This window comes from Cryptomeria japonica, chromosome 7 (assembly GCF_030272615.1).
Source record: "Cryptomeria japonica chromosome 7, Sugi_1.0, whole genome shotgun sequence".
Classification (NCBI taxonomy): domain Eukaryota; kingdom Viridiplantae; phylum Streptophyta; class Pinopsida; order Cupressales; family Cupressaceae; genus Cryptomeria; species Cryptomeria japonica.
The window spans coordinates 65467005-65539093 of NC_081411.1; the positions used below are offsets into that span (position 1 = coordinate 65467005).

General features: G+C 36.1%; 1 protein-coding gene across 1 annotated transcript; it reads left to right on the forward strand.

Moving 5' to 3' along the window:
* The first annotated feature begins 1892 nt into the window (after positions 1–1892).
* LOC131856427 (leucine-rich repeat extensin-like protein 3) lies at positions 1893–43741 on the forward strand. Its single transcript, XM_059208219.1, has 4 exons — positions 1893–2057; positions 30847–31157; positions 42144–42226; positions 43457–43741. The coding sequence occupies exons 1-4, from the start codon at positions 1893–1895 to the stop codon at positions 43699–43701; spliced, it is 804 nt and encodes a 267-aa protein (XP_059064202.1). The 3' UTR covers positions 43702–43741.
* Positions 43742–72089: the final 28348 nt, after the last annotated feature.

The window sequence follows — 72089 nt, forward strand, 5'->3', positions numbered from 1 at the left end:
AGTCAAACACCACCCATGACACAAATACAAACGACGACCTCTAGTTTTCCTCAAAATGTGCCTATCCAAACAAATGTCAACACAAATGCAAACTTACAAACAAGTGTGTCATCTTTGGCAATCAATGCTAGTACACCAACATAGAGCATACCAATAATATCAAGTGTCTCAGCACCTATTCAAACACAAACAACAAGTGCTACCCAACCCCCAGTTTCATATTCTATGGGATCAACATATAGTCATCAAAATGCAAATCTAGGTCTTGCCAACACAAAAAGTACAACTCAACCGAACATGGGTTCGCATATCACCTACTTCACAGTCCCTAGTGGAATGCACAACACACAAAGTTATAATCTTGGTACCTTCCAACAACCTCCTAGTTATGCAACCATGAATCCTTTTGTGGGACATACACAAATACAAGGTCTACCTTTGACACAAAGAAATTTTCTGACACAACAAATATAGAATTTGCAACAACAAATGACAACCATGCAAACTGGTAATGACAAGAAAAGCTACACAATGCAGGATTTACATCCTTATCCATTTGATCACACATTATACATGCCGCCTTTCCCACAACATTTTGAAACACCCAAATTTGATAGATATCGAGGGAAGGGTGATCCTAGAGATCATATCAGAGAATTTTTTATGGCTTGTATAGAAGTCACCTCAGAAGATACTTATTTAATGAGACTATTTCCTAAAAGTCTGGGAGGCCCGACTTTAGAGTGATTTTCACATTTACCACCAACCATCACATCATGGGGAGAATTAGCTGAACAATTTATTGCAAACTTCTTGCACAACATTGACACCCCAGTAACATTGATGGACTTACTAAACAATATGAGAATGAGACATTTGCATCCTTCATACAATGATGGAGGGCTCTCTATAGGAGATGCAAAACAATTATCCCATAAACAGAGCAAGTGGACATGTTCACAGAAAACTTGATTCCCAAGATTAAATATCTGATACAAATGCAATGTTTAACCACATTCAAACAAATCACAAAAAAAGCTCTCAAATGTGAGAAGGGACTAGTAGAATAAGGTCTTATTAAGTATGGCAAACACCAACAACAATGACAAATCTAAGTTTTGGTCGAAAAACAAAAATGTGACCAATGATGGTATTGTAGACGCTAGAACAATAAATAAAACTCAAACCATTTTATCTTTGGGAATGAGTCAGTTAGCTAATCCACATATAACATGACCTCCACAAATGTAAATGCTACACAAAACATGAATACAAGATACCCTAGGGTAAATGCTTCAAGGAGAAATTACACACCTCTAGGAGAACCTATTGAGTCAGCACCCAAAAAGTTAATACAAACAAACATAATCACTTTACCTGAAGTAAGAGTGTATGAACCAGGTCCTTTCAAACCCACATGGTGGAATGATAATGATTTCTGCGATTATCATCAGACTAAAGATCACAAAACAGCCAGTTGCTATAAATTGAGAAACTTGGTCCAAGATATGATAGACCAAGGAGACATCACAATCGATACTGATAAAACTTCAACAAACACAAATCATATGATTTTTAAGGATCCTTTTGTTAAGCATGACAAAGGGAAAGCTACCACATTAGGTACCCAAGACAATACAACTAACTACACAAAGGTCTCATACGACTACACTATTCATGCCATTAGCTCAAGAGATATAGCAAATAATGATCCACAAGAAACAGTTGATCAAGATGAGAAATAACAAGATACTCACATAGATGATAACCAAATTTGCATGATATCAGAGGCACCGAAGTACGATGATGATATAAATCTTTGTCTCAGAGACTGGGGGCATGATCAACCATCTCACTCAGGTTGGTTTGAAGATGAACTCATAGAACATATCATGGATGTCAAACTTACACTTAAAGACTATGAAGAAGGATTTAACATAAATCTTGATAAGACAGCTTATGATATAGACAAAGCTTGTAAGTCAAATGATACAGTCGCTACAATCACCATAACTCCTAGAAACAGAGACTATGCAGTGGTTACTCGTAGATCAAAGGTAACTTTACAAGGGATACCACCAATTCATCCACCTACAGTAGGAACTTACAATGTTGTTAAACAACTTAAGAAAACTCTAGCACATATATCATTATTCGAACTTTTGCGTATTTCACTCACTCACAGAGCTATATTGGATAAAGCACTTCAAGAGTCAGTAGTGGACAAAGATATAGATGAAAATGCCTTCCAGTCTATGGTAGGGAATTTCACACAAGGCACACGTATCACATTCACAGAACAAGATATTCCTAGTGATAGACTGCTTCATAATGACCCACTACATCTGGAAGCTTACGTTCATAAGAGAAGAATCAGAAGAGTACTCATAGATGGAGGAGCTGGTCTCAACATTTGTACTTTAAAGCTGGTTAAGGCACTAGGATATTCTGAACTTCACATTGATTCTTCCAAGAGGATAAATATAAAGGCATACGATGATGAAGAACATCCATCAAAAGGCAGTGTAACATTACTAGTACAAGTGGGACCCATAACAATAGAGGTCACTTTTCAAGTCTTAGACAAAGAACTAGGATATAACATGCTATTGGGTTGCCCATGGATCCACACCATGCAAGCAGTACCATCCACATTTCATCAGTGTGTGAAATTCCCATACAATGGTATTGAAATCACCATAAGGGGTGATCAAACTCCCTTCCAAAATTGCAATTACTTGAAATAAAGTGTGGATAATCAGGTACCTATCAATCAGGCAACACCTCTCACTACACAACTGGAGGCATTAAAAATCACAAAAACAAAAATGGATATGCCTACAACATCCTCCTTACAGATAAAAGATATGGGTTGTGGAGAGTATTCTATTGCAAATACTTTAAGTGGGAAACAATTGTCTCTTTCTCCTAAGTCTTTTGGAAAACCTCACAATACAGTACAAAACCAAGACAAAGGAAAATAAATTATCTGCTACACAGACTCATGCTCTTTCATTAGATGGGGTGACTTACAAGAAGAATCTCTGAATGATGATATTAATCATTGGATATATAGAGAAGAAGATCATATGACAATACCCAGAATACACACAGATCAATATGGAAATGGATTCAAAATACTCCAAAGACATGGATATGATGGTACCACATGCCTGGGGTTATAGAAACAAGGAAGGCTAGAACCTATTGTTCCTAATGATAATCTAGGGAATCAAGGACTGGGATATAAGCATGTACAACATATCGCAGAAGTAAGACAATGTACACTTGATGTACTTAATAGACCAAGCAAACCGTCAGACTACATATCAAAAAGGGATTTGTCCACATGGGTGTTTCCATCTTCATCACAAACAAGTAATGAGGTATCTACATCACCTAGTGCAGAATTAGATGGAGACAACATGAGACAACTATTACAAGAACCTACCACTGAGTTACAAAATGATGCATTTATTGACACAACAGTATAGGCTTATGTAGCAACAGATGTAGGTTTACCACCACCACTTGAATCTCATCCATGGTTATTGTCACTACTTCTACCATGAGAAACTACTCAGGCTCAACCAAATGAATTAGATAAAGAAAAATTGCAGACTTATATCATGCTTAAGAAGGGTAACTAATGTACACAGAAGACGAGTCAATCTACACCAGAATTAGAGGCAAGAAAAAGAAGAAATAATTGATGATAGCTCACACGATGAAACATATATCGAAAGTGATACAGACTCTCATGACCACAAATTCTTATCACTACATGATTCTAGCCCACCAGAAAGTGTAATATCAAGGTATCAAATAAATCTTATAGAGGATGAAAATACACAAAGTCATTCAAACAATCAAGTCCTCATGTTATTAGAGACTACTAAAGAAGGGAGTAAAGATTTACCCCTCGTACATTCACACTTGATTGATTGGGGGAAAGAAGGAAAACCAACACTGGACTGGTTTGAAAATGACGGAGCAATTTCAGAATTTCTCGGAGTCAGAGAGGGATTTCCACAAGGAGATCACAAAGCAGGGTTTGCTGTAGACCTGAATAGAACAACATACTTTGGAGAAGAAAGTGTTTCTACACCAAAAGATAAGGATCAAACTACCCATAATGGAAAAAGTGACTTGGGTAATCTCTCTATGGAAAGAGAAAGTTCAACATTGCTTATAGAGGAAACAAAAGAAGTAAACATACCAGAAGGGGAGGTTGTACATAACATCCATCTGGCAAAATCACTAAGCAAAGAAGAAAAAGACAGATTCATTCATTTCTTCAAGCAACAACCTATCAACTTTGCTTGGTCCTATTCAGATATGCCAGGCTTAGACCCCGAGTTAGTGTTGCATCATTTACCTCTAATACCAGGAGTTAAACCTTACAAGCAAAAATTGAGAAAAATGCATCTAGTATTGCATTACTGGTTAAGATAGAACTATAAAAGTTGCTGGATGTAGGCTTCATAAGACCTATTGATTACGCGGAATGGATATCCAACTTGGTACCTGTGACTAAGCCCATAGGAGGAATAAGAATATGTATAGATTTCTGAGACCTAAATAAAGCTTGTCCTAAGGATGACTTCTCGCTACCCAATATTGATATGATAGTTGACCTAACAGCTGGAAAAGAAATGCTATCCTTAATGGATGGTTTCTCAGGATATAACTAGATTAAAATTGCACTAGAAGATCAACATAAAACATCCTTTACATGTCGATGGGGAACATAATGCTAGAATGTGATGCCATTTGGTCTCAAAAACGCTGGAGCAACATACCAAAGAGCTATGACAACATTGTTTCATGACATGATCCACAACATAATGGAAGATTATGTGGATGACATATTGGCCAAATCAAAAACAAGAGAAGGTCACCTCATGGTCCTTGCATAAATATTTGATCGGTTGGAGCAGTATAATGTCAAACTAAACCCGAAGAAGTGTGTTTTCGGTGTAACAAAAGGTAAACTGCTAGGGTTCATAGTATTAAACAGAGGAATTTAAGTAGACCCTTCCAAGGTCAAAGCAATCATTGATATGCCACCTCCATCAACACTTAAAAAACTTTGAGGGTTACAAGGAAGACTGCAATCCATAAGGAGATTCATAGCACAGTTGGCAGATAAGTGCCACCCATTCCAGCATTTACTTAGGAAAGGAGTTACTTTTAAATGGACAGAACAATGCCAGGAAGCTTTCCAAGCTCTAAAATATTATCTTGTAAACACACTAGTGTTAGCATCACCTGCTCTAGGAAAACCTCTATTGTTATACATACCAACAACAAACTCAGCTCTAGGAGCTCTGCTGGCACAACATGATGACAAAGGAAAAGAAAGAGCCATTTATTATATAAGTAGGACTTTGATTGGATATGAGCTTAATTATACCCCTATAGAGAAATCATGTTTAGCAGTAATCTTTGCATCCCAAAAGCTCAGGCATTACATGGTAAGTCATAAAGTACAACTCATTGCACACTTTGATCCACTCAAGTACCTATTGAGCAGAGCAACATTGACCGACCGATTGGCTAAATGGGTTATGATCTTGAGTGAGTTCAACATAGAGTACATAGAAAGAAACGCTATTAAAGGACAAATCATAGTAGATTAGTTAGCAGAGGCTCCTTTACAAGACAATCATCCATTACTCATAGACTTTCCAGATGAATCAGTGTTTACATTGACAACATCCCTAATGTGGAAATTATACTTTGATGGGTCATATACAAGTCATGGATCTGGAGTAGGGATTCTCTTCATTACTACCCAAGGGGATTCTATACCAAAATCATTTAGGATAAATTGTCCATGCACAAACAATATAGCTAAATATGAAGCTCTCCTCATAGGACTTCGTATAGCTATACAATGGAGAATACCAGAATTACATGTCTATGGTGATTCACAATTTATTGTAAACTAGGTCAATGATGATTACAACATGAAGGATGACAAGCTCATGCCTTATAAGAAGCTAGTGGAAGATTACAAAGAGCACTTCAACAAAATCACCTTTGAACAAATCCTAAGGATACAAAACAAGGCAGCGGATGCAATGGCTACCATAGGATCTCTGATTAATATGCCTACTAATGAAACTCAGTCTGAGTTTATCATAGAATAGTTGATGCTACCAGCTTATGAGACTCCTTCAGCAGAACATGTGTGTAGAATTGTAGGTCCAGAATCAGCTTGGTACAATGAAATATATACATATTTACACACTCAATACATGTCACCAGATTTGTCCAAAAATCAAAAGAAGACATTTATTCATCAGGCATCTAGATACACCATTATAGCTGATACTTTGTCAGAAAGGGCTTTGATGGAACTCTTCTCCAATGTCTTGATGAGAATGAAGCACACCTTGCCTTAAAAGAAGTCCATGATGGAATTTGTGGGGCTCATCAAAGTGGTCCACCATTGTCAAAGAAGTTGTTAAGAATAGGTTATTACTGGCCAACCATGGAAAAGGATGCTTACAAATATGTACAAAAGTGTAAACAATGCCAAATGCATGGAGACCTCATTCATGCACCAACACAAGATCTTCAACCCATTACATCACCATGGCTATTTTCACAATGGGGATTAGATCTAGTGGGTAAAATCAACCCCACTTCTTCCAATGGACACAAGTTCATATTAACAACCACTGAGTACTTTACCAAATGGGTTGAGGCAATTCTTCTTACATACACCACTGGAAAAAAGATATCAAAATTCATGCTCAACTACTTTATATGTAGATACAGGGTTCCAATGTGCTTCGTGATAGATAATGGACGTCCATTTAAGAACCAGGAAGTGAAGGAATATTGAAAATTCTTAAGAAAGTTGTCACTGATACAGGACGAGACTGGCATCTCCAGTTAAATCCCACTCTTTGGGCTTACAAAACAGGAGTGCGCACACCTATAGGAGCAACACCGTATTCCTTGGTCTATGGTACCGAAGCAATACTCCCCATTGAAACCTAAATACCATCTCTAAGAGTTTCTTTACAAAACATCATATTAGAAGAAGACTACAGGGTAGCAAGGTTACAAGAACTCAAAACTCTTGATGAAAAAAGACAAACAACATTCAACCATCTACAAGGATATCAAAACAGACTGAGACAGAGTTATAATAAAAGAGTCTGCCCATGAGATTTTAAAGTGGGAGATCTAGTCCTTAAAGAGAATCAAAGGAACCTAGCAGAACGAGAAAGGCCAGGGAAATTTGAACCTAACTTGCTAGGTCCTTTCATCATAACAAGGGTTATAGGCAATGAAGCATATAATTTGGCTACCATGGAGGGAGATCCACTATCTGACCTTATGAACAACATGCACCTTAAGCAATATTATACCTAAGGGCTATGTAGTTTAGGTTTTACTTTTTGCATTGCATATCATATTATTCAAAACACTACATTACATATAGTTTCTTTTTCAAATGCATCGCATTCTGAAAAATGCCCGCAATTACATATAGCAACATCAATAAAACAAGGCAACTGTTCAAGTTTAATCATCTATTTGCATTCAAGAGAAATAAGGGTCATCTCCTTTCTTAGATATTTGGACATGAAGTCTTTGAGGTCCTAAGGTCATTCATTTTCAACATTATCCTGTGACGACGCTTTACTCATGTTTGGGTAGTGATTTTACTATTTGAGATTTGTTAACCCAAAATCTATCAATTGCTATATCTCAAACATAATAAATCTCTAATTCACTCGAGATACCTAGTTGATCATATGACTAGTGAAAAATCTAAAATTCTACTTCAGCGCCGCTGTAATTGTCACACCTAAGTAGGTTTCATTACTTACAAATCAAGGAAAGAAAATAAAAAAAGAAAAAGAGCTATGCCAAATATCCATCTCAAGGCAAAAGAGAAATGATATATAATTGAATATCACGCATGCAAGTGCGACAAAAAGCTTGACTATGTGAACATGCAAGTAACTCCATCAGGGCTATGAACGCCTACTGGCAATGGAGCAATATTTGATAAATTACAGTCTATAACCTCGTCGGAGCTCTCAAGGTTCTATTTGAGATTCTTTTGAAGTTAGAATAATCCATGTAGCTAGTCATATAGGATGCTAAGGATCTTTAGTGAACACAAGAGCATGAATTAACTCTCTACACACACATGGGCAAAAGAAGATCAAAGTTTCAAGAACCAATGGGGAAGTTTTCCACGTCTCCATTTGTAAATCCTAGTCACTAAGTGTGTTGATTTGAATGTTCCAAGGGACCTTAAGGGTCGATTGACTACTTATCTAGGAAATGTTTTGCACCTCCATTTTCAATGGGTGTATTAGAAATGCTAAAACAAACATAGTCAACCTTGTTAGAATAGGAAATGCATCTTCATCATGCATATTGCATTCACATAGGTCATGTCAAAAATTCATTTGTCTCCACATACTTTCTACAGATCATCATGTCATACAGGTTTGCACACTGGGGGCATAACTGAAAAAATCCTAAAAAATCATATAAAGTCCTGAAAAAATCCTAAAAAATCATATAAGGTCTTGAATTTTTTTTTTTTTTTTTGAAAAACTCAAAATCTCAAAACATTGAAAAACTCAAAATCCAAAAACATTGAAAAACAGAAAATCCAAAAACATTGGAAAAATCAAAATCCAAAAACATTGAAAAAATCAAAATCCAAAAACAGTGAAAAAAGTCAAAATACTAAAAACATCCATATAAAGTCCTGAAAAAATCATCCAAAACATTCAAATATGGAAAAAATAACAACAAAAAACATCCATAAAAGTCCTGAAAAAATCAACCAAAAATATTCAAATATCGATCCACATAATCCAAAAACATCGAAAAAACTCTTGGAAAAGAACTAAAAATAAAAAATCAATCAATCAATCAAAAAAATTGCAATAAAATGTCTTGTGAGAAACAAATACCCTAGCAGATATCCAACAAACACTTAGCATGAAGTTAACAAAGGATATGACTATCCAGTCAAACATCTGCAGTCAACTAATCAAACTGTCTTATCAATTGTATCATATCCATATCAAAGTGATCATTATCTTGTCTTAAACAGAAGATGACACACTCGAAATCAGATAGGTCAGTCTTAAACGAGGTCTGCAACTTTATGAGATCAGACATTATCAACCATCACATCAAGCAACTGAGAACGAAGGCACAAGGCTAGTATAGCTGCTGAATTTTGTCCGGGTCAGTCTTTATCTTTTATCATTTGGCGACAGATATTGTTCCTATGTTACTCAAGGATGTCTACAAGTGATTAGAGGAGCTATGATGGGCATTATCTTTTTTCTTTGTTTGTTGTTTGTGGTGTGAACCGATGAAATTCTAGGGAAATTGCTCTAGTGGGTGTCTGTGATAGGAGCTTCCAGCTATTGGATTCCACACATACCTCAACCCCTAGTGTAATTACCAGAATGGAGGGTTCACTCCTTGTCTACTAGGTGTTTGTTTCTACAATGAGATATCTTTGCATCTTGGTTCCTTATACCCTGACGTGCTAAGCTTCATTGTTCAATAATAAGACTCAGTGATGAATATATATTGACACAATAAAATATGTGACACAAGTTCGTGATTCTTTCAATTTCATTCTCATCTCATTTGCTTATTGATAGTTTGTTGATTTCTCATCTTCTGTCTAAATCACATTCTTTCTATCATCAATTTCTCTCTCCATCATCTAACTAACATTTCTTCAAGGTGTATTTGAGTTAAAATTGGCTCAACCATTATCATACAAAAAACATTCATATAGATTCATTGCATTCATATAGATTAATTTACATTCATTTAGATTCATTTACATAGACTCATTGCATTCATTATAGATTCATTTGCATTAATTATAGATTGCATTCATTATAGATTCATTGCATTCATTATAGATTCATTTGCATTCATTATAGATTTCATTGCATTCATTTAGATTTCATTTGCATCATTAATACATACATGTACTACCATTGCATTTCACAATCATATAGAATCAAATAGATATGCATCACAAAACTCATAGCATCATATAAGCATACAGGAAAAGAAAAACATAAATAGGTCACTATCAAAGCCCGCATATCATATATATATATAACTCAAAAATGATAATGTGTGTGAATACAATAAATAAGCCCGAAGGCTCAGATAACATGATCAACCAACACTGCCTCTGTCAGCAGGTGGATCCTGTCCACTAGATCCTACCCCAGGATGTCGAGGTCGTCCCATAATGCCACCACTACTAGTCTGTCATGAAGTAGATCTACTTGATCTCCTTCCCATGAATGCACTGAAGCTAGGATCTCTCTGACCCTCAAGGATGGCTCTCTCATATGCCTGTCTATAATAAATAGCCTCCTGTGCAGTAGTGAAATATCTGTCTACCTGGTCACGTGCATCGGTACCTACTCTAAAAAGATGATCAAAGACATCCATAGTGATCTAACATCTTTGCACTGCCTCATCTCTCTCTCTCTAGAGATGGTCTCTCTTAGCATCAAGGGCACCATAGTCTGCACAGTAGGTCTCCCGCTCGACATCTCTTCTAGTGACCTCATCCTCCAAACTCCAGACCTGCGCTCTAAGAATCTGTAGCTCATCCTCCTCACCACCCTGTCCTCTCCCACCCTTTGCACTAGGCACATCCTCCAACTCAGGCATATCCTCATCGTCATCCCCACCCTCACTGCTCGATGATTCAGAAGAATCATCGTTGTCCTCACTACTAATAGACTCAGTGTCTCCACCGATGTCTATATCCTCATCTTCCTCTCATCCCTCACCTCCTCCCTCATCTCCACCACTTCCTCCCTCAGCTCCACCCTCTCCTCCTATGGATCCCTCCCCTGCGACTATCCTCAAACACTGTCTAGGATGCCAAATCTATTGTGCTGTAATGGGAACATTAGGATCAGTAAGTGGCACTGGCCTGTGCCGAGCAAACCATGCATCATACTCCACTATCGTACCTAGATCAGCTGCACCTCTACCCCAACCCCAGAGTAATGGTTGCAGAGCATCAAACTCAACAGAAGAAACATAAGGATGTATACACATACCCCAATCTGAAACCTCATGAGATACTCAAGAAAAGTATGCAGTAACCACAGGTGTCACCTATACCTCTCCGAACTGTCTCAGAACCCGTCCTGGAAGATACATCTCAATGATCTGCTGGGTCTCAAAGGTCCTACCAATAAGATATCTTTGCTGATGGTAGAAAGGAAAGTGCATTACATCATTGGGCCAACCGGGGAAATCCAAGTATGGTCTCCAAATAAAATGCTGCACAATGTCCAACTGATGTCTCCAATATAAGGTGTTCCCTGAACCCCTGTGTCTAATACCTACTGTGTACTTGAAAGCATAAGGCTCACCAGGCTGCAAATCTACATGAATGATAGGCCTAGAAATAGAAATGTGCTCCCATGCCCATGTCTGAGGCAAAGTCACACCACAACTGATCGAACGATATCCAAGATACACAATACCATGCATTTGATAGTACAACATGGCAAGTAGATAAGGTCCCCAAGCATACAATTGATGATGAACAATCATATCATGGAGCACTTTGCCCCATCCAACTGGAAACCCATGACCTCATCAATCAGGTAATAGCAAACCACCAACAACACCACATAACACAATGGTCGGGTCATCATAGTCTAATCGGGCCCAAGGGATGTCATAACGGTCACTCATCTGTAAGTACTGAATCTCACACTTGAAAAGTGCGCATAATCCAGCAATGCCATCATCATGGTCATACACAACTCTCTCACCATGAATCAAAATATGTAGTATACGCCATACATCCTCTAATGTGATGGATGCCTCACCAGTCGGAAGATGGAATGAACAAGTCTCTGAATGCCACCGCTCTATCAAAGCTATAATCATGGCCCTATTGGCCGTAACCTCTGGCAAGTGTAAAACATGATAAAGACCAAGCTGTCGAATATGCTCAATCTCCTCATCAAGTAAATCCGCTCGAAGATCAAGTCCAATGGATCTGCTTTGTCGGCAGTATAACACTCCAATGTTCTCCTGCAATGAGAAAATGTTGAAAATATCAGATATTGGATCATGAAAATCAATAAATTTTTTCAAAATGCATGACAAAAATTACACATACAACAAATGCATGATAGTTATGACTAATGCGGTACAATAATGACTCTTGAGTGACATTTGATGCTAATGCGTAATGATATGAGCTCTTGCGTAACAATAAACACTTATGCATAAAGATATACACGAATGTGGTACGTTTAAAGCTAATGTGTAACACTTAAGACGCATACGTGATAGTAAAAGCATTTGCGGTACAGTTAACACTTATGCGTAATCTAATGCAAAAATTGATCATGCATTTTTTTTTGAAATAGCAAAAAGCATGCCAAAAATTAGGAAAAATTTGGAAAAATACCATGCCGCCAGTCCCAGGAGGTCTCTGATATGAACATACCCGGTCAGACAAATGCAATCGAGCTCTATAACCAACCATGATGATCAAATACTCAGATAAAAGCACACAAATTGCAGAGAAAAACAGAGAAATAACCAAAGTGCAAATGAGCAAATGAAAACCTAAAAATCTCTATTTATAGCTCAAAATTAGGGTTTTTTTGACACCTCGACGCCCGTGGTCCCCACCAGCTTCAAACACATTGTAGCCTACTCAAATGATCTCAAAATCGCACGAACCTTCACACGCTTTCTCGTTACACTATTATCAAAAACATGGTCTCAATTTTGGAATTTTCTGACCACCTTTTCCGAGGGGGCATATTTACACTATACAATAGTACCAAGGCATACTGGGGCACAATTTTTTGTTTTCTTTGAAACAATGTCGTTTCAACTTTGTCTCAAAGAGGGGCAAATGTAGACACCTAAAAATGTCTCATTGATCATGTACTAACTATTCCTCTAATTGATTAAATAATTCTTTAATTCTTTAATTAAGTTAATTAATCTTATTCTTCTAATTTCATATTTCTTCATCATCTTACTAATTATTCTATTTTTATTCTTTCATCATTTAATCATTTTCAACCATTTTCTAATATTAATTAAATATTTATTATTTAATTAATTCCCCAATTTAAATAATCTTTATTATTTAAATAAATTAGTTCTCAATTTCTATCTCTAATCATCTAATCATTCAACCATCTTCTAAATATTAATTAAATATCTATTATTTAATTAATTGTGATTTAATCCTTTAGTTTAAATAATCTTTATTATTTAATTAAGTTCCATTTCTAAATAATTAAATAGTTTCTTTAAATTATTTAATTAACTAATTAATTCTTCCATTTCCAAATCCCCAAATTCTAATTTCATTTAATTTCTTCTAATTCTTCTAAATATCCAATTACATGTGCATGATTTCAAAAGCCAAATTGAAAATCAAAGTCAAGTTCTAAACATATTCAAATACTAAATTGAATTTAAATAAATTCAATTATTTGAATAAATATCATGCAAAGATTAAATTAAAAATCTAAGTTAAAATGCAAGCACATGCTAAATTAATTAATTAATTCAATTATCTCTCCAATCTCTATTTTCATCTTCTAGTTAGCTTTTTTTAAATTAAGCTTTCTTTGTCATCCTCTTTATTTCCTCCAATCATTCTTTTTCTTCCTTCAATCAGCTTTTTCTCAATCAGTTGACTCAATTAATCTATTCAATCTATTGAGTTTCACTCCTCCAATGAGCAGTTCAACTATCAATTTTCATTTGAGCTCACCCGAATTCCACCTCTTGATCAATTTGTTCCACCTTTCAATCAATCTTCTCCAAAAATCTATAAATTGAGCATTCAATCTCCATTTTCAATAATCACGAACTTTGAATCTTTGTGTCACTTGCAGGTTACCAGCGCAATATCTAAGAGCCATCATACCACAAAGAAGAGAAGAGCAATGGAATCTATATGCAATCTTGGAATAGGGAGTTTGATTTGAATTATTTTAATTCTTATTTGTTTGATATTGCATTATTTCATTGTCTTGTTTGTTAGAATTATTTGATTAGATAGGGATTTGTGATTTCCCTTTGATTCTAATTGATTGTCTTGATTAAGATGATTTTTACCTACGACAGTTGTAAGTTTAGAGACATCTATATTTGATTTCTTCAAACAAATATGATGCATATGCTCAAGTTGGATCTATTGTTAACTAAAGAACATTAAACAAACAAATATGATGCATATGCTCAAGTTGGATCTATTGTTAACTAAAGAACATTTAATGTTAAGTTGCCATATTACACCACAATATGCAAAGGAAAAGATTCATTTATAACTAGATCATATGGGAGATATATTCCATAAATATAATAGCAAGATGTTCCTTATGATTAATAGGCTCTACTAAATATTTTAGCAATTGTCGAGAGTGCTATATAAATTTATTTAAATATTTTTAAAAGACTTTGATGATATCCTTATACAAAGGTGATGTGCACATTAGATCCTGAAAAGATATATCAACATTATTATTGTGAATTTGTTTAATGACATCAATTTATTTGGATTCCATATATGAGAGTTCAGCTAGAAAATAAGATTGATCGGCTATACTAAATGATAAAGCTAGTTATTGCATTTTTTCCTTCTACTTAACTTTTGATGTGTATGGCCAGCTATAATATAATCATGTAAAATCTCATTAGCATGAAAAACATTTATAACCCTAGGAGATGGGTGAGCATGAATGTTAGGTTAATAAGATGCACAAGCAATGTGGATAGTAGGGAAATAAAATAAACAAGCATCAAAAGATAAATACTGACAAGATAGTTACTCTAAGTCTATACTATACTCACAATCTACATGAGGGTTATCTAGTGAAATGAATAATAAAAGTATATACCAAATAGATGAATTGATGAGAGTGTAAGAAAGATACATCAAACTATTGAAATGCTTAAGCACTTAAACAAAGTCTAAATGTACTAATCAAGATAAATTTTACCTTTGTGTATGTGTTCCAAGGGGGAAAAACAATGTTTAAGGAATGGGATGAATTTTGGTGATGAGTAATGATGGGTTTTAAGAAAAAATTCTATGTATATAATTGAAACAATGCAAAGAAATAAAATACAAATAAAAATATATGTAATTATGTATATATATTATTGAATCAATGCAAATAAATAAAATACATACGAAGAGGGAAATCAATAAACTATCTATAAGTAAATATTAATCATACAATACAAGTCACAACAACCAAAAATCAGGATTACAATAAGCCCAAGGCATACAAAGGGAGTTGCACATAACTACGTGCAACAAAACAACATTACAATCTTTTTTTTTTTTTTTGGGGGGGGGGGGAATTCCACAACAATGCAAGATACTACAACCAAAAGACAAGCCCTTAAACATAAATTAGGTATAAAATCAGCCCAAGGCATCGAAAGGGAGTTCTACACAACTACATAGTAGAGAAACATTACAATCTAAACTTTGCAACTTCATAGAACAAATGGTTTCTTCTTTGTGTATGTAGTGTCCCTCCTAGACTCGCATTTTGATTTGCGCATTGATAGACTTATTTAGACTTATGATGGATAATTGGATGGTTGTTTACGACTCTTCTACTATTTTGAGATGGTATTTATGATACTAGGACCTTATGTGGATTCATGGTATTTGTTATGACTCTTTATGATTGGAAACTTTTACGATTGATGATGCAAGACTTATTATATGATACTTGATTCTTATGGATGCTGATATATGGTATCTCCTAGATGGATGGATTTATATGGCTCATGGATTTATATATGATTATTGTTTATATGGATTATGAGACTAATGATGATACTAACCCTACTTCATGATGATTCTATGTGTTATTTTGGTATTATATTGTGTGACTGCCTTCGTGAGTAGAGATGATACCATATCACTCATTGCAAGCGGGATATGTCGTCGCGATTCTCTATCACTTATCTGTTTATTGCGAGGTAAATGTATTGCATATGTCATGTTGGATTTTGATGTAGGTTTGCAGGTACCAGACATTGACTCCACCTGGCTCCACAGGTCTGAGTGTGTCTTTATCCAAATTGCAAGTTGTCAGAGATGACATAGTTTCCCTCACACACTCTTGGTCGAAGATGTATATCTTGTTACTCTATCTTGATGTCTTTCTTGGTTGATATCCCTTTAGGGTCAACTAAGAGATGTGGTGTATTGGTTAAGTCTCTTTCACCTTGTTTCATAGGTCATGAGGTAAAATCTCGCTGGCTTCTTATTTTGGTCAGTCATGGCTTGATTGTTGGCTTTATTGCATGATTGAATTATTCATTTTAATTAAGAATCGAATTAGGTAATTAATCTATTTAATTTAATTTATTAAGAATTAATTGAGCTTTGTTTATTATTTAATTATTTAATTTGTTTGATTTATTATTGAGATGACTTTTATTTATTGATTTTAATTTAATTATTTATTTGAGTTCTATTTATTTTATTTTATTTATTTATTGGTGTTAACATTAATAATGATAATTAATTATAAATTATTAGGTGGGCAATTATTTAATTAAAATATGGAATATTATTTGCAAATAATATTGTTACCTACCGTTGAATTTTGAGGAAGTATTTGTATTTCCCAATTAATTGTCATATCTATACTAAAGTAATTGAGTTTGATTTATTTTTACCTACCCTTATTTTTGATTGGTTGGCTTGATTGATTAGGTAAGAAATATATATTTTTATTATGCCTTTTTCAAACTTCGTAAAGGTAAGTAAGATACATGGTTTTTTGGAATTTTTCTATTAGTTGAGAAAACTGTAGTCTTCAATTTAATTTTTCCTATTTATTCTGGCTTGCTAGTCTGTGCATGGGTTAGTCATCTGGCAGATCATTGCAAGAGGATTTTTGAATTCAATTTGGAGATTGGATTGCGTTTTCGATTTGGGAAGGCTTGACAATTTCAGATTTAAACTTCAATTTTGGTTTTGCGAATTGCAGGTTGGTGGCTCTTACTTCTGCATTTTCTTTCCGGAAAAGTTTGTCTTCTCCGTGTCTGCAATTTTGAATTTGGATTGCTCTTGGAGATTGATTTATTGTGGAAATGAACTACCTTAATGGATTTCAATCTATTAGGCAAGTTTGGAATGGGGAAAGTGCAAATTTGGTTTTACATTTTCATTGTGATTACTGTGATTTTTTTGTGACTACTCTATGAGCATGTGGACTCTTCCTTCCACTTGTTTTGGATGTATTTATACCTTGTCTTTACTTCTTGATTCTCTTTTGTTGACTCTCTCTCTCTCTCTCTCTCTCTCTCTCTCTCTCTCTCTCTCTCTCTCTCTCTCTCTCTCTCTCTCCCTTGTGGTTTTGGATTCATATTTCTCAGTTTATGCTCAATAGGAAAGAGACTTTCTTCTGCATATTTTTACTAGGAAGAATGAGATGAGTATGCTAGTAGTCCTTGAGGTCATTTGAGTGTTTTAGACCATCTTTCTACATTAGGAAAATTGTTTTATACTCCTGAGTCTTTTTGAGACCCCTCCTAAGCCATTAGTATTGAGTTGTTCTATGCACATTTACCGTAAACGCTATGCAATCACTTAGGAACACTACAGGATGTACCAGAAATGCCACTTTACATGCCAGCAATGCTACCCTACATTCCAAGAACACCACTATTCATACCATATGCTCTGACAAACTTACCATGAGAGTTGAGGTCTTGATTTGTAGATTCAAGCGAAATGACCAGAAACACCACCCTAGAGACTAGAAACGTCATCATACTGACCATAAACACTATCATACATGCAAAAAATTCCACCATACCTACCAGGAATACCATCCTAGGTTTCAGGGGTGCTGAGCTATCCCAGGGGTCTCTAGAAGTTAGTTTTTAGCTTGTTTGAGTGCATTTTTGGTCAGTGTGAATGATCTAGAGGCTTGTGCAGTATGTATTGGCATTTTAAGATGTTTTTATTATTTATATTAATCTATTATGATGTTTCATGTTCTCTGGTAAGAGGGTTCATGCCTTACCATTGAGGTGTTCCTATGCGATTTGACGCTCTGATGAGAGGGATAATGCTTTGCTATTGAGAGATTGTTTATATGACTCCTATGGGATGTGTTATACCTCATTGTTGAGGATATGATTCTATTTGGGTCTCTTTTATGGTTTGTATTCATGATTGGCTTATCTTTGATGTTGCATTTGTGAAGGCCTCTTTCTTTGAGTTTGATTCATGAGTCCTCTTTGCTCAGTTAGTGCTCAGTTTGTTGAGATTATTCTTGTACCTTCTTTGGCCCTCATAATTATGTTATTTGTGTATTTTATATGTATTTCCACCCTATGGTCATGTTTCATGGTAGGGAGAGTGGGCCCTTTCATGTGTGGACTAGGGTCTTTAGGCCTTTAGGAGGGGGTCTAAACTTATTGGAACCACATGAAGGGTTTGTTGTAATTTCAAGTGATAACTTAAATAATTGATTAGTGGGTTTTGGGTATTAGGAATTTACTAAACAAGATAATAATTGATTGTGTTCCCCTCCTCATAGCCCTAGAAGTATGTGTGCTCGGGATGAGCTTGGGAAGATTGTTGTAGTGATAAACCAATCACCCTTGAATGGCTCCAAGGTTGAGATGGTTCCACATGTCTATCAGGGTGAGGCTTGGCCCCTTCTATTGTGAGGATGGCATCTAATGACACTCTTTCCCTAGATGAATCCATTGTCCATATGCTTTTGTTTATTGGTTATGCCTCTAGAGGGTCTCTTGATGATTTCAGCCTTGTGTTGCAACTTTGTGTTGTGATCTCTTGATTGGAGTCTTGACGAGTCTTTATGTATCCTTTGGTAGATAGGTGTCAGCTTAGGTCGTGAGTGTGAGTTGGAACCTTTGTCATATCCTAGCATAGGGGGTGGTTCCTTGATTGGTTCCACATGGTTAGGTGGTTGATTGCCTTCTTCCATTGGGATACTCTCCTTGGTGTTGCGTGCGTGGATTGGATTCTTCATGAGATTTGACTTTGGAATTAGTTTCCTATGTTCATGAAAATAAGACTTTTTATCATAATGAAATATGTATGTAAAGGAAATGATGTATTTTTATATTTTACTATCATGTATTTGAGAAAGAAGTTGTAATAGGACTTGATGTTGGAATTAGGTATAGATCTATGGTTATTTCATGATGTAGTAGATGCTTGTATGAGTTTAAAGTAATCATGTGAATGGAATTAGTTTATTTTTACTTGAGATGGATTACATTCATGTGATGGATAGTATTATGTTATTCTATAAAATGAAAGATAGATAGATAAAATGGTTAGCATTGACCTATACTTGAGTAACTAGGTGATCATGGACACCAAAGGTTAAATGATTTGTATAATGATATGTGTTTGGGACTTTGCATAAGATTATTTAATTATATAAGGGATTATGCATCTTTGTGTTAGGTATCTATATGTAAATGTGGAAAGGACATGATGTAGAGGTTAGGAAAATGCTTTGTGTTTGGGACTTTGCATAAGATTATTTAATCATATAAGGGATTATGCATCTTTGTGTTAGGTATCTATATGTAAATGTGGAAAGGACATGATGTAGAGGTTAGGAAGAATGCTTTGATGATTCCTTAATGTATAGAATGTTCAATATGTAAGATGTGTTTATGAATTTTATGTGATTGTGAAATGAGATAGACATATGATTTTGGGTTGTACTTATATTCATTCATTGGGATTGAGTTATGTTATGCCTTAGGATGATTGATGAAAGGAATAGAATAGGTGCATTTAAGCTTTACTTGAGTATTTAGGAATTTACGAGAATTGAATAGTTAAATGTAATCTATGTTGCCTTCTCGAGAGATTACTAATTGAAAGAGTATGCATATGTATTAGTTATGATTTGGATGCATGGAAAGTAAATGGTTAGAGAATTAAGAAATTTGATCTTCTTGGTAAATAGATGTTGTGATAGAATGTTGCTAAGTAGTGTTGTAAAGATACCCTAGGGAATAAATGTGTTGCAAGAATGTATTTTGTTATCTGTTTTTGTTAGTAGGTTTAATCCGCTTGCATAGAATGGATTTATGATGTTATATTCGATGTTTCATGTGTTCTTGCAGTTGGATAATGTTGTATCGATATATGCTAATGTTAGAATAATGTAATGGATGTGTTAAAAAATAAATTGTTAGTAGTTTTTAGATTATTTCTCTAGGGTATTTTGGCGGGTATTACAGTGTAGCTAGAGAAATTTATGTTTAATATTGTACAAAAGAATGCATGTATTAGATTTCTCCCGAATCTCACTTATAATTGAAAATATAACAAGAAAATCTGAAACAAGATGTCAAAGTAAAAATTTAGCAATTTTGTCTCCTAATAACAAAAATGATTTGAAAAAATAGCCAAAAACCTATGATCCCAAAATATTAAACAATAGTGTGTTATAATATCTTCCACTATACTATTACTTGTCAAATTCAATGTGAAATAGACTATCTATCACACTAATTGATACATTCAAGACAACCTAATAATCACAAACCAAAAATATAAAGAAAAGTGCATAGGCATACAATTTTCACCACCATTACTAATCGTAGAATATAATAAACCTTAAAAGACAACCTAATTATTGGAAATGAAAACACAAAAATAAAAGAGATGGTATGCAATTTTGACCACCATTACAAGTATATAAAAAATAAAACTTTGAGAAACAATATCATTGTGATAAATCCAAAACATAAAGAAAAGGACATGTGTATATAATTTTCACTACCATTACAAATATATAAAAATAAAAACCATGAACTATTCCCCTTAATTTAAAAAAACAACTAACTAAATATTGAGGAATACTAAGATTTCAAAATAAAGATCCATATCTTATTCATTAGTTAGAGATAATATATTAAAGTAATATTGATTGGTTATTTTTCATTTATCGGGGTACAATCAATTTCTCAAACATGAAAAGTGTTGGTGTGAATAGGGATTTGTATAGGTAATAAAGGTCTTACCTAGCTAGTTCCTAGTGTGGAAATATTCACATGACTTAAGTTTACTTAGGTCGTAGGTGGTATTCTATAAGTCTCTGTTGTCTAGATAATATCTTATCATATCTTATCTTTGTTTAATGTTTGTTACCTAGGTCATTTAATATTTGTTTAGTTGGTTGTATCATGTCATAAAATTACTTGACACATATCATGATCTTGTCTAACATTATGTCATCACTTTGCCTATATAAAGAAGGTACCTCTAACATTGTAAAATATCATCTTTGTCACAATCATCATATTTTATTCTTGATTTGGTGGAATGTTATCTTTTGTTGTTTCTTCTCTCTTGTCATGTAGAGGTTATTTGATGCTACAAATTGAAGATATTGGATGATTAGTTCAACATGGTTCAAAGCTCTGAATTTGGCAATCCCCTTCCTTTTAGAGAGTTTCCACCATCAAGTTTTTATTGTGATTTGAGTTTCTATTTTGATCTTATTTTCATGCAATCTTGAGAATCAATAAGGGTTTGCATAGATATTTAAATTGTATATATTGCATTTTATTTTGTGATATCTTGTGATTCCAACACTTTTGGATATAGTGGCAATATTTTTGGCTATACCGTGTCTAGGAGACTTGAAAAAGCTAGATTTGTCTTTTAATTCATTCAATTTGGCCATCATTTGCAACTTTGGCAAACAAGGGTTTGAAGCTTAGATTTGGTAAACAAATTTTGTTCAAGGTATTGTCGATTCAAATCGAACTCATCATTATATTCAGGAGGTCTAGGAGATAAATTTTGACTCTAAATTTGGCCATTTAAAAAAAATAAAAATTTCTCCAATAGACCATATAGTCCACTGAGTGCAAGTATAGCATCTTTTTCTTTGGCAAAAAGTAAAAAGAAGTGTTATTTTTTATGCTTTTCTTTTGTATTGAGTGATTTTTTTCCTAAATTATTTTTATTATAAAAAAATATTATCAAAAAATCACAAGAAAAAACTAAAAATTTTGATCACATCAAATTATTTTTGTAGCTGGCATTATTGACTTTGCAACCTATACACACCCTTTTTGTAGGGTTGGTCATTTGTTAGAACAACTCAAATCTTCTGCATCGGTCCATGAATATGTGTTCTTTACTTATGCATTTGTACCATAATTAGATTCTTTATTGTTTATTAACCCATGAAGTATATTGCTTTAGTAGGGGTTTACTTTGGTGGCACATCTATTGTTTTGCATGACAGTCGTATTGCTTGGTAGGCACATTTTATGTATCAACAAGTTTACTTTTATTTTGGTTAGCATTTAATATGTGTGCGATGCGATCTATGTTGGTACTCAAAACACCCATAGACTAGGCATTGACACCCATGCCTAAGCCCATTGTTCCCACATCGCCACTTCTAAACTTTGTCGCCTATTGACCACCATCATTGTCCTCTTTTTTTTCCCATCTCCAATGATGGTCATGTTGGCATATGCACACTCCAATGAGACATTGTAGGTGATTGAAGGTTTTGTCATTGATGGCAACGTTACAATCCTATGGCATCGACAAGGCATTACACCGGCACTCAAACCACCGACATCGACAGAGAAAGGAAGCATACCGACACAAAGGCCGACAGGATTTTTGTTATAATATATTTTTTTTATTATTGTAAAATCTTTGTAAGCCGACTTGGCATCATTGTAGAACATTTGTAAGAAAGATAGTGGAATATATTAGGCAAAATAAGGCAGACCTATTAGGCGAATTATAGGTTAAGGGTTTATGTAAGAAGAAGAGCAGAAACCGGTACTGGATCTGGCATTATAGATGCTATTCTGAAGCAGTACAAGATACTGGATTTATATAGTCCATCATTGTAAGTCAGTGAGACTTCCCATTGAGCAGTGAGCTCTAGGCAGTTGGCCTTCCTGCATGTGCAGGCCCCTCTTGTAAGTAATATTCTCTTATTGGCCAGTAAGTGAATATTGTGGGTCACAAATCCCACTGAGGTTTTTCCCACACCGGGTTTCCTCGTTAAATCCTTGTGTTATGGTGTGTTTTTCATGTGGTTGCTTTTAATTATGTTTATTGCAATATTTCTTGCATACCGGTACACTGTTATAATATGTTCTACATGTTTTAAGTTAAGAAATTCAATTCATCGGTTAGATACTGATTCACCACCCCTCTCAGTATCTGTGGGAATCCTAACAATTGGTATCGGAGCTTGGTCCTCTATTTTCAGAAGCCTAACATCTTGAGGAAGATCTTGACACCGGTAGAGATGGAAAATCTGATGAAGCAGCTAGAAGCAGCTCTCTCAGACTATGATGCAGAGAAATTGAAAAACATCAAACTAGAAGATGATCTAAAGGTAGCCCAGGATATTATTCAAGCACTTCAAGAGAATCTTACTATTGCAAGAAATAAGAGAAGAGAACTTTATGAAAAGATGCAAATTGAGAATGATGAAAAGGAATCACTTAATGATATGATAAACAAGCTAAAACAAGAGAACATGACAACAAAGAATGAGATGCAGGATATGACTATGAGATTCTGTAAGGAAATTGAAGATAGGAAGAAGAATGAAGAAGAATTGACCAGAAGACTAAGTGATGCAGCAAATGAGAACACAAGACTTAGCTATGAAAATTATTTGTTGAAGACAGACCTGATGCACACTCAGAATGACTCAAATGAACTGATGAGATAGAAAGATGTCTTAGAAAGAGAACTTGATACTGCAAATCAACATAAAGAGAAATTCAAGAAAAGCTCAAAGGAACTTGGTAACTTGCTGAAGAATAAAAAACCTAAAGGTGACACTTCTGGAATTGGCTTTGAAGTTGGTGAAAGCTCTGGTACTACAAACACTAAGGATCATAACAAACTGGTAAGGCAACCTAATGCTTATAAATTCAATGGAAAATGCTTTAACTGTAATAAGTATGGTCATAGAGCAAATGAATGTAGATCTAGAAATTATCAGAATATCAACACACCCATCGGTCAATATTCAAAATGCAACAAAGTTGGTCACAACTCTGAAAATTGCAGAATGAATGTGAGATGTTATGTTTGTGGAAGATTTGGACATTTATCTAATCAACGCAGAACAAAAACCGGCATAGGTTATGGAAAGGCTATTCAGAAAAATAATGTGACTTGTTATGCATGTAACAAGATTGGGCATATTGCAAAATTCTGTAGAAGTAAAGGATCACCGACAGACAACAAAGGTCCTAGTTTGAAAGGAAAAGAAAAAGTTGAAGAGGTTAAGCAAGAATTCTCAAAACAATGGATTAGAAAGTCAGACCTAAATATTGTTGGGAATACTCCTCCACCGGTAGAACCAATCATCACTCCACCGACAGGACAAAGTAGTGCTTCACCGACAGGATAGAGTAATACTCCACCGGCAGGAAGCTTTTCATCAAATTGAAGAAAATTTTCTTGAGGGTTTGGCAATCAATGAGACAAATGCTATAATTCCCTCGGTTAATGGTGAGAAGTTGGAAATTACTTCTATATCGGTAGACAATGTTAAGTGACTACTTAACCAGCATACATTAAATGTGGTAGTTGGCAGTTCGACATTATAAATTAATGTTTTTGGCTCCATTTCACTTCACCGAGCATTCAAACATTCGAAGAGTGCGAAATCTCTAGAGCTAAGGCATTTCGAGCAAAGAGGCAAAGCACTTCAAAAATCAATCCATCCAAAGGCAGAAAAAGGTATTTATCATGGCATCCTCCTCTGCACCTGAATTCATAGCAAACCCTACAGTAGTCAAGGTTATAAAATGCCCTAGGCCCGTATTTCAACTAGTTCCTGAGGTAGCTAAGAAAGATGACAATGTAGGTGCTTTTTCCCAAATTCCAAAAGGAGTTGTTTTTGCAGAAGATCCCAGGATATACATCCATTACAACATAGAGGAATTAGGAGATGAAGAAATTAAAAACATGTATAAGGCTGTTATATGTGACAATTCCAGAAATATAAAACCTGAACATAAAGTTGTTGAAACTCTAGGATTCACTGAAATCCTCTGCATTCCTAAATTTCGCAAGGAAGTGATTAGGATAGTTTTAAGCAGGGTACATGGTTCATTCTTTTGGCTTGATTCGGTTCAAAAAATTACAAAGGAAGCCATGAAAGCAGTAACAGGGTTACCTTCCACCGATAACAGACCAGACAAGACTAAGAAGGTCTCCAATGACCTAGTAATGAATCTAACTGGTGCAACATCACACAGAAGGTCTCTAAGGGTTAATGATGTGACTGATATAAATGTGAGATTTGTTAGCATGATTTTAGGGTACAAAGCAACTCATGCAAACAGACTTAACTTAGTTTCAAGTTTATGCATTAAGAGTGCTTATGACATGGTTAAAGACAATGTAAAAATTGATGTATGTGAACAGTTAAAAGATGAGTTGATTGATAACTTAGGCAAAATCAAGAAGGATAAGAAAGGAACTTTTAGATTTGGAAATCTACTTGTATGCTTGATGCTACACATAACTAAATAGGTTCCCAGTATTGGCCATAAGAACCTTGGATTTGATATACCGGTAGGAAAACAGTTAACAGACCTATTCAACAATATGGGTGAAAACAAAGAAAAGAATATTCATGACTATTTTCAAGCACTAAAGGTTAGGATGAACAAAAGGATCAAACTATCACAGCAAATTGTTAACAAATACAAGGATGATATATGTTTTGTAATAAAAAAGGATGAGATCTGGATGGAAGCAGTCATCCCTAGAACAATTTGGGTTACAGAGATGGGTTATGAAACCGATGATCATATCATTGAGACTTATGCTAAAGCACTTCTGGAAGCACCAAATGAACCTAAGGAAGAAGTATTTGGTAGTGCTGAGACCATAGAAAGTCAAATTCAATCTAAGAAGAGAGTGAAAAAGGTTGAAGCAATTGTGAGAAGAGGTTCTAGACAGGCTAAGGCTATTAAAGAAGATATACTAAAACAAACCGATATCACTAAAGATGAGTTACAGGCACAACAACCAGAAACTCACCTTTTACCGGTAGCTACTTCTTCGGAGAATGACATGCCTGCAACTTTCAAAAGAGTTGTAAGGAAAAGGGATCCTTCACTGACATCCACACCCTTTCCTAGAAGGACTAGACAAAAAAAACAGGCAGTGAGGTCTCTGGTTAGAAAGTTGACACCAAAGAAGAAGAAGAAGACTAAACAAAACATGGCCCCTCTTGACAAATTGCTAAATGAAATCACAAAGGAAGGGAAACTCAAGAACATAGGAAAGGTCTATGATACACTATCAGCATATGAAAAAGAACAAGTTGAAAATAGTGTCATTTTACGCCTAGATATCTATAAGAAGTTTCTGATGGAAGTTGTAGATGAACCACCAGATGAATTGTTCAAAAGACTGGAAGCAAGAAGACAAGATGTTGTAGAGCTTGATATGAAAATCAAAATTGAAAAGTTACTTGTTGTTTACCTAGTAAACTCACCTAAGGAGATAGATGACTTAATTGCACAAGCCAGCCGGTCAGTATTCTCTACTGCACATCGACATATTGCATTAATGGTTGGAAGAGTGAATGAAGTAACAGAGGAAATAGAAAATGCATGGGACATATTCCTTGTTGAGAAGGAAAAACAGGAAGAGTACAGGAACCCCAAACCATTAAAGGTATACCAAAAGGAGAAGGAAAAAGGAAAAGGAAAGGTTGGTGGACCTCCGAGCATCAAAGTAAAAGACAACTTACTCCCACCACCTCCAATTATATCACCGGTAACAACTACTGAAGATCAAATGACAGATGCGAGTATGGACATAAAGGATACAAATCCTAACCCTGAGGTACTATAGGGTGAATTCACAAAGCTGGTTCCCACTTTTACCAACGAAGGAATTTGGCGAAAGTGGGAACTTCGATTTTCTAGGTGTTCGAGCAAAATAGTGGTATTCGCTCGAACTACCCCTGGGAGTTCGAGCGAACCATGTTGCGGACCTGGGTTCACTCGAACCGCGGGTGACTTTGTACGGGCTGAAATCAAGCCTATTGGTTCGAGAGAATGGGGGTTCGCTTGAACCATAATGGATTCAAGCGAACCCCATTCGCTCGAAGTACTATTCATTCGAACCCTCTAATTTGAGGTTTCTCCCAAAAAATTTTAGAATTCTGAAGAATTAATGACTTCAGATCTCTGGTTCAAAGCACGAATGAAATAATCTTGATAACCCAAAAATATTAGATTGTAGTACTCGGAGCAAGCTTTCCAACGAGTATAATTTTGTTATATTTTGAATTTATTATGTTCTTGTTTTTTTAATTTTATGGAAAATTGGTTTTTCATCGAACATGAACTTCTCTGTTCAACGCATTCGGAAAAATAAGAAACTAATTCAAAAAAATTCTGAAAAATATCTATGCCCCTGGTATTAATGTCTTCTTTCTAAAAAAAAAAAAAAATGAATTTCGATTTATATAGAACAAGTTATGTGTTCAAACGTAAACCTATGTCTAAATTATGACTAGTCGGACTTCAAAACTTTATAAAATGAAAAATATTAAACATATCACTATAAAACCAAATGCAAGCCCTGGCGAAAGAATTGAGTTTTTATCATTTATAGAAAAAAAGTTATACGTTTCAGGAGGCACCTCACTCTTAAAAAATGTAGTTTGTTGTAAAAAACTACTTTTCGAGGGAGATGAAATTTTTTTTAAAAAATCCTTCAAAAAAATTTGAAAAAAATGTATATAGAATCTACAAACAAAATGATAGAAATCACTAATTTACATCATCTTCAAATTTTTAATAGTTTAAAAGTTATAGTTCTTGGAAGTTGAAGATTATTTTAAAAATGTACATCTTAGTGTCAAAAGTGGCAAAAAAGTGGGAACCATTATTGTGAGTTCACCCTATACATAGTCGATGTTGATACACAAAAAGTCAACATTATGATAGACAAAGATACAACTGGCAAGACAGATATGGCTAGTGAGCCACCGGCAATTGACAACATTGACAATACTGAAAGAAAAGTTGAAGTTGATAACACAGAGCAACAAACAGAGAGACAAGCAGAGCAACAGGTTCTAGAAAAGCAACAGGTTCATGTGGAAACAGTGCCACCGACAACAGGAGAAGATCAAAAACCATAGCTTAAGGAAATGGAAACACAGACTGACCTACCAGAGGTCACTACAAGCTTGGTTACTTCCTCCACCGGCGGAATTCAAAATGTTGGTTCCTCCTCAACAGGCTACAAATCAACAAATGTAACTGAAGTACTTTTGGACTCCATCAAAAGGATAACAGATTGTAGTTCACAGGCTTATAAAGCTATAGATGACACAATCCCAATTTTGAAGATGATAGCTCCTAACTATAACATGGACAATAAGAATTCTTTAAGACAACTTGACACTTTGTGTAAATACATCACTGAGAACACAGTGACTATTGAGAAAATAAAGGAAGAAACATTGAAGGACAAGTTAGAAATTGAAAAGCAAAATTTCTTTGAAGATCAGAGAAAGAAGTATACTAGGGAATTTGACACACTTCTACCGGAACTATGTAACTTATTGAAGGAATTCAAAACTTTGTACAAAGATACTTGCAAGACAAACTTTTTGACAATAGACATAGATAAGAAAATGAGCAAGGTACAGGATGAAATCAATAAACTTGCTGATAATTTTGTTAACTCACCTGATACATTATTAGTTTTTTAACAAAGGATAACAAGTTTTGAGGAAGAGTTACTTAAGTTAGAAAGAGAAAAGGAGAGAATAGTAAATAAGGCAAAGAATTTGAGACTAAGACTGAGTCCAAGATTGGACTATCTAGCATCATTACGGAAGGAAATATCTGAGGCACTGGTATAGGGACAGAGAACACCGACAGAGCATATGCAGCAACTCACCGGTACAGTTCAAAGAATAGAGACAACAATAAAGGACAACAAGAAGTTTATGGAAAGTATAAACTTAATTTTGGCAGATCTTTTTCAAATTGTAATGACCCAGTTACAAGGTTGAGACTACAACTCTACTGACATCTTGACAACCTTTGTCATTGATGCCAAAGGGGGAGTAGTAGTATGAGAAAATAACCGGAAAAAGACTTATCTGCTCAGGGGGAGTTCTTATATTTTTTGGTAACATATTTTTGGAAACATTTTTGGATTACAAGTTTTGGATACACTTTTGAATTTTCTCATGAGTGTTGCCATCAATGCCAAAGGGGGAGATTGTTGGCATATGCACACTCCAATGAGACATTGTAGGTGATTGAAGGTTTTGTCATTGATGGCAACCTTACAAACCTATGGCATCGGCAAGGCATTACACTGGCACTAGCAAGATCAGACTCTACACCGACACTCAGACCACCGGCACCGGCAGAGAAAGGAAGCATATCGACACAGAGGCCGACAGGATTTTTGTTATAATATATTTTGTTTATTATTGTAAAATCTTTGTAAGCCGACTTGTCATCATTGTAAAATGACTCTTATATAAGAGAGATCATTGTAGAACATTTGTAAGAAAGATAGTGGAATATATTAGGCGAAATAAGGCAGACCTATTATGCGAATTATAGGTTAAGGGTTTATGTAAGAAGCAGAGCAGAAACTGGTACTGGATTTGGCATTATAGATGCTATTCTAAAGCAGTACAAGATACTGGATTTATATAATCCATCATTGTAAGTCAGTGAGACTTCCCATTGAGCAGTGAGCTCTAGGCAGTTGGCCTTCCTGCATGTGCAGGCCTGTCGTGCCCAAACTTTTGGGCACAAACGGAATAGATTTTTTAAAAAAAAAAATACTTAACCTAGTACAATAACACAAAACTAGTTTAGTCTTAACTATGTTTTTGAGTGATTTCAATAACTACACCAATTTGGCGAAAAACCATCTAAGTTAAAAGCGCGATTATAATTCTCCATTGGAATTAAAATTATCTTCCGTTAATAAATAATTAAACTTAGCAAATAATCTCCACATTAATTGATAGGGTACATTAATAATCTCTTATAGTTCTTTAATTACCTAGGGTCTGAATAAATTCGTCCTAGCTCTTAGATTTAAGTAATCTATGTCTATTATAACAATATGCGTAATTTGTCTAAAATTTGATTAAAGGGGTTAATGGAGTCCATAATGTAATTTTACCCTATAAAAGACACTTAATGTTTGGCCTATATAAATAATTAATTTCATTCAGGATAAATACTAACAAGGTATTTTTTTTTATATATATCCTATGATATTAAATCATAATATAAAATTTCCTAAAGATGAGTTTATACCTTTATATTTTGTTGTATATATATATATATATATATATATATATATTCTTTTATAAATACAATTAAATACATATTTTAACTAGACACTCATTTATATATATTTTTTTTTAAACAAAAGAACACAACTATATGAGAAAATGAGGCACATTTTATTTTATATAAAAAATAAACCCATAAAACCCAAATGTAAGAATATAAGCATACTCACCCCCTTCCCTTATTCTACATCTGGATGTCTTGCCCTAACCCTAATTTCGGGTTAGGGTTTTATCAAGACATCCTTTATTTTACTTTTATATTTTTTTATATTTTTTTGTGTGTGAAGTGTGTGCTTATTGTATTGTGCAAGGTAGAGGAGCCATGGTGGAGGCGACACCTTCCACAGAGGCCGCGAGGGTTACAGTGGCGACCGAGTCTCTTTTTTTTTCATAGCGTTTCCCTGTTCATCGCAAGGCCAAGTCTACGGAGGGGAACCCGCAGGGATTAAAAGACCGCCGCAGTGGCGCCTTGGCACCACTGCGGGTCGCGCCATGCAGCGGCGCCCCGGTGTCGCTGCGGGACGCGGCCCGCAGTGGTGGCCAAGGCCGCCCCTGCGGTACACGGCCCGCAGCGGCGCCGCGGTGCCCCTGTGTGCCTCAGCCCACAGTGGCGCCTCGGCGCCTCTGTGGGTCGCGGCCCACAGGAAATCCCGCACCACCCAAACCCTCCCACACAGTGCTTCGGCTCCATGCTTTCCGGGGGGGGTAGGGCTTGGCACCCTAATATTTGTTATTTTTAGTTTTTTTTTGTATAAATATTTTTCTTCCTTAAAAAAATAAAGAAATTAAAAATCGACTTTTATATATATATATATAAACATGCATATATGTACATTTATTTTAATAGGTAGACTTTCAGAAAGGAATATTTTAATGAATGATAAACATACATCTTTTTTTTTTTAAAACCCTATATATATATATATATATATATATATATATATATATATATATATTAACACCCTAGGCCAAACTACAAGTTTTCTTTCTGGTTAATTTATTTTTACATGCAGAAATTAACATGATCATTTATAGCATGATAATAGTGAACTAATATTTTTTTTTGTGTTTTCTAAAAGGTAAGAAGGAAAAGTAATTTATATTCTGCAACTAACATTTTAAATGCATATAAAACAGCAACTTAAATGTAATCTTGTTGGTAAACAAAATAAAAACTAGGTCTATATGCAAATCTTTCATTTGATACAATAAGCTACTACATTAAGATTTATTTCCTGCATTAAATGGAAAAATATATGACAGATTTATTTTATTTGCAGCAGCATAAATAAACAAAATGAACATGTAGTGACAGAATTAACTTATTTGCACAATACACATAAATGTAGCAACTTTTTTTTTTTTTTTTAATAATAGGGATTTAAATACATGCTAATACACCTCATCTTTTTTTTTGCAAAACTAATCAAAAATAGGATAAATACATTTCTTTAGCAGATTTAGATACAAAGTAAATAAGAATACAAATGGGTTTGAAAACCCAACTAATATTTCCTTTCCATAGGAATATGGATAAAATAAATACACTTCTTTTCTTTTGGAAATTAAATACAACAATAGCTCTTTTCTTTTTCTTGCTACAAATAAATACATTCTTTTGAATTATTTCTGCAACTTAGAACAACAACTAATCCCTTTATCATTTCTTTTCCATCCCAAGCTACCTACAATAAAATACAACTTGACCATGGAGAGCTCACCTCCCAGCCTAGGCTTACTAGAAGCCACCCCCGAGCTTGGAGAACCAAGCACTAGACGGGTCACAAACCAACAAACAAACACAACAAACAAGGGCAAGCACTCAACATGCATTTTCCCATCCCAAGCTACACTCTCACCACAACTTGTGATGATCTTTCCATGGGTGGAAGTGGACCAAGTACCATTGGGGAGATTGCAAGCCAAATTACAACTCAAGCCACCTCATCGCAATACAAAATACAACAAAAGATTCACCTCCACACCTTATGTCCCCCAAAGGCACAAAAGCCATATTTTCTTCCCTTATGACCCCCAAATGCATACACAAGGCTATGCAGCAAGGGTCACAAAGGACACCCTTGAGATCACTCTCCTTAAGGAGAGCCTCTCACCCAAGGTTGTCATACTTCTTCCACCCCAAGACCATCCTACTCTCCCAAGAGTAGGGGGGTCTTGGACACTCCCAAAACAAGAATACATAAACAAGAACATGGAAATGAAAACTTACATTTTTCTCCTACAACAAATTACATATACACATCTCTTCATACAAGCATTTCTTTTTTTTTGCAAAAACAACATAAACAACTTAAACAAAAGGAAGTAAACCCAACCTTAATCTGCCAATAGGTATGTTAGACTTAGTTGGGGATGAGCTGCCCAAATCCACACAAACTTTCCACCAACACTTCACCAAAATTCTATCCTACAACTAAATTTCAAAAATTGCATAATCTCCAAAAATGGAGAGTGGGTGATTACTCACTAAGTCCCTAATCCTTGCCTAAGAAGGCCTCTCACACACTTCCCAACCCCTTGGGTGAGGTGAGAGTTCCCATTGGTTTCTCTTCCCAACCTCTTACATATTACTAAAACTGGAAAGGGAAAAGGTGAGAGAGAATGGGGAAGAGAGTTTGACATCAAAAGGGAAGGTTGTCTATCCTAGGAGGAACCTTCTAAGTTGAATTTTCGCTCACCTTGGAAAAACCACTTTTTGGGGTGACTAAACAATCACATGGGAGTAGTCACATGTTTAAAAATACCCCTAACCCATAGGTATACCCTTTGGACCTTTGGAAAAGCCCTAAAACTGACCTTAGGAGTCCATTTGACCCCTTAGAAACCCAACTGAAGTTAACCTACGGGTCAAACCTGAGTTGACCACTCCCAAGACTCCCTACCCAAGGCAAATTTGGGACCACACTCTTGTGTTTGAATGGCTTTGGTAGAAACAAAAATCCCTCCAAGAGACAAGTCAAAATCAATGACACTAATCATCACATGTGTCAAGTGACACAATAAAATACAATATAAAAATCACACATGGAATTTGTCTCTTGTAGGTTTACACAATTAAATAAAATCAAATTAACACACATGCATCATTTACTTTCACGAATAAAATGCATTACAAACGGGGTGTTGTCTCTCCAAATAGACAACCCCTGGCTTAACAAACGTACATTGGTCTAGGTTTGGTTCTCCATATTTATTCCATGGTCACATGGATAATTTTCCTGCACATCTCAATTAACACATTAGTAATTCCAAATAATCACAATTATACATAATTAAATACATAGATTTCATTGCACATCAAACACTCATACATTTGACAATAATAATTCAATATCTCATTCATTCAAATTCGATTCCACATAAGCAATTATCATAATTCTCAAAATTGAACCATTCATAAAATAAACATCTTTTTTTTCTATCATCAAAATGAAGTCCTGCAATTCCAATAATGACATTCACCATTTCAAAGTAATTCTATTCTAGTAACATATAAAGTTTCATAATCATCATGCATAAAATAAAGCATCAATATATGTCAATGTGATCCAAATCATGGAATCATATAGGTTCTAAATCCATAAAGCATAAAATAAAGCATCCATAATAGTCTCAATATGCAAATAACTGAAAATGTCAAACTGAGTCGGGGTAGGGCCTCACAAGGCCCCTCTTGTAAGTAATATTCTCTTATTAGCCAGTAAGTGAATATTGTGGGTCACAAATCCCACCGAGGTTTTTCCCACACCGGGTTTCCTCGTTAAATCCTTGTGTTATGGTGTGTTTTTCATGTTGTTGCCTTTAATTATGTTTATTGCATTATTTCTTGCATACCGGTACACTGTTATAATATGTTCTACATGTTTTAAGTTAAGAAATTCAATTCACCGGTTAGATACCGATTCAGCCTCCGCTCTCAGTATCTGTGGGAATCCTAACAGGTCACATGGGTGCCCAAGGTCTTGGCCCTTGAATACTATATTTCTTTTTCATTTTTTACAACTTGCACTCATTAGAAAAATGGCCATATCTTTTCCATACAAAATGATTTTTTGGTAAATAAGATATCATCAGAAAGTTGGTTTTGAGCACTATCCAGTGGTGCAGGCAGTTTTGTTAGATTTTGTTGTTGTGTATTTTGTAGCTTTTTGAAATCAAAAGTGTGTTTTTGGCTTCCAAGCTCATAACTTTCAACCAGGTTCTTCATTTTTTATAATTCTTACGACATTGAAAAGGTCTTTTAGATCATCTTCATTCCATCAATGCATTTTTTCTAGATTTTTCTCTAGGTACAATTAATACAAGACTTTACATTTAAAAACTTTGATTAGTTACTTGGTTGTTTTGACACCTGGAACACTTTTGTTTGTGTGGGATGGCTTCATATTCTATATAGCATTTTGTCCTTTGTGAGCTCTTTAAACATATTTTGTAAGTGCCTCTCTTTTGTAGATGCATTTGGGTAAAGAGATACAATCTTGTACATGTATTTTGGGTTTTTTTTCATAAATTTTGCATCGTATTATTTTACTCACTCTGTATTTATAAAGTGCCATGGGGGTTTGTTTAGTTTCTTTGTTATTAAATCCAATCATATCTTTGTTAAGTGAGTGCCCCTCCATGACATCAATGAATCTTAGATATTCTTACCTCATGCATGCACGTCTTGTTGTTGCACACTCTTTTTTAGTTTCAAGTACCCTCCTGGCTACCTTAGATGTTGTATCTTCTCCTTCACACGTCACTTGGTAACACACAGTTTTAGTGGAGCTGTCATGCCTCTATCTAGTTAGCATTATGTGGGGTATTGTATTTTTCATACTAATGCTTCCTTGGTTTTTCTTGGAGTGTATTATGAGACACTCTTGCAATCCTATTTTCTAGAGGTAACCTATCATCATGAATTGATCTTGTTTCTTTAGAATATTGCATTTGTATTTGCAAATTACATTAAGGTTGAGTAGTGATGGTTGAGGTCACTAATGCAAATTCATTTTCCACTTGTACTTTTTAATTGATTGATGTTAGTTCCTTTTTCCTCTCTCCATATTATCATGTTGTTTGAGTAGTGTCATTGGGGGAACTCATGCAAATTGTTGTCTTCTTGATCCTAATCATTATATGTTTCAAACAAAGGTTCTTCAATTAAAACACCATATCAGTTGCCTTTTGACATTTGTCTACAAATTCTTGGTGCTTTAGTGATGTTTTCCATGTTCCTCTTTTTGTTGGGACATTGTTGTGGAGGCTTCCTAGCTCTTCATCTTTGCTCTCATTTAGAAAGGAGTTTTGTCCCATAGGGTTTTATTTTTTATTTTTCTCAATTTGTGAGAGATTGCATTGTACTTGTACATGGGTATCTCATCAGGTGTTGTTGTTGGGACCCATCTTCTACATCTTTGCATTTTTTTCCTCTTTAAGTTGCACTTAAGATAGGGGGGGGGGGGTGGAATTCTTAGAGACACATGGTGAAAACATTCTCAAAGACACATGGTGAGATGTCAAGAATTCACGAGGACTCCATTTTGTTTTACTCCAATTCTCCATGCAATTCCCTCTGTGGGGTGCTTGCTTTTAAACCTAAAATATTTTGAAGAGGATGTAATTTTTTTTTCAGCCTTTGGACATGGGATGTGTTGGAAGCCTCCTTGTTATTTCTTTGGTTTTTTGCGAAGCCTCCACATGGAAAGCCCTAAAAAGATATCCTTTCAAAAGGCGTGTGCCTAGAAAAGGAGATTAAGGCTGTGGGAATTATAAATCCATTAGATTAGTGCTCAATCTGATTTGTAAGGAAGTTAACTAGAAGAACAACTTCCTACACTAACCTTGAGAGGATGGTAATGCAAAACCATTTACAAATCATTACAATAGTTACATAAACTTAATAGAAATAAACATAATTAACATGCATATCACAACATAATACTTTACGTAGGGAAAACCCTTTTAGGAGAAAAAACAACATTGTACAAAATTTACCCAATATATATTATTTAGAAATCAACAACAGATTACAATATACTTGCAGTGAAATCTTCTTACAGGAGTACCACCAACGAGATCCAAAGGCATCTCAACAGTTATCACTCTGATAACACATCACAATACAATATTCGTAATACAATCCGCTCTTAAAATAGGGTTGCCTTCTAGAGAAAACACAACGCTCAAAATATCCATAGTTAGATCTATGACCTAATGATAAACGGTCAAAATTTACAATGACCAAGACAGCAAAGGGGGAACCCCTTGCAACCCCCAAGTCAAGTGTGCTGCCCTCAAAGCCTCGATAGTTGGGGGCAAGCCCTTGAACCCCCATTGTCATGTATCAACATTAACCTTTATCAATAGTACTCTTTTATCATTGCAAGGTGAAGACACCATTTTTCCTAATGCGATCTAAATGTAGTCAAAGAATCTACATGCTCTTCTTTTTGTTGGGACACTGTTATGGAGACTTCTTAGTCCTTCATTTTTTCTCTCTTTTGGAAAGCATTTTTTCCCATAGGTTTTTCCTCTCTTTCTCCATTTGCGAGAGATTGTGTTGCATTTGTACATGGGTATCTTATTAAGCGTTTTTTTTAGACCCATCTTCTACGTCTTTGGATTTTTTTTCCCTATTTAGGTTGCACTTAAGGTGAGGGATGGTGGTGGCATAAATAAGGTTTTGTACATTATCATCATACAATGTTCTTTATTTGTTAGAATAACATATTTTGTTGTTATTTCTCTTGTCATTTGGTGTTCAAGATTGAAGATCTTGGATGATTACTTCAACAATACATTAGTATGAAGATAAGAATCCTAAATCTATTACATCTCTCACAAAAAACAATACTTAATACCTAATATCCACGATTCACCATAATTTGTGAAGCCTTGTTTTGGAAAAAAATTAATTAAGCCATGAGTGAACATATCAATCAAGTAAATTTTTGCTAGCTCTTTTCTTCCTTCCAATTTAATTTACTTAGCAAAAGAGGTTCCCTATGAATGTTGAAACCTTTAAACCTAGATTTCAACATTTATTATTAATTTTTGCAAGCAAGCTTCTAAAATCAATTGTCTATTTTTCGTATCAATATTTTGGATCACACTCAACAATCCTTCATCAAAAAGAAGAGTGAAGAATATGAATGCAAATATAGTCTTATAAAGAGGACTAGGGGAGGAATTAAACTAGAGAATGAGGTACAAATGTGTTAAAAATGAATGAAAAGAGAAGGAAAATAAGTTATCAATAAAAAATGATTAAAATATTAACCAATGAATATGGAAGAAAGTTTAGGAGTTTAAGTTATAACCATTATAACCAATGAAAATGCAATGAGTTTTTTTTATAGTTTGTAACCAATTATGTGTATAATCATGTAATTAGATAGATTAATCTATTAAGAAATATATAAAATTGTAATTATAATAGAATTAATTAAAATAAAATAAAAAAGAACGAAATGTGTGCATCCAAAACTAAAAATAAAAAATAAAAAAATAGATCTAAAAAAATATAGAAATATAGAAACAAAAACCTTGTATACCAAAGTAAGTATATATATTGTGTGAGGGAAAATCATGCTTGAATGTAGAAGATTGAAATACCTGCGATTACAACCAAGCAAACACAATTAGCTCAAACACCTCATGATTGGAATGTTTGAAAGAAATGAACAAAGCATAATTGACATAAAACAAATAATATGCAAATTCTATGAACAACTCAGGTTGATTTGATTATCCCATGGTCAAATGTGTGCTCATGGACACAACAACTGCTTGATATTGCTCCATGATGTGTGATTATGCTAATTGGATTCACGATATGGAGATTGGATGAGGGGATGTGAGGATGAAATTTGGCATTATGAGTGTGTGAATGTAAAAAGTGGAGGAAAATGTGGCATTATAACATTATGATTGCATGGAGGTGGAGGATATTTTGCATAATGGTATAATGTGTGGAAGGTGGAGGATTTGCTTGAAGAAGAGGGGATTAAATAGGAGTTGGAAGGAGAGGAGGGGATTGGGAAAATATAACACTTGTCCTTAAGGAGGACAAGTGGCAATCCTATAAGGAATGACAAGTGTCCCTAGGAGGGACACGTGTCAAAAGGAGAAGGAGGACACATGTCTATTTTGGGAGGAAACCACCCAAAATAAGCTTCAGTTTCCTAATATTAAGGAAATTAGGGAATTACGTGCACATACATGTGAGGGGAGCTTAGGATAGGATAGGATAAGGTTAGTTTGGGGGGATAGGGTTGGTTAGAACCCAAAGGTTAGATTAGAGGTTAGGTTAGAAGGAGGTTAGTTAGGTAGTTAAAATTTAGGAGGCATGTGACCTAAAAGGAATATTTGAATTAATAAAATTCAAATAAAGGGATAGAAAAGGGGAATTAATTAATTTGATTAATTAATTCAAGGATGGAAAGGGGGAGTTTATTAATTGGATTAATTAATTCGAAGATTGAGAGTAGCTTTATTAATTAAATTAATTTGACCAAAGAGATGCTCGAGTTTAATTGAATAATACAAATTATTTAACTAATACAAGCGACTTAGGATATTTGATTGAATTAATCTATCAAATTTAAGTGTCTACACACACATACACATATGTATTCATATTTCTATTTTTATTCTATTCTATTTGAATATTATAGATATTTCTACATTTCTTGATAGATTCATCTATTTATTTACATGAATATATAGACAGTTTTATACAAGTCTATATATTCCTACATTTCTTATTTTTTACAATATATTTACATATTAAAATACATTTACATGATATGTAGAAAAATCAAAATATAATGGAATAAAATTAAAATTAAAATGTATACAAAATTGAGAATAAAATAAAAAATAAAATAATGGAAATAGAAATATATAGAATTATAGGGACATTGGAAATATATATTTATATATCAAAATTATTTATAATATATTTAAGTGGGAATGGATATATATGTTATACTCAAAAGTTATTATATTTTTATTTTTATTCTATTCTATTTGTATTTTATATATTTCTTGATAGATTCTACATTTCTATTTTTTAAATATTCCTACATATTAATATACATTTATGATATATAGATAATTTTACAAATTTATATATTATTACACTTTTACATTTTTTATTTTTTTAATATATTTAAATATTAATATACATTTATATATAAATCTTATATTTATGATTATTATTTTTACCAGTTTTTAATCCATTAATTTATTTTTTGGTCTTTTAATTCTGCATTTTGTAGATATTTCTATATTTCTTGATAGATTCATCTATCTATTTATATGAATATATGGAAAATTTTATATAAGTCCATATATTCCTACATTTCTTATTTTTTTATAAGCTATTTACATATTATAATACATTTATATGATATGTATAAAAATCTAAATATAATGGAATAAAATACAAATAAGAATGTATAAAAAAACTGAAGCAAAAAAAAATCAAAAAAAATCTAGAAATATATAGAATTATAGAAACATTAGAAATATATATTTATATGTCAAAATTATTTATATATTGAAGCCAGAATACATATATATTTTATACTCAAGTTATTATATTTGTATTTTTAATCTATTCTGACATTTTATAGATATTTCTGTATTTATTGATAGATTCATCTATCTAATTACATGAATATATAAATAAAATAATATATTTACATATTAATATACATCTATGATATAAAATAATTTATTTACATATTAATATACATCTATGATATATAGATAATTTTACAAATTTATATGTTGCTACATTTCTATTTTCTTAATATATTTTACATATTAATATATTTCTATATATAAATATCATATTTATGATTATTATTCTTTACCATTTTTTAATCCATTAATTTATTTTTCTTGTTTTTTCATTCTTATTCCACACATTTGTATCTTGTTTTCTGATTAAGTTTATTTCTATTTTTCATTCTTTCTTTTCTATCTTCCTCTTTCTTATAATTTATTGAAATTGATAAAATAGACATAACTGGTATCAAACCATTCTTCCAAAAAAATGCCCCTTAAAAAAAAAACATATACTAATTCAAACCAAAATCCCTTCTTGTACTAAAATTTGTTAGGTAAACTTTATTGCTTTCAGGATAACTTGCATTCAAATTGTAGAGATGCCACTCATCATCAATCTCGAAGACATTATTTGCTCAAATCAAGGGCCAGAAATTAACATTTTCTTAGACAGTCTTAGCAAGCAGCGAAAGCCTTTTTAATACAAATAAAATGTACTAAAAAACAAGTTAATTCCAAAATCTAAGGCAGAAACAGTCAGCAGAAAAAAAATTGGGTTACGTTTTCTATTCAAACGGAACTATAAATTACCAATTTAAAAAGAAAATCCAGTTGAAGCATGGGCATCAAACACAGTTTCCCCAAACCCTTTCCATACCTGAATTTCATGTAGACTGTGTTAAGATATTTCATGTAGAGTATGTTGATGGAGCATTTCAATGTGTAACTATAGAAACTTGAGATTGCTAATTATAAATAAAACCATATATCAGGAGTTATTTAGAATTTACAGAAAACTACAGAATAATTTACAAAACTACAGAATAATTTACACAAAACTACTGAATCCATTATAGTCAGCAGTAACAAAGAAACGTTATTGACCCTCTGTGATTATTAAATTGGACAGATGAGCTGTTAAAAAATATGGAGAACAAGCCCCGATTTACTTGCTATGCCCAAATCAGGGTCATTCAAAACACAACCCTAGAGTTATAGGATCAGTCCTAATGGCTGTGGACTCTCGTGTTAGAAGAAAATAGGGGAAAAAGGAAAAAAACAGCATTATTCTCATTCTCTGTTTCTGCAAGGAACAATTTAATTAAGAAATAATCATTCGTGTTAACTAACATGGCTTAAAATATGGATTTTTGGGTGAGTGGGTATTCATTTTAACAGCAGCTAGTAGTTTTGACAAATTACAGGACTTGTTCACATTACAAGAATTACATAAAATGAACAAGCCCTACTCCAAATGACCAGCCCCACCAGTTCTCTGCTTTTTCACAGCTAGTAAAAGTATAATGAACGCAATATATACCATTAATGAAGAAACTTATAGATCATAACCACTAAAACATAAATGAAAGTTGACGAGTCATTGATTTTATGCTTCATGATTATCCTCAAAAACATAAATGAAAGACATCAATCATGTTACAGAGCATAACAGATTTATTAAGACTGTCATCTGAACATATCTAGATTCAGTACAAGTTCAAACTTGTGAAGAACAAATTACAACTTAATAAGTAGAATACTCCAAGTTGAAAAAGAGCCATGTGGGAGGTATGCATGGATTTTACTTCCCGCAAAAAAATTGCTTGCTTAGACAAGTACTTAGAATACTTCACAGATTAGCTATTTGATACGATAATATGCTACAAATTAATTTCGAGGAAAACAATATATAGCTTCCCAGCACAAAAATCTTCAAACCAATTTGCTAGCTTATAGAAGGTAAACAGAAGTTTTGCACCCGACCTGTCATTAGAAAAGCAGTCGTAAGATTAGCAGCCTGCAGAATTTAAGCTACCTTAGTTGAATGAACTAGATCTGTAAGGTGTTAGTTTAGTTGTTATCACCTGATTATTAAGGTTTGGATGACAGACGAAGTCCTCCACCTGCTCCACCACCACCCCCACCTCCAAATCCACCTCCACCTCCACCTCCACCTCCACCCCCTGCACCAAGTCCTCCACCAAAACCGGTTCCTGCTCCATATCCTCCACCAGCTCCTCCTCCAAATCCTCCCCCAGCACCACCACCAGCTCCTCCTCCAAATCCTCCACCAGCACCAGCACCAGCTCCTCCTCCTGCACCCCCACCAGCACCTCCACCAAACCCTCCTCCTGCACCCCCACCAGCCCCACCCCCTAGTCCACCTCCAGCACCACCACCAGCTCCTCCACCTAACCCTCCTCCAGCACCACCACCAGCTCCTCCTCCAAATCCTCCACCAGCACCAGCACCAGCTCCTCCTCCTGCACCCCCACCAGCACCTCCACCAAACCCTCCTCCTGCACCCCCACCAGCCCCACCCCCTAGTCCACCTCCAGCACCACCACCAGCTCCTCCACCTAACCCTCCTCCAGCACCACCACCAGCCCCACCTCCAAGGCCTCCGCCAGCACCACCTCCAAGGCCTCCGCCAGCACCACCTCCAACTCCTCCACCTGCACCTCCCCCAGAACCTCCACCAATTCCACCGCCCGCACCAGCACCTCCTCCAATTCCCCCGCCCTTTCCTCCTCCTGCACCACCACCTCCACCAATTCCTCCTCCGGCTCCTCCACCACCTCCTACACCACCACCAATTCCTCCACCAGCTCCCCCTCCTGCACCACCGCCAATTCCTCCTCCAGCTCCTCCACCACCACCAATTCCACCCCCATGTCCTATTCCTCCACCCGCTCCACCACCAACACTTCCACCAGCTCCCCCTCCTGCACCTCCACCAGCTCCTACACCACCACCAGTTCCACCCCCATGTCCTATTCCTCCACCCACTCCACCACCAACACCTCCACCAGCTCCCCCTCCTGCACCACCGCCAATTTCTCCTCCAGCTCCTCCACCACCTCCAATTCCTCCTCCAGCTCCTCCACCACCTCCTACACCACCGCCAATTCCACCTCCATGTCCAATTCCTTCACCTGCTCCACCACCAATACCTCCGCCAACTCCACCTCCAGCACCACCGCCAATTCCTCCTCCATCTCCTCCACCACCTCCAACACCCCCACCAATTCCACCTCCATGTCCAATTCCTCCACCTGCTCCACCACCAACACCTCCGCCAGCTCCACCTCCAGCACCACTACCTGCTCCACCTCCAGCTCCTCCACCACCACCTATACCACCACCAGCTCCACCTCCTCCACCAACGCCACCGCCAAATCCACCGCCTGCACCACCTCCAGCTCCTCCGCCACCACCAATACCACCACCAGCTCCGCCACCTCCTCCAATTCCCCCACCAGCCCCACCAGCCCCACCTCCAGCACCGCCACCACCTCCAAATCCACCACCTGCTCCACCTCCAACTCCTCCCCCACCACCAGCCCCGCCGCCTCCTCCAATTCCCCCACCAGCACCACCTCCGCCACCAATTCCACCGCCACCTCCTATTCCTCCACCTCTACCATGCCCAAAGTGTTTCCTATGACCAAGTCCACCCCTATGCCCATACCCAAATCCTCCTCCCACACCCCCACCAAATCCTCCGCCATGATGAAAAAACTTGCTCTCCTCGAAACTCTCATCTTTCAAACTCCTACCCAGAACATCTCCGAACAGAGAAACAACAATCGCCATACAAATCACAAACGCAAAAACCAGCTTAGACCCCATTTTCTTTCCTTTCTTCGAATCCAACACACAATTCTTTCGAAACATCAAATCGCGGACGCCATCTTTATAGTCCGCCGCTCAATTTCACTTCGATTTTAACTTCCCCAAGTCAAACACTTAATCAATATCAATGCCCACATTAAAACGATATCACATGCCATTGACTGTTCCACCGCGTATAGATTTTAATAGCAAAGTCTGCAGTGCAGACGCCAAACCATCCTTCCCATTAATGTACACGTTCTACAACTTCGTTATCATCAGAAGAATACCAGTGAACAAAGGTAATTTCTTTCGCTCATTCAATGCTACCCAACACAGCACCGACTCTATTAACGTATAGATTTCTCTTCCCTTTGTCGAAATTCTGAAGTTTATCAATCAATGTTTAGTCTGAATTTGGTAATGAAGTCTCGACAGAGTTAAAATCTGATTGATTTGCCTCGAAATGCAAGCTGCACTGTCTTGTTAGTGCTGTAATGATATGGTGAAATATTTTTAGTCAATGAGAGCATTGAATGCACGTGTAGTTGGCGAGCTCAGAGTTCTGAAATCTGTGCTGGTGGGATGGCTGTCCAAATTAAAGCATTTCGCGTGCTGTTAATATGCTTCAAGCACTTATTTCTCCAGTTGCCTTACCATAGTTAATGTTGGCAACTTTGATGATTGAATTTGGTTGAATGGGTCAACTTGCAACAAAATTGCTCTTATCCTTCAGATACAAGCTGTTAAACAACACGAAGTCTCCGTGATGAGATACAACCATCGATTGAGAGTTATGGGTACTGATTTAGATCGCTCTATTAGTGAAAAGATTATGTAGCTTTCTGTTCCCTTGCTTTTAAGCCATTAATAGTGTTATCCATGGGCTTCCTCTAAAATATTTTGAATGCTACTTGAGATTGGATAACATAACTATATTCCTTTAGGTACCAACTCTAGCAAAAGAATTGACCACTATATTTAATGAGAAAAGTGGATGCCAGCTACCGTTTTCTATTTATTTTATATCATTTTAAAATATACATAATTAGATTATATAAATATTGGTCTTTTATGATTATATTAAAATACTATAACATCATGAGGAAACATGATTCAAATTAGAGGTTGTTGTTTAGTTGAGTTATTAATATGAGCGTGATAGTTAATCAAAGTTATATAAGGGTTGAAGTAAGTTCAATTGTACCTTTGGGGGATTGAACCTTGGTGGCTAGTGCAATCAAAGAAGATACTATCATCCTCACCAAATGGGTATACAAGTTGATGGATCCATGAAACCATCCCTACATTGGTCAATTTAACCTCCTTTCATCTATACAACTCACAATTAATCCATTTACACATCCTAGATGTGATTATTGGAGTGGTCGTATCTCTTGGACATGATTCTAAGCCAATCATGTCCCCCACTAAGCCAACCTACTTGACTATTATTTATCGATTTACTTGCCAAATTAAATTTGAATTGGGGTGTTAGTTCTCATAGTTTAAGTCATGCCCTAGGACGCTTTAGAAAGGGGATAATTAATCAACACATTAATAATATCAATACTTCAACCCTTGCACAATTGATTTCTAAAGATGTCCCTCAATGTCAGGTTCCTCCTTCCGGCTTACTGGTGGAGTTAAACCACATTTTCTAAGTTATAAATGGCTAAGATGTGATTATGAATAAAGGACGAGACTACAAAGTATCATAGGATTGCACCTACAATTCTAGATCTAGGAAATCAAAGTAACTAAATTGGTTGCTCAATAGTTATTTACTTAATATTCTAGTCTCATATTCAATGCACATTTAGTGTGTGTGACATCACATCGGCTACCAAAATGAGATATATACACATTTTTTAATCCCTTCTCTCTTATTATTCACATTTTTTAGATTTGTATATTATGTTAGTGATGGAATTTATATTGATCCTACACCCCCCAAGGTTTTGCCTTAGATTTATTCTTCTTCCCTTATTGATTTTAGATATAATATTTCAAAATAAATTATCTTTCACTTTAAAGATACAAAATAGTAAATTTCCTTATTGGTAAGACTTTCCTTTTAATCAAGGTTTGGATTTAAAGATTATCTTTGCATTCATCCATTATTTGTTGATTGTTGTATCTTCCACCCTATATTTTTATGATCCTTTACCTTGAGATTACCTTCATGTTTACATTCAAAAATATAAGGTGTATTGACTTTTATTTCATCTTATTCCTTTGATCATTGATGACATGCATCATTTTACCACATTTATGATTCTATATGCTTTTTGATTGAGTTGGTTGGATGCTTATCTAAGCTATCCTCTTTCATGGAATTTGTTAGTGTTTTCCTTAGTCTAATTTATTTGTATTCAATCCTTTGTCCACCCTAGTAACAATCTATATAGTCTCCATATAATATCTAGATCAGCTAATCCATCAAATTTGTGCCTCCAAAGCTTTAATACTTATGGGTTGTAATCCCTCAAAGTGCATATGCTACATCATTGTGCACATGGAATTTTGTCTAGTATGTCTAATGACAACCCTAATAGCCTTATAACTACTATATCCTGAACAAAAGTTGTCATTGGCATAAAAAAGGGAGGTGCCTAGACAGATATTGTATTGATGTCAAAAGGGAGTTATCTTAGATAAGTATCAAATATGATGCTAACTCTTATTGCATCTGGATGGTTGGAGAATTATGTTACAACATTGTCATTTTAGAAGCATTTTGAGTTGTTATATGTCATATGCAGTCTCATTGATTGATATGAATACAAAATTAGTTGAGACATGCATGTACTATTGTAGTGTATCTTTTCTTGTTGATAGAAGTTTGTTTTGGGAAGTTGGTTGCAGTTACCCAATTAGTATGCTTGTTTTGGTAACTTGCAAAGATAAAAAATTTCTAATGCTTAAGAGCCAATGTGACTTGTAGTTTGGATGGAGATTATGCCTACACATTTTCTATCTATATTCTATGTTTCTAGAATTCTAATGTGGTAGAACTATATCTCTATTCAAACTTAACTCAAAGCTCCATTAACTAAATCCATTCTTATTGGAATTCAATGAGAGTAAACAAAAGCTATTGATTCAACAAAACCATTGATAACAACATCCACCAACTAACTATCAAATTTGAGAGGATATAACATATATATAGGATCTAGAGAGTCTGATTATTTTTGGACTTAGAGTAACTTGTAAACAAATGTAAATCTTCCCCCCAAAATGGGAAGAATACTTATTTCATCCTAAACAACAATAGGAACCTAATCTTGTAGAGGTGTGAGTGTCACAATTCTATTATAACTCTACATTATTACGAAAACAATTATAACTAAAAACATGAATAATCAAGGCATAGTAATTTTTGAGCCATATTCTACCATCCCCTCCAATTTATCCTTATCCTCATGATTGTATTTAATCCTAACAAACATAAACAACTTGGTAAAAAGATTCATAAATGAACCATTCCCACATTTGTTGATCTCTGCTTCTATCAACTAAGGAATTCTGACCATGATGTAGGTGACCATCCTTCATTTGCAGGTTGACCATTGTCCTTTGTTGTAGGTTAGTTTTATTTTAAGAGAATATCATCAAAATTAACCATCATAATTAACATAAAAGTTTTATTTTAAGAGAATATCATCAAAATTAACCATCATAATTAACATAAAACTCCATAACATTCCATGAAAATTCACAAAATTGCACATTCATTGCCATCCTTAATTCTTAAATACATAAGATAGCTAGGAAAGTCAGGATACTGCCTTAAAAGTATCAAGAATTTTATGAGAAATATAAAGTTAAAACAAAGGAAATGTGGACAATTCTAGGACTCATCAATGCTCATTTTAAGGGTTCCTCCCTTAGATTTCTCTATGTTATGTATTTTGGCATCTTTGCAATTGTAAAACTAGCTCCAATCCCTATGTATCAATAAAGATTGCTTCATTGCCTTCTCTCACTTATAACATGTTGTGAAAATATGTTTGAATTCATATTTGAATGCATGTTTATTTTTTTTATAAATCTATATATTTTTTTAATTTTATTTGTAGGGGTTAACTATGAAGTATTTCCTTCCTCTTCGTGTCTATTAAAAGCCCAACCTTAATATATTTTCCTTATAAATTGGTATATCAAAGAGTTGTGTAAGTCCTATCAGTCTAATTGGTTCATTATCCAATCTTGGCCAAGAATAAAAATCTCTAGATTCTTTGTGCATCACCACCCTTGTATTTTCTTTCATTTTTTTCTCCCTTTTCCCTTTGTAAACAACTTGTATAATAGGGTTAATTGTACACAGGATTTCTAATGTTGGGTTGGAAAAACATTATTTCACTTAGTCTAGAAAATAAATTGACCTTCTCCAAAGATCTAACCTCATTTGAAAAGAATATTTAACTCCATTTGCAAAGGTCCAACCCTTTAAGGTTAGTTCCATTGTGTCATTAGAATGCTGAAACCTAGTTTTAGCAATGTGTAGTTTCATGTGAAAGCCATTTTTAGAATGCCCGGTGGGACCAGTATGATGAAATCTATTTTGCCTTGCTAAGGAAGGGTAATACTCTCAACATTTTTAGCCTTAAAGAGGCATTCAACAAAGTAAGTTAGTGACTCTAAAAGCAACTCAATATCATGGTTCTAGACAAGACTACAAAATTCATGTGCCAAAATTCTAACAAGAGCATCTTTTAGAGTCAATTTGTACTACACTAAATTAACATTTCCTACTTCTAAAAGATAAAATATATGCTCTTATCTCCACTAATAGGAGATAGAGATTTTTTGACACCATCCCCTAGACCACAATCTACACCTTCATTTTGTAGATTACCTCAGCCTAGGATACCTGACATCCAATAAATTTAAACATTATTTCACATGGTCCCTCCTATATATCAAGTATTTCTCACCTTTGATGTGGTAACTATATAGTATTAGCCTAGATGGATGATATAGCAATAGATTCATTTAAACATATGTATTATTTCATTCATGAAACAACAATAACTCCAATAGAATACATCTAAGATGTAGTCAATATATGTTTTGTACACAATATTTTAGAAGAAAATGTGGTTATTAGAATATTACTCACATCCTTGAAAAGAAAAGCATTACATTGGTATAGGGGTTTGCATTCTACCTCTATTCATGATTGGGATGAGTTAGATGAGAAGATCTATGAACAATTTTAGGAAAAGAGTGATCACCTATCACTTGTTGATCAACTGATTAACACTAAGAATTCATCTTTTAGAAAGCCTAGGATCCTAACCTTGGTGAAATCATCTCCTAAATCATGCCTTCCCATACTATTTGAGAACTCTTAATTGTGATCTTGTTGTTATGATACAGTCAATGAGTGAGGTGACATTTATAAATGAATACACTATTGTCACAACAGTAGAAAATTATTTAATATTAACTGGGAAGATAACTCCAATGCATCCAATGCCTCTAGTTATCCATCTACCTTTGTTTCCTCTTGAAATGAATTGCACGAGGTTAATTGCCTCCTGATGCTCTGCAAAATGGAGAGATGTTAGACAAAATCTATGGTGGTATAACACATATGAGAAACAACAAGAAACAAAGAGTAGTTAGTGTTAATCAACCAAAGACTATTCTAAGCAGGCATACCAAGAGAGACACTAAAAACATAATAAAGCATTTGACAATGAAAGCAAATACAATAAGGCATCTCCAAATGCCTTCCACCATGCTTGTAGCTCCTCCTCCCTTGTTCCTCTCCTCTCCAAGTTCCAAATTAGTGTAGCTCTCAGCAACTTTTTGCACTCTGGATGCCTTATGGAGGTTCAAGATTGAAAAATGATTAATCTAATGCTATGCAAGTGTGAACAAAAGCTAAAATAAGAGATTATCTAATTAACTAGTGTTGATTTTAAACCAAAAGAGTGAATATGATTGATTTATACTAAATGCTCTCTAAAAATGATTATAATGTAAATGCATACAAGTTTTCAGGATCTGGATTATGAAGAAATGGGCTCTATTTATAGGAAAAATGGAGCAATGGATGGTTGAGATTGAGTAATCTCAACAAGGGTCAAGATTGAATGGTTTATGATCTATGTGAGGACTTTCAACCCAATCCCAGGATGACAAGTGTCAACATGAGATGGGTTGAGAGGGGAGGGAAGAAGCATTAAATGCTTAACATGACCTCAGGGTTAACTTGAGAGGTAGGATTAAGGTTGAGTTGAGTGAATAAATTCATTATTCAAAGAATAATGCTTTTATCCAATGGATAAACTCTTGTGCAAGAGTTAGTGAGGATAACCATGGTCAAAGCAATAAATGCTTGAGGAGACACATGGGTTACATGAGGGTTGAGTTAGGGGTCAAAGTCCCTAACCATGGGTGCAACTGGATTTAACCATAAATGGTCATGTAAGAGCCATTAGTGGTTTAGAAGACTTTAGAGGTTAGCTTGTTGAACACATAAAGCATTTAATGCTTTTCAAAGACTTTGAAGTCTTTGAGAAGTGACTCCAAGTTGCTTAGGAACGTGACAATAATTAGGGGATAGATTAGGCTAATTAGGAAGGGGTTAGAAGAATCTAGAAGGGGTTTAGGATTGCAAGTGGGTGAGGAAAAAAATAGGATTTTTATTAAAATAAAATCCATTTATTTCAACAAATAGGTGCAAGTTGCATTTTTAGGAAAATGCAAGTGGGGGGGGATTTAATGATTTAAATAAATGTTTTATTTAATTTTTGTAAAAGAGGAAAGGGGGTTTAAATGAAATAAATAGGATTTATTCATTTAATTGATTATGAATTTGGTTTAATGAATTAACTAAAATAAATTGAATAATTTATTTAATTAATAGGAGAATAATTTGAAGATGAATTAATTAAATATTAATTTAATTAACTGATGGCTAGTAGGCTTTTAATCAAATAAATATCAAATATTCATTTAATTAAATTGGAATGATTTATGTGATTACATTTGCCCCTCTTTGAGACGGTGCGGTTTATCGCGTTGTTTCAAAGAAAGAAAAATAGGTGTGAAGAAATATGCCCCATAAAATGTTAATTTAATGGGTGGTATGCCCCCTCGAGAGATGGGCCAAAAATTTCAAAAAATCGAGAGATCTCTCGAAAAAGAACAAGAAGTGGAGGGGAGGTAGAATAGAAGAATTAGCAATAACGGGGAAAGAATGGGAGAAAACGGAGTGAAACGGAGAAACAACAAGCCAGTGAGTACCTTTAGGTTAGGCAAAATATACGGTGCAAATGTGGTGTGTGCTATACAATTGATTAAAATTGGTTGAACAATCCGGTGCAATTGGCTTAGTTGCCCCAGTCGAGTCAAAGCGTGACAATTGATGTCAGTTGTTCTGTTGGACAGGATAAAGTCTGAGTAAGTGAATCAAATTGACCTGATGGTGACTTAGATAATTGATGTAATTGCCTGATGAAGTCAAGGTATTTGAAGCAAAATACTTGTAGAGACTTAGACAATTGATGTAATTGTCTGTTATGATTGTGTTTGATTGGTTGATCAATTGATAGTGTGTGCGTGTGATGGATGGTTGTGGGGAATCATGGAAGCCCCGTTGAGACTAGGTCATTATGATAAATGCCTGTTGTAGTCTAGATTTGCCATGATTGATTACTTGTTGAGACCCGAAGATACTTGATCAGAGTATCTGTTGATAGTCTAGGTGTGTGTGAGTTGATGTGCCTGTGTAGACAGAGTAACTGGCTTGATTGTGTGGATGATTGAGGGTGGGAAGCACAACCCCTCTTGTTAGAGATGGATGGTGATGAATGTAGCTTGATTGAGTTGATGGGAAATGATGAAGGTGTTATGATGATGTTGATGATCAAGATAGGGAGGGTGAGGGGGTGGATTCAATGTTAGATAGAAGATATGGAGGACCTATTCCTATGGAAGAAGAGCGAAATAGAGTATGCACCCATTGTCATTACTATGTATGAATGATATTAAGCTATTTATGAATGTATGGATGGATGGAATGCAACGGAATGCAATATATACAGATGCGATGGAATGACGATCCATAGTGCTTTATTTTCATCATTGAGCAAGGGTAGTATCAATCTTGGACGAGGCAGTAGGAAGCAAGGATGGAGCATTGTACCTGCAAACAAACAACATAAATAAAGAATAAAGAATATGGACCCTCCATAATGGTTCATGCTCATATGGTCGAGGTATACGTTGTAGTTAGCAAGCCATAGTGATCTATGACTGTATTTTGCATATGATCATGTAGCTTAGTGAACTTCTCACGTAGACACCATTAGTACATGCCCCAAAACTTCATTGGAATAATTCGTAGAATATAAACAAACAAAATGATACTTAGGAACCATCCCGACCACTCTAATCACTTGTGGATATCTCGGAGTAGCATAGGAACTTGATATAAATGAATAAATAACCTACAAACCAACCAAGTACTTGATAGCTTAAACATAATTTTTTTGTCAAAGAAAACAAATGTCATCTTGTCTTTGTTTTGGTAAGGAAGGATGCATCCTTGTTAAGACAGTTTGTGTGTCGATGTTGATTGTTTGTTTGATGTAATAAGTGGTCATCGTTTGAGTATTTCACAATGATTGTTTGGTATCTACTTGGATGCATATGTACAAAGGTGGTTCCATGTATTTGATTGATTTTTGATGTTTTATCATGTTTTTGGATTTTGCGAGTGTTTTTGAATGTTTTTGGTATTTTGTGAGACAGTTTTCAATGTTTTTGGTATTTTGTGAGATGGTTTTGAATGAAGAACTTAATGAATCACAAGTAATGCAAAATCCACTTCCATCAATAGGTTAAGGGCATTGCCCCCAGTTTAGACATGACTATGAAAAAGCGGGATGCAAGACACATGAAGTACTATCCTTGATTGCAGATCAATAACAAGCCATGGTTTTGACTGATGGATGTGTGGATGCAACGAATGTGATCGCAACAAATCTGAAAGACAATGGAGCCATAGCCTTTACGAGTGGTGCCTATTGGCTAGGTTTTCACCATCGCACTTACCCAAGGTGCCACCAAAGTGGTTGTTCACCATTTGGATGTATGATTTTTCTTTATTATTTTGTTTTTTTTTGTATTTTCTTCAGGAAATTTATCTGAATGTTTTTGGTGTTTTTCTGGTATGTATGGGAGCCTGATGCTCTGTATAGCTTATGTATAAAACTGTTTGAGGTGCATGTTGTTGATTGGATTTTCTAGTGGTTCTCCTTCTGAAGTAGCCAACTGATATGCCTCGGACCCAAATACGACAGTGATAACATATGGACCCAACCAGTTTGATTCAAACTTTCCCTGATGTTCTCTGTTTGGTTGGTTACGAGGATTCTCTCGAAGAACAAGATCACCTACCTCAAATGTGCGAGGTCTAACTCTATGATTATAGCTTCTGCTCATGTGTTGTTGATAGGCTTTGAGGTGATTGTATGCAGCTTGTCATTTTTCATCAAGTAGCTCTAAATCTTGGAGATGGGATACTCTGTATGCTTCATCATCTATGAGATTATGCAAGGAAACCCGTAGAGATGGTATCTCGACCTCGATAGGTAAGATAGCTTCTGCTCCATAGACCAGTGAGTAGGGAGTTTTGCTTGTAGGGATTTGAATGCTAGTTCGATATACCCATAGTGCTGGATTCAATTGAACGTGCCAATCACGACTGTCATCATTGACTGTCTTCTTGAGGATTCTCAATATGTTTTTGTTTGATGCTTCGGTGTGACCATTTCCTTGTGGGTAATAGGGAGTGGAAAAGCGGTGTTGGATGTGAAACTTCTCACAGAGTTCACGGACATCCTGATTTTTGAAAGGAAGACCATTATCTGTGATGATGGACATGGGTACACCATACTAGCAGATGATTTAATTTAGAATGAATGAGGCGATCTTCTTGCCGGTGACTTGGGTAAGTGGAACAACTTCGATCCACTTTGTGAAGTATTCAGTAGCGGTAATGATGAATTTATGGCCGTTGGATGAAGATGGATGGATTTTACCCACAAGGTCAAGGCCCCATTGACAAATGGGCCATGGTGTTGTGATTGGTTGCAATTCCCGTGCTGGTGCATGTATCAGGTCTCCATGAACTTGGCATTTCTTGCATTTTCTGACAAAATAATAGGAGTCTTTTTCCATGGACGACCAATAGTATCCAGCACGTATGATTTTCTTTGCTAGGGACGGACCACTTGCGTGAGTTCCACAAATTCCTTCATGTACCTCTTCCAAGGCCTTTGTTATCTCATCCTGTTCCAAACATCGAAGGAGAGTACCATCAAGACTGCGTTAGTATAGGGTTTCAACAATAATGGTATATCGAGCGGTTTGGCGAATGAATGTTTTATGTTGGTTATTTGATTGGTTAGGAGGAAGTGTGTGATTGTGTAGATAGGTGTAGAACTCACCATACCATGGGGATTCAGAACCGACAAGGTGACATATCATCTTAGATTTGGGGATATCATAAGCGGGAATCCAAAGCTGTTCTACCAAGAACTCACAGCGTGTTGAATTCTGTGGAAGATCTAGAAGAGATGCAATGGTAGCCATAGCATCAACAGCTCGATTCTGATCTCTGGGTATCTGCTCAAAGGTGATAGTAGTAAATGATGCCTTTAAATTGTCCACCATTTGTTTGTACGACATGAGTTTGTCATCCTTGATCTGATATTCATCTGTTACTTGTTGGATGACTAGTTGGGAGTCGCCATATATCTATAACTCTTTCAATTTCCATTGTATGGCTAGTCTGAGTCCTATGATTAAGGCCTCATATTCTACTATGTTGTTTGTGCATGGAAAAGTGAGCCTGTAAGACTTTGAGATGTTGTCACCTTGAGGTGTGATAAACAAAATGCCTGCCCCCGAGCCATGCCTAGTGTATGAACCATCAACGTATAGTTTCCATGGTTGTGCTGTTGTGATCATGAATATCTCTTCATTTGGAAAATTGGAAATGAGAGGATGATCGCCTATGAGTGGTGCATTGGCCAACTAATCTGCAATAAATTGACCCTTGGTAGCCTTAGGGTCCACATGATCAATGTCAAATTCAATTAGAATCATCATCCATTTGGTCAAGCAGCCAGTCAATGCTGCTTTGCTGAGTAAGTATTTTAGTGGATCAATCTTGGCAATGAGTTGTAATTTATGTGTTAACAGATAGTGCCTCAGTTTAGTGGCTGCCAAGATTACTGCTAGGCAAGCTCGCTCAATAGGGGTGTAATTGAGTTCATAGCCGACTAGTGTATGAGAGATGTAGTAAACAACACACTCTTTCCCTTCTGCATTGTGTTGTGCCAGTAGCACTCCTAATGCTGTATTTGTTGCTGAAATATAGAGCAATAGAGGTCTACTCAGATCTAGTGGGATCAACAATGGTGTATTCATGAGATAGTCTTTAAGCATCTGGAATGCTTGCTGGCATCTGGTATCCCATTGAAAGTGGATGTTCTTGTATAATAAGTGTGTAAAGGGGTCACACTTATCTGCCAGTTGTGCAATGAATCTTCGAATGGATTGTAGTTGTCCTTGTAATGTCCTTAGCTGACTGATGTTCTGTGGAGGTGGCATGTCCATGATTGCTTTGACCTTTGCAGCATCGATCTCAATGCCTTTGCTTGAGATAATGTATCCTAGAAGTTTCCCTGAGGTTACTCCAAAGACACATTTCTTTGGGTTGAGTCGAACATGATATTGTTCTAGTCTGTCAAATATTTTCTCTAATATGTCCAGATGACCTTCTCTTGTGAGTGATTTTGCCTGTAAGTCATCAACATAATCTTCCATTATGGCATGCATCATATCATGAAAGATGGTTGTTATTTCTCTTTGATAGGTCCCTCTTGCATTCTTTAGACCGAAAGGCATTACATTCCAGTAGTATGTTCCCCATGGACATGTGAAGGTTGTCTTATGTTAATCCTCTGGTGCGATCTTTATCTGGTTGTACCCTGAAAAGCCATCCATGAGAGAAAGAATGGCATGTCCTGCTGTTAGGTCTACAATTATGTCAATGTTTGGTAGGGGAAGTCATCTTTAGGACATGCCTTGTTCAGATCTCTGAAGTCAGTACAAATACAGATGCCCCCATTTGGTTTTTCGACAGGCACAATGTTGGATATCCAATCTACATAATCAATTGGTCTAATAAAACCAACATCCAGGAGTTTCTTAAGTTCTGCTTTGACTAGCACCGCAATCTGGTGGTGCATTTTGTGAAGCTTCTATTTGACAAGCTTGGCTCCTTCTGCGACAGTGAGGTGATGCATGACTAAATCCAGATCAAGACTAGACATGTTTGTATATGACCATGCGAAGTTGATTTGACGCTTCTGGAAGAATTCGACAAATTTAGGCTGTTCCTCTGGAGTTAAAAGAGATGCTAGATGTATGTGGTGAGGAGTTTCAGGAGTCCCCACATTGTATTCTTTTGTCTCTTCAATAAGGATTTTTGATCATTCCTGCTGTGTACTAGAGGGAAGGATGTCAAACATTTCATCCTCAGGTGCCTCAGAGAGGTTTTCACTATTGGATACGCTCTTTCTTTTTACTTTTGTGGGATCAAACAGTGCCACAGTGTGGTTTTCACTAGAAGATCCATGTTTTATCATTATATTTTTACAGCTGAAAGGTTTGGCATCCACCCCAAAGTATGTTGTGCTATTAAGTTCAATGGCGAATCCAACTTTGTGATCCCTACTTGGTATGTTATCCCATAGTTCCAAAAATTCAATGATCGCCTCATCGTTTTGGAAGTGGTCAAGGCATGGGGGATTAGATTGGTTCCATTCGATGAGTTTGGGATGGATAATGGGCATTACCTCATCGAGCGGGTTAAGTTTATAAGATGTGTCAGTGAGGGTTAAGACGTTGTGGTGAAGGTCGTTGATGGTACTCTCCCTGTCAAAATTAGGCATAGGATGTGATGTAGGGTCTGTGGAAGATGTTTCCCATTCAGGAACCCAAGAGGTCTTTATCTGTGCTTCTCCATAAACAGGGATATCTTTGCAAGGTGGAGGTAGAGATGCATCTTCCTCATCTGAAGTATTAAGTGGATGGAATCAAATTCCCACTCATGTGTGTCGGTCTCTGAGTCGCTTTCCAGTATCCGATTACTATACCATACTGGGATGTCCTTTTAGTTAAATACTATAGGTGTGATTGGTTGATGTACATTTGTAGATGAAATGATTGGTGTTGTAGGAAGGATTATGGGGATCAGTGAATCCGATACAGGTAGCATCGACATTGTTGAATCTGTTGTTTTTGCTAGAATTGTCAGTGTTGTTGATACTGCTGGGGGCTCTGATACTGCTAATGGTGCTATTGATACAATTGCTGCTACTGATGGGGTTGCTGGTTTGATTGGTGGGATGATTGGTGTTGTGGATGTAAATGCTGGATTTTTCAACTGTATAGAGGCAATTGGTGTGGTTTTTGGTGCTACTGATATAATCAACAGTGACCTCTTTATGTTTGTAGTAGGTTGATATAGAGGTTTGCTAGGTTTCCCTTTGAATATGAGCTTAGGAAGGATCTCCTTTTGAAATCCTAATTTCGTGTTATCTTTAGGCTTTAATTCCGGCTACAGTGACTCATGTTGTCCTTGCTTGCAATGTCCCAAAGCACTCTGGCCATCATAGTCCATTCTTTGCATGATAGTGAGGCCTTTGCCATATTTATCAGTGGGAAGCTTATCCTTTGGGCTTTCTATTTTGATAGGGTCTTTGTAGATCCATTCTGCCATATCCTCATCCCTAGTTTCCTCTTCTTGACTTTTACCAGGGATGAATTGCACCAAAGTGCATGCTTGCTTGGCCAGTGGTGGTTGAAGCAACTTTTGAGGTTTTCCATGAGTTCTAGGGGAGGTGAGTAATTGTCCAACACAAAAGAGTTGGCTAAGATTATATTCCCCGGGACCTTCCTCAGTCATTTTCGTTTTCAACTTCTCTTGCTTTGGTATAGGGGTGATTGAGCTGGAAAGAGAGGCTGGATTAACATATGATGTGGAAGGGATAGCTTCTCTATTGTTAGGTACGGTGATCTCTGGCTGATGGTTAATATTGTTACAATAAGCAAATGGATTTGCATCGCCAAGGATTGTGATTCCTACACCTTTATGGGGAAACTTGATACATTGATGATAGGTAGATGGAACAACTTGCATGACATGTATCCAAGGTCTTCCTAACAAGAGATTATATGGAAAAGGAAGGTCTAGAACTTGGTAGACTATATGCTTCACCATTGGCCCCACTTTGATAGGTAATACAATAGCTCCTCTGGAAGATCGCTCTGCATTATCATAGGCCTTAATGGTTATCTTTTTATTGGCATCCACTGATTCTAACACATACCCCAATGCTATGAACAACTGCAAGGTGTTGGCATATGTGCAGAGTATGTTGACATGATGATATTGTGTTGTCATTGATGTCAATATGTTGAAGAGTGAACCAATACAAGCAACTGGCAAAGTAAACCGGTATGTGCAACTAGCAAGGTAAACCGGCATGTGCAAATGGCAAAGTGAACCGGTATGCTAAAGAGTGAACCGGTAAGTGAACCAGTATGCTATTGAAGAACCGATATATGGAATGCTTTCTATCTAGGTTTAATATGGTATGACTACCGGTTGGTAGTCTTAGCCTCAGGGTTTCCGGTTGAAGTGTTTCGAGCTTGTGTGATTCAATCGATGGCATTACATGATGAGTTAGCATTGTAATGGAGATCAGATTGTGTTGCCACATTAGCCTTGTGTGCATGAAGGATCTTGCATGGAGGAGATTGATCCTATCTACCTTGGGAATGTGTGAAGTCTCTGCAAATGGTGGAGAACACGTGATGGGTTATCGCCTCCAAGAAGCGGTGAAGAACGAATGATGGAGAATGTCTTGAGATCTGTTTAAGACTGTTGTATTCAAATGCAAAGTGTTCAATGGTCAGGATTGAACCGATTGAATTGATCAACCTAAATGTTTAGGGTTTAGGGTTTATGATACCGACCTATCTGTTTCCTATAAGGTCAAGGTTGTGTTTCATGTTGAGATTGTTGGCAAATGTTGTGTGTGTATCTAAGTGCAGAGATACGTGATTCTTGCCAGACTAAATAAGAGAATTGATACCTGCAGAGTGTGTGTGCAGAAGGAAGGAGCTAAAATGGATCTTCATTGGCATTGTGTGTTGTTACTAGGTCATTGTAATACCTATTGGTCTCTAACCATTTCAACAATTGGAAAATCCCTTGACAGGGTAGCTTTAACCAGCTTGCTACAAATCCTTTAACAAGGTGACCCAAAGCCATTGAGTTCATAAAATCCTCTGACAAGGTAACCTTTAACAGGGTTTAACTCTTAACTGGGTATTCTAGCCACCCCTTAATCAGGTGATCCCTAACAGGATCGGTTCCTAACAGAACCTGTTGTAATAGTCTTTAACCGGACTAGGCTCCTAACAGAGCGAACTTCTAAAGAGTTCAAGAACAACTTGTGGGTATTCATCCCCACCGTGGTTTTCCCCAGTTGGGTTTCCACGTGAAAAATATGTTTGTCATGTGTGATACCTCTTTCATGCGATGCTTTGTTATTTCCTGTTGTGTGGTGAATCATGTTGATCTAGCAATTTTGTATGTTTCTGATGGAGATTACTTGTTTATGCACAAGGATAAAGTGTAAATGAAGGTGTAGGTTGTGTGGAAAGATAAGTGTTTCCGGTTTATATCTTTCATAGTCACATTGTGTTTAACCGGTAGTAATCTAGTTCAGACCGGTGTTAGTGATTGCCAGTCAAGTTCACTATTTGTAGTCAAACTGGTTTAGGAAAAGTTTTTGTTCCTGTACTGATTCACCCCCCCTCTTAGTACCGGTTTGGTACTCACTGTTCATCATTGAGTTATCAATTGGTATCAAAGCATCCTCCAGGTCCTCTGTGTTGTAAGCTTAACCACTTGAGGGAAAGATCCTATTGTAATGATGAAGAGGGAAGGTTCAAAGTTCAACAGAGATAATTTCAAAATATGGAAGGACAAAATGAAGATATACATCAGAAGCATGGGTGCTCAACATTGGAGCTATGTTGAGAATTCCTATGTTATTCCTACCGGTACTCTCACCGATGATCAAAAGAGAGAGATCCAGGAGAATGGGAAAGTCATGGAAGCCCTAATCAAGAACATATCTGACATTGAGTTTATTGATGTCCAAGATAAAGAAAATCCCAAAGAAGTATGGGATACTCTTGAGAATATCTATGGGGGTGATGAGCATGTGAAACAAGCTAAGGAAGAAAGCCTTAGGGGAAAGTTTGAAGACATGTGAATGGTTGAAGGAGAGACCATTCAACAATATGGAATAAGAATCAAAACTGTTATTGGAGATATCAAGAGTGTTGGAGGCAAAATTGATGATTCTACTGTTGTTAGCAAACTCTTGAGGTCCTTATTACCGGTCTATGCAATAAGGGTTGCTTCTATTCAAGAGTTGAGATCAATAGACAAGACTAAGGTATCCCTAGGATCCATCATTACAAAATTGATAGCCTATGAGCTAAATAGTTTTGATGGCAGTATTCAGAAGACTGAATCAACTTTTAGAGCATCTGCTGCACCATCTAGAAAAGGAAAAGAAGCAAGCACCAGTGGTGAACCAAGACAGAGCAGAGAAATGGATGATGAGGAGATCTTGATGGGATTTGAAGCTCTTCTTGCCAAGAGACTTCCTAAGGGTACCGGTAAATACAGAGGTAAGCTCCCTTTGAAATACTTTTCTTGTAATCAGATAGGACACATTGCTGTAAACTGTCCTAATGGTGATAACAAGGACAAACCAAAAAGCTTCAAGAAATTCAAAGGAGGAAACCAGAGAAACTATTTTGTAGCTGTTGATGAAGGTGTCACAGATGACGAATCGGAAGATGAAGAAAATGAAGATATTGTGTTTGCTGCAGTCAAGGAAGATGTGTCAGACAAGAAGGCTCTTGTCTCCCGCTTTGATAATTCCAATGAGTGGATTATTGACAGTGGTTGTTCTCACCATATGACTGGTGACCGGAGCAAGTTTCTATCTTTGGAAGAGTATGATGGTGGTGTGGTTCATTTTGGTAATGAAGCACCATGTATGGTCAAAGGTAGAGGGTCCATCTCTCTGAATGGAAAGAGTAGTGCTAACAATGTGTATTGGGTGGAAGGTCTCAGACACAACCTATTGAGTGTTGCCCAGCTAAATGATGGTGGACTCACTCTGGAATTCAAAAATGGAGTGTGCAAAATCAAAGGAAAGAATGGTGAACTGATGGCCACCAACATGCAGACCAAAGGTAACTTATTTCAGCTGAATGAAAATATAAGCACATGTCTTATGGCTAAGTTTGATGATAGCTAGATATGGCATAGGAGACTTTTCCATGTAAACTTTGATAACATAGTGAAGGCTAGTAAGATCAAGGCAGTTAGAGGACTGCCAATGTTGAGCAAACCGGAAAATCCTCTTTTCAGAGAGTGTCAATTGGGAAAAATGTCTTCCTCAACCTTCAAAGGTAAATCTTTCATTGCTGACAAATTAATTGATCTTGTGCATATTGATTTGTGTGGTCCTATGAAAACTAGGAGTATGCAGGGAGATAGGTATTTTATGATTCTTATAGATGATTGCTCAAGAATGATGTGGGTCACATTCTTGAAGGATAAGTCTGAAGCTTTTGGAAATTTCAAAGCTTTCAGAGCACTGGTAGAAAAGGAAAGTGGTAGAAGAATCAAATGCCTTAGAACTGATCAAGGAGGGGAATTCACTTATGGTGAAATCAACAAATATTGTGAAGAGAATGGCATCAAGAGGCAACTGTCTACCCCCTGGACCCCACAACAGAATGGCTTAGTAGAAAGAAACAACTGGACTGTGGTTGAAGTGGCTAGAACTATGTTGATCCAAGGAAAGGTCACTCACACCTTTTGGAGAGAAGCAGTGAGTACCACAGTCTACACAATGAACCAGGTACTCATCAAGAAAGGAAAGGATAAGAATCCTTATGAGTACTGGATCGGTAAGACACTAGTGGTAAGCTACTTTAGAGTATTTGGTAGCAAATGTTATATCAAGAGAAGTGAACATCACAACAAGTTTGATGTAAAATGTGATGAGGGAATATTCCTAGGATATTCCACCAAGAGTAAAGCTCTCAAATGTTTTAATAGTAGGACTTAGAGAATCGTTGAAAGCATCAATGTTAGGGTTGATGAAAACTCTGAGAAACCTGAGGAAACTAATAGTAAGCATGTAGGAGATGAACTAGTAGTAACCTTCTGGGAACCGGTTGCAAATCTGCCTAGTACCAGTAACTATGCTCCTACATTGGTAGATGCGAATGCTGATGAAGATGAGGATGAAGAAGAAAAGCAAGAGGAATATGTTAAGAATATACCTAGGTATGTCAAACTCAATCATGATCCAAAGCAGATCATAGGAGACAAAGATGCAGGAATTATTACAAGAAGAAAGGTCAGAGAAAGCTCATGTATGATCTTTGAATTTGAGCCTAAATCATTAAAAGAGGCACATAAAGATGAAGACTAGATCAAGGCAATGGAAGAGGAACTTGACTAGATAGAGAAGAATGGTACATGGTCTTTGGTACCCAGACCGAAGCATAAAAATGTCATTGGAACCAAATGGGTTTTCAGAAATAAGCTGAACAAGGATGGCACAGTGGTAAGGAACAAAGCCAGACTGGTATGTAAAGGATATGCCCAAGAAGAAGGGGAAGACTATGGAGAAACCTTTGCTCCAGTAGCCAGATTGGAAGGAGTCTGTATGTTTCTTGCATATGCAACTTTTAAAGGATTCAAGGTATACCAAATGGATGTAAAATATGCATTCCTAAATGGAATAATTGAAGAGGAGGTGTATATAGAGCAACCAGATGGGTTTGCCCTATCAAAAGACAGTGACATGGTGTGTAGGCTACATAAAGCCTTGTATGGACTGAAACAGACACCTAGAGCATGGTATGAACGCTTGCATTCCCATCTTGTGAAGATTGGATTTGAAAGAACAAGTGAAGATAGCAATATCTACTTGAAATCAGAAGGAGATCAAATTCTAATCTGTGAAGTATTTGTTGATGACATAATCTTTGATGGAGATGACAAGATGAGCCATGACTTTGCAGATGAGATGAAAAAGGAGTTTGAGATGTCACTCATAGGGGAGATCAAGTTCTTCATTGGACTACAAATTCAACAAATAAAAGATGAAATCTTTATTACTCAATCCAAGTATGTCAAAGAGGTGTTGAAGATCTTTGGCATGGAAGATAGCAAATCGGTTGGTACACCAATGGTGACCATTTGTAAACTATCGAAAGAGGATGATTCAACATTGGTAAATGAGAAGGATTACTGATCAATGATTGGTAAGTTGTATTATATAGTGCATAGCAGACTGGATATTGCACATGCAGTAGGGATTACCGCTAGGTTCCAGAAAAGCCCAAGAGAATCCCATTTGGTAGCAGTCAAGCGGATTCTTAGATATCTAAAGGGAACTATTGACTATGGATTATGGTATCCATACAATGATGATTTCAACCTAAGAGTATTCACAAATGCTGATTGGGCTGGTAATGTGGATGATCGGAAGAGCACAACCGGTGGTGTATTCTTTCTCAGTGGTAGACTGGTCTCATGGATGAGTAAGAAGTAGAGTTGTATCTCTCAGTCTATAGTAGAAGCAGAGTATGTTGTAGCTTTTATGAACTGCAACTTAGACTATTTGGATGAAGCATGTGTTGAATGGCTTCAAAGTTCTTGTATCTGAACTAGTAAGTATATTTTGTGACAAGACAAGTGCAATTAACATCTCCAAGAATCCGGTTTTAAATGTTAAAACTAAGCACTTTGAACTCAAGTATCATTTCTTGAGGGAAAAGGTTCAAAACAAAGAGGTGGTATTGGAACATGTTTCCAGTAAGGAGCAGTTAGCAGACATATTCACCAAGCCTCTACCGAAGGCTACATTTACCTATTTGAGAGGTGAATTAGGGGTGTTGCCCCTTCAAGAGGTAAACTAAAGTTTTGTGCTCCACATTAGTTAGATTTTTCTTTGATCTATCTTTTCAAGATTGATGTGTAGAAGGATGCTACTCCTTAGGGGGAGCAGCATAGTGGAACAGGGAAACTCGTGCCTCCACTTTGGCATTGTTGTCAAAGGGGGAGAAGGTGTGAAGCAAAGAGAGATATATTTGTATATTGCAATCAATGCCAAAGGGGGGAGATTGTTGGCATATGTGTAGAGTATGTTGACATGATGATATTGTGTTTTCATTGATGTCAATATGTTGAAGAGTGAACCGGTATGAGCAACTGGCAAAGTAAACCAGTATGTGCAAACAACTGGCAAAGTAAACTAGTATGTGCAACTCACAAGGTAAACCGGTATGTGCAAATGGCAAAGTGAACCAGTATGCTGAAGAGTGAACTAGTAAGTGAACCGGTATGTTGTTGAAGAACCGGTACATGGAATGCTTTCTATCTAGAATTAATATGGTATGACTATCGGTTGGTAGTCTCAGCCTCAGGGTTTCCGGTTGAAGTGTTTTGAGCCTGTGTGATTCAATCGATGGCATTACATGATAAGTTAGCATTTTAATGGAAATCAGATCATGTTTCCATGTTAGCCTTGTGCGCATGAAGGATCTTGCATGAAGGAGATTGATCCTATCTACCTCGGGAATGTGCGAAGTCTCTGCAAACGGTGGAGAACGCGTGATGGGTTATCACCTCCAAGAAGCGATGAAGAACAAACGATGGAGAATGTCTTGAGATCTATTCAAGACCATTGTATTCAAATGCAAAGCATTCGATGGTCAGGATTGAACTGATTGAATTGATCAACCTAAATGTTTAGGGTTTAGGGTTTATGATACCGACCTATCTGTTTCCTATAAGGTTGAGGTTGTGTTTCATGTTGAGATTGTTAGAAAATGTTGTGTGTGTATGTAAGTACAAAGATACATGTTTCTTGCCAGACCAAATAAGAGAATTGATACCTGCAGAGTGTGTGTGCAGAAGGCAGGAGCTAAAATGGATTTGCATTGGCATTGTGTGTTGTTACCAGATTATTGTAATACCTGTTGGTCTCTAACCATTTCAATAGTTGGAAAATCCCTTGACAGGGTAGCTTTAACCAGCTTGCTACAAATCCTTTAATAGGGTGACTCAAAGCCATTGAGTTCATAAAATCCTCTGACAAGGTAACCTTTAACAGGGTTTAACTCTTAACTGGGTATTCTAGCCATCCCTTAACCGGGTGATCCCTAACAGGATCGGTTCCTAACAGAACCTGTTGTAATAGTCTTTAACCGAACTAGGCTCCTAATAGAGCAGACTTCTAAAGAGTTCAAGAACAACTTGTGGGTATTCATCCCCATCGTGGTTTTCCCCAGTTGGGTTTCCATGTGAAAAATATGTGTGTCATGTGTGATACTTCTTTCATGTGATGCTTTGTTATTTCCTGTTGTGTGGTGAATCATGTTGATCTAGCAAGTTTGTATATTTCTAATGGTAGATTATTTGTTTATGCACAAGGATAAAGTGTAAATGAATGTGTATGTTATGTGGAAAGATAAGTGTTTCCAGTTTATATCTTTCATAGTCACATTGTGTTTAACCAGTAGTAATCTAGTTCAGACTGGTGTTAGTGATTTCCAGTCAAGTTCACTATTTGTAGTCAAACCGGTTCAGGAAAAGTTTTTGTTCCTGTACTAATTCACCCCCCCTCTCAGTATCAGTTTGGTACTCACTGTTCATCATTGAGTTATCACAAGGTGCATATATTCAACTTGACTCCATTGTCAATCGGGACTCGCTTGATTCTGTGTTGGTTTACAAATCCTTCAATGTGAAGGGATGCGTTATGTGGTTGTTGCAATGAAGTGCTATCACTTTTAGAAAAAGTGAGGCATGGTGTGTTAGGTCCCAAAGACAACTGAGAGGCGGGGAGGGGGGGGGGGGGCGGGGGGTGAATCAGTTGTCAAATAAATTCAAACCAAAAACAACTTAACCAACTTATATACTCAATACTAGTAAACCAGTTTCTTATGCTGGTAGACAGTTTTATTAGTTAATTGCAATATCGGTAAAGATTAATGCATGAAACAAAAAGACAATAACATCCACAACACATAACACCAATATTTGTATGTGGAAACCCTGTAAGGGGAAAAACATGGTGGGAAACCTTACCCACAATTAGATGATACTACTGTAGATAGTAAGTGTATACAAATGGGGTCTGCACATGCAGAAAGGGCAAGCGCCTAGATCTCACTACTCAAACAAAAAATAGGAGTCACATTGACTACAATTGGATGGTTAAATCCAATAAGAATGTACCACTCAAATTAGCATCTTTCTATGTTGGATTCAGTACCGGTGTAGTTCTGATTGTCTTCACAAAACCTTCCTTCAACCTTCAAATGATGTCTTTGTGTATAGCTCTTCTTATTCTCGCATATACCTTTACACAATTCTTTTTCGCATTCTACATCCGATCTTACAAATAAGATCTTACTTTTATATCATAACCTAAGACCAATTTTAGTAGGTCGGCTCTAAAGGATATTACAATAAAATCAATTTACAAATAACAATATCCAATGCAATAACCAATTCAACATGTTGGCTTGATGCATTTACAACAATAATAAAACATCTCCATAGTGTGCCATGCTGATCTGGAAAAGATAAACTTGCTGGTGTATAACCTGGACCTATTTGTCGGTAATAACAAATATGCAAATACAAATATGCCAATGAACAAATCTTCAAGACAAAGTGTTCAAACGATGTCTTCGACATAACCAGGTGTTTTCCATGCCATTCCAACTGTCGGTGATCATTATATCCTACCGGTGTACCAGATACCAGTGACTGTGCATAAGTCACTTGCTTGCTAGTGAATGTTGCTGATTCTCCAAAGTGCCAGAGTTGATAAGTGTTAGTAGGTGTTGACATCAATGACAAAACCATACCAAAATACCAACATGGTGATGACCTGAGACTGCCAACCATGGCTTGAAATTGATCTATGTTGAGGTTGGCGGAGATTGATGCTTCTTGGAGAGCTTGATCTAAGATTGTTTTGTGTGAGGGGGATAAGCACAAAATCTCTAATATAGAAATAAGTTGGGCATTTTATCCAATTGTTCCACAAGATTATATTACTTGGGCAAGGGTGTCGTTCCTTGTGGTGCTTCTCGAATGGTAATCTTGCTACGACATGTAACAATATTGCATGTAGGATTTGGATCTTTGATGGTGAGAGTTGAAACTTGTTCATTAGCGTCATAGAGGCGACTCATAGTATAATTATATGCAATTTGTGTATAATTAGTTGTAGTATCTATGTTTCACCCGGAGGTGGAAGGACCCCTTTGATCATGTGATGGAAGTGGATTCCTAAACATTAGATGATCATCATTGGATGTTTTAGGGTCATGTGCTTCTATTTCAATTTCTCCTCTGTCAATAAGATCTTGAACAAGATCTTTCAGTTGATGGCAATTGCTCATTTTATGCCCTTTTCCCTGGTGAAATTTGGAATGTTCATTATCGCACCACCATGGAGGTTTGACCTAAGGTTCATAGTTAGAGGTTTTTGGTAAGGTCACAAGATTGGAAGAGACCAATTGACACAAGATTGTTTCAATGGGTTCCCCTAAGGCTGTGTACGTGCACTTTGGTTTGTAGTTTTGTTGCCTTTGTTTTGGTTCTTCTTGTGGTACATTGTGACCTTGATTTGGTGGATGAGTGATGGTGTTATTTTTAGGAGGGGGATTTTGTCCTGCAAACTTGACCATAGGTTGTGCAATTTTTACTGTTCGTGCATCCACAATCCCGTCATTGGCAATGTTCTTGTTCCAAAAATTTGGTTTATCACTATTATAACATGGACGAGGGCCATCTTTGGGTTCATTGTAGATTTTGATAAGTCCCTTTTTGATAAGGGCTCTTTCACATTTTAGTCCTTGAGTGATCATCTCCTCAAAGGACTCTATGCCCTTCATGTCTAAATGGAATTCCATCTCATCATTCAAGTTGGAAATGAATATTTCCACTAGTTCTTGTTCAAGCAAATGAAGAGAACGTCTGCTAGACAATTGCCTCCACCGTTGCAAAAAAGCTAAGAACAACTCTCCTGTTTTTTGTTTGGTGTTGCACAAATCTGCCATGGTAACATCTCATTCTATGTTATGTGCATAATAAGCGATGAATTTTTGAACTAGTTCCTCAAATGTTCTAATGCCACCTGGTAATTGAGAAAACCATTGTGTGGTTGTGCCTCCCAAACTCTGAGGAAAGAGGCACATTAGATAGGTGTCCTCATAGGCCACCTCTAAACAAGCTGAGTGAAATTCTCGTACATGATCTCTAGGGTCTCCTTTGCCCCTGTACTTTTCAAACTTGGGTGTTTCAAACCCTCACAGAAAAGGTGGCATATGCTTGTTCCTATCAAAAGGATAGGGACACATATTGTTAAGTGAAAACTAGGTAGTCTTCACACCCCTATTGAGTTGTTGAGTGAGATTTTCTCCTTGTTGTCTCAACATGTCTATTTCTGAAGGAGGAGAAGGTGGAGGATTTCCTTGATGAATAAGGTCATAGCGAAAGTAATCTATCCCTCTTCCACCATCGTTACGGCTATGTTGCTCATATGTCTTCCATATCTGTGCGGTATCAAAGTTAGAGGGTAATTTAGCACCCTCTTGAGCAAGTCTCAGAAAATGAGCACCTACATCATTTCTAAGGATTTCGTCAAAAAATTGATTGAAGAGAGGGTTGTGTTGCGCCCTTTCTATTGTTGTAGGAGTAGGAGTACTTGGATTTTCATCATTTGCATTTCCTCCAAGGGCTTCTTGGAATTAATTGAGATTTTCCTCCTCTTCCTCTTCAATTTCTAGTTGTTAGTTTCTCATTGATCTTGTTTGAGCCATGTTGTTGAAAGTTTGAGGTTGGTGAAAGGGATTATGAGGTGGTGATGAAATGTTTGATGGAAGATAAGTGTTTGTGAAATGTTTAGAAGATGGATCTCAAACATTGAAGGTTGGATGTTACCAAAATTCTTTGTGAATTGCTCTTGTGTTTTCAACAATTTTGATGTGATAAGGTATAACAAGGTTTGAGATGTGTTATAAACCAAGCTACCTAGCAATGAGAGGATACACTCATAAACTAGTTTTAACCTATGTAGAAATGCCTCTTAGGATGATTGATCCTAGATGTAGAGACATGCTAAAATTGATTTGTTGGTTTGATTTAAGCAATATTTAAAAGAACTTAGGACAAGACCTTTTTTGTTTTTGAGAGTTGAATGGTTTTGTGATGTGTGAAGGTGAAAGTGGATAGAATATGGACCTCAATAAAAACTTTCAGTCACAAAGGGTGTTTCTACTTCTTCCTCTCTCTCAGGGGTTAGTGATTCCCCTCAAGCTACGTTGTATGTGATACAATTTTTTGGAAAGAAAGCAGGGTTGATCTTGCCTCCTTTTATTTTGTGATAATCCAAGGCTCTATATTGAGTAAAAGATCTATTTTTCAAAGACTCTTTGTAAAATTCGTTGGATTTTCCTTGAAGATATAAGTGCATATGGCATAAGAAGGCTCGGTGTGAGAGAAAAAATTATTTATTGATATAGAAAAAATTCCTTCTTTTGATAAGAGCTTTTGAACTCAATTGTGTTTTTTTCAATGTAGTCTTTTGATGAAGACTCCCTTTTCTCAAAATGTAAGCGATGGTCATACAAATTGATACTTTGTTTCACTTGTTCATGTTTGCTTTGTTTTTTCAATGTTTTGAGGTAGATTTGTTGGATGAATACTTGGTTTAAAATTATTTTGAATTTCTTTGACAAGAAAACAAAGCAAGCACACAAGCACAATAACCTTGCCCTTTTTCAACAAAAAACAAAAATAGGTGTGGGTCTTAATCAACCCATTCATGAACTTTTATTGACCCTTTGTACAAATGTATTTTATGTTTCCCAAAGCCTGAAGTCAGCTCAAATTATTACTGGTCTGACACAAGACGAAGATAACTCAAACACTTTTTGTCCCTAAGGTCAATGGCCAATTGCGATATTTTCAGCCCACATCTTGATATTTCTTCGACTTTGGTACTACATTCCTTATGAATCCCGTCGTGGTAGGTAAGGATGTGATATACTAAGTCTTGCACAAGAATAACAAATAGATGATCCCTATGATGGGGGAGTCACCACTTTTATTAGGCTACAAGTAACCTTTCAAAAAGCTATGTTTCCACTCAAGGAAATATGTATGGTGAGTATCTTGGGAGTAAAACCTTCTATGCTCTTGCACTGAACTTCTCACAAATATCCTCAATCAATAGAATGGGTGGGCTACTACATAAAAGGTGTTTAGTAATTTTCGATGTCTTTGGACATAAGTTCATTCTGCAGTGACTCACTTAAGAGCCTTGCAACTTGTGGTGGGGCCCATTTGTCCTTTTGGCAAGTTACACTGTAGGAACAACTATACCCAAGGCTACAACTTTCGCTCACACCTGATTTCTATAGTAGCTCGAAGGATTTACCACATGAGGTTGTTCCCAAGTGTGATGTGTCTCTTGGTAGGCCTCTCTTAAAAAGATAAAATTTTAGTGTTACTAACACTTTTCTCTTGCACCTAGGACCACGAAAGCCAAGGGAGAGGATAGTGTGTGTTAGAAGTAGGACCAATCGACAACTTTTGCACAAGCATGCCAAACACAAAAGACACTTGTTCTTTTTAACTCATCATTGCAATGTGATCTAACTATCTGGAGATGTTGCTCCAATAGTCATGGTGTTCTTTTTATCCTTCAATGGCAAAATGTGTTGTAATCTAGGAATTGGAAATCCTGGTCAACTGAATTAAGAGCATGTTTTGCTTTGAGGGAAAATTGCTTTGAGCTTGAAAGAAAAGTGGCTTGTTCTTTTTATTTTGCCAAAAACAAAGTGTGGATTGTGAATTTTAGTTTGAGTTGATGCAAGAAAATCAAAATTTTTCTTGTTGAGTTTTAAACACCCAAATGAAGTTTTTGAGTTGCCTAACTTGCAAGAAAAGCAAAGTTTGTTTTGTTGAGTTTTAAAGCACCAAAATGAAGTTTTTTGAAGTTCCCTAATTTGCAAGAAAATCAAAATTTTGTTTTGTTGAGTTTTAAAAACCAAAATAAAGTTTGAGGCTGATTTTTAACTAGCAATAAAAGAAGTGAAGTTTTAAATTCCTAACAAAAATGGGGGTAGTTCATACCTACACAAAAAGCAAAAAGTTAGCAAAATCCGCATACATGGGGGGCCTCTACAAGCCTAATTTTTTTTGATTTGCCGGTTACAAGGTATTTTTTACAACTCTTTGTTACAATAGCGCTACTTTGTGTGAGAATAGAAGCGCTATTTAACACGAAAGTGCAACAGTAAGTACAGCAACACTAAAATAAATGTTGTTGAACAGAGTTACCTCTGTTAAATAGAAAACCAAAAGCACTAATTCTAGAACAATAGCACTACTTAAGGGTCTATAGCGCTAGACTATAAACAAAAGCGCTAATTTGGGGACAATAGTGCTAAAATACCAAATTGCGATAGCTCTAAATCATGAACAAAAGCGCAAGAGCATGACCTGTGTGTCAATTAAAATAGTAAAAAATTAGTAGTTTAAAAACAATTGATCTTCGATTCACATCGAGTTCACCAAATGATGCTTTGCAAAATGGCAAGATGTTAGAGAAAACCTGTGGTGGTATAACACATATGGGAAACAACAAGAAACAAAGAGTTTTTACTGTTAATCAACCAAAGACTATTCTAAGTAGGCATACCAAGAGAGACACTAAAAACATAATAAAGCATTTAACTATGAAAGAAAATACAATAAGGCATCTCCAAATGCCTTCCACCATGCTTGTAGCTCCTCCTCCCTTGTTCCTCTCCTCTCCAAGTTCCAAATTAGTGTAGCTCTTAGCAGCTTTTTGCACTATGGATGCCTTATGGAGGTTCAAGATTGAAAAATGATTAATCTAATGCTATGCAAGTGTGAACAAAAGCTAAAATAAGAGATTATCTAATTAACTATTGTTGATTTTAAACCAAGAGAATGAA

Bases quoted from the DNA above. Each gene is read 5' to 3' on its own strand.
- LOC131856427 (XM_059208219.1), top strand. From the start codon at position 1,893: ATGGATGTCAAACTTACACTTAAAGACTATGAAGAAGGATTTAACATA. The intron at 2,058-30,846 runs GTAACTTTACAA...TTTTTTTCATAG, and splicing joins TGGTTACTCGTAGATCAAAG to CGTTTCCCTGTTCATCGCAA. The intron at 42,227-43,456 runs GTCCTCCACCAA...CACCACCTCCAG, and splicing joins ACCTCCACCCCCTGCACCAA to CTCCTCCGCCACCACCAATA.